A 72089-nucleotide genomic window follows, 5' to 3' on the forward strand; every position below is an offset into this window, starting at 1 on the left:
CAGGGAAGCTTTAGAAACACTGGCACAAAAATCTGTGCTAAAAAACACAAGACACCACTGTTATCTCCCCCAAAAGTTGGACTGGAAGTTAATTTGGCTCAGTTTGGAAAAGAAAAGCCCTCAAACTTACCAGTAATATAAGATAAAGACATGTTCTGTAAAAAGCCTGCTGTGTTAAAACCTCCCCCTCTTTTTTGTCTCTTGATTTTCCTCTGTGTGGTTTTCCCTCTCTCTCTCTCTCTCTCTCTCTCTCTCTCGATTACAAAATGTTCCAAACACTAGCGATGGTTTGAGCACATCCCCTGAGAGCCTGTCTCTGCCAAGCTCCAGGGAGGAGAGGTAACCAGAAGTAGGTTCCAGGGCGGGGGCTTCCCATGCAAGGACTCAGCTGTCTGGAACTCTGGCCTTGGCCTCCTGGCTATTTGACAACTCCTTCCCAGCTTGTTTTCATCATTTTTATGCACAAAATCTTCTTCAAGGCTCCCAGCTGGAACCCAAGCTCTCCTTCTCCTAAACTGTCAAGCTCTTCATTGTGTTTCACCTACTCCTGCTGCCTTGCAATGAGTTAAATCAAATGAAATGGCATTTGTGTGATGCTCGCCAAAGCATGTTCACACACACGAGCTCATCAATGCTCCGGATATGCCCTTGTTGGGCGCTAACTCTCCTGGGGTTTAAGGAAAAATGTTGAAACTCCAGAGACTCCAGAGGTGAAGTGACTCCCTGAGGACTGGGAAACTAGTCAGGGCTGCAGGCTGATGGTCTTTCCGATACACTGGTTTTCATCTAACTTTTATGTTTCTATCAAGCTACTGATTCGGGGAGTTAAGCAGCTATATGTGCCAGAAGCGTACTGGATACTATAGGATATAAGGGTGTCATCAAAGCCTCTTCCATTAAGAAATTTACAGTCTTTTTAGATAGTAAATTAGGTCTAAAAAAAACTTTAAAATAACTTTGTTATGGTTTGAATGATTGTGTGCCCCACCTCCCGCCCCCAATTCATATGTTGAAACTCTTATTTTGGAAATAGGATCATTGCAGATGTAATTAATTCAGTGAACAGAGGCCATGCTGGAAAATGGCGGTCCCCTAATCCAATATGACAGGTGTCCTTATTTAAAAGGAAGTCCACTCATATGTGGGACATTATGGTATAGAAAGCAGCAAACAAACCAACCAAATAAACAAACAACAGTGGAGGAAAGATGCTGAAGGTTAAAGAGGCCAAATACACAGTGCCGGAGGGAGATTAGACTCTGGGCCGTGAGCATATTTCAAGGCAAAATGATCCTGTTATTTTTTAGTCTGAAATTGTCCAGCAGCCTCTGCTGGCCCTTGCCCCTTTGGGGGAACATCCCAAGCATCATTAAGTCTTTCTGAAAGAACAAGGACCAGAACTGCACACAACATTCCACCAACAGATACCCCAGGTCCTGTAAAATGGGAGAAAACGACATATTCAGATAGAAAAATGTTAGGTATGAAAGGGCATGGCCTGTTACATTGCTTTGTAACTTGTCCTGGCTCTGGAAGTTACCCCCAGTTTCTGATATCTTTACCTTCCCTACTCCTCTACCTGTCAAAACAGGACTCATTTATTCCACAAGTGATTTGGGAGCCCTTGCTCTTAGCTTATGGCTGTGACCAAAACAGGAAAGGGTCATGTTTTCAAGGGGTTTGCATCCTAATAGAGGAGGGTAAAGAGAAGGAGGAAGGAAAGAAAAGGGGGGGAAGGGAGAGAAAGAAGAATGAAGGAAGGAAGAAAGGAAGGAGACAGAAAGCAGATAAAAGGATTGAAATAGGGTGGGGAGAAAGAGATCAGATAAGAGAATTACAATGGTGGGAGATAACAGAGAATATCAGGGTCTCAGGAAAAGCTTCTCTGAGACACAGGAAGGTCAAGAGCAAGAGAATTCTAAGAAAAGGAAACAGCCATGTCAAAGGCCCTGTGATGATCTTGGCACAGAGAGGCACAGACAGTGTGGTCAGAGGCTGGAATGGACGTGACGAGCGGTGCAAGATGAGGTCATAGAGATGGCCACAGACCAGATCACACACGGCTTGGCAAGTCAATGCAAGGAGGAGTTTGGATTTTATCCTCAGTGTCCTAGAAGCCATTAGTGGTTTTTAAGGAGGGGAGTAAAAAGTTCCAATTTATTTTTTAAAAATAAATCCTTCCATCAGCTCGTCACATGGCTTCACAAAGCTGCAGGACAGGTTAGGAAATAGAGTTTCAGTTCTGGGGTGCCACGTGCCCGGATGAAAACCCTACTACAGCGGAAGGGGAATGACTGAGTGAGAGCACCTCTGTTGGTCATGATCACAGACACTCAGCACAAACCGAGAGTGAGGAAGACAACAGGTATGATTTTATATATGTGAGTTCTCCAATGTTTTGGTTGAAATCTTTGTATAATTTTATTATTTAAACTTATATTTTGTGTATAACTTAATTGTTTTTAAAAAGCAAACTAAAAGTCTCCAATAATACTATTGCATCCCAAGATCATTTGCCTCTTCCTTCGGTTACATAACTTGAGTACTGGTGTTTGACATCACCTCTCCTCCGGTCTTTGAGTTCCATTCCTGCCTAAATAGCATGCACAGAACCTGCCACAGGGCATTTGCTCAGCAGATATTTTTCTGATGAAAGCATGAACAGGAGAAAGAGAACGACCAAAACATTCATAACAGCAAGAGACTGTTGAGAGTAAAGCATTGGTCCATGTAGACTTTTCTGGACACCCACTCTACGGCAGGCATTGCGTGATATATATGTGTATGTAGATACAGAGATAGACACGCATACATATACCTAAAACCTATGGGAGGGAGCACTCATAACCATACGCAGCAGCTCTGAATGATAGGTGTTATTGTCCCATTTTATAGATGAGAGACTGAGGTTTGGAGAGGTTTAGTTACTTGCCCAAGTTTGTATGCAGGAAAAAGTGATGATTGGTTGTTACTGAAAGAATATTGACCTTGATGAATTTTTCTAAGTCCTCAGTAGGTGAACTTGGATGTCCTTTTCTTTAGCTGAACTTGATTGTCCTCATCTGAAAAATGAAAAGTAAGGGCTTTGTTGGGTGCCATTCCGTGTGACTTAGCCTATAGATGCATGGCTACTTTGAGAAATAATGATTCTGCTTTTATCCATCTGAGAAATTGCCAGCCTCGTGTTCTCCATCACCCACATCTTTTATTGCATCTTAATTCCATAGCTATATTCATTCACTTTCCCTTTCAAGACTTTGTGCAAACACTGGCCCTAACATTTGAGAAAGCAAAGCCTTTAACAGAGAGACATGTTTTAAACTATGTAGAGAGTAAAAAATGAATTTCCCATTTTTAAAACTGACTACAAGAAACACCTTGGAAATAAAGCAATGGCAACAATCGCCCTGATTTATATGTAAAGACACAAATACACACACTCCTATCCCATTAGAAAATATGCCAACAGGATTCTATCTCAGGCCAGATAAAAGAAACAATAAATAAGGTGGTGTATTGTGAAGCTGATGGCCTTGATAAAAGGCAGCATTGTGACATTTATAAAAGACTCTTTTATTTCCTTTTTATTACCTTGGGAGGAGAAGAGGAAGTGTCCCTACTTCCTCTTCTTTTTTGAAAGGCATTTGTACAATGCATATCCCGGTTGTGCAGAGCGAGAAAATAGTAAACATCAGACTTTACCTTTGACTGCACCTGCTGTGTTTCTCCGAATGGTTAAATCATGTCTTTTTTTAAGTGGAGTCAGAGAAAGAAGATCTTGTAGGCCAGAAGGCCAGGATCTAGATCTCTGTTTCTACCTAGTTTGGTGGATTTTTAAAAATCCTCATTTGAGGACATGCTAATTAATTTTTAGGGAGAGGGGAAAGGAGAGAGAGAAACACTGGTGTAAGAAAGAAATATCAATTGGTTGCCTCTTGTATGTGCCCCGAAAAGGGGGTGAGGGGCCCAAATCCACCATTTGGCATGTGCCCTGACCTGGAATTGAAAGATCGACCTTTCAATTTACAGGACAATGCCCAACCAACTGAGCTGCCCCAGCCAGGGCGGTTGGGTGGTTTTTTTTTTATGGTAGCTTTTTAAAAAAGAAATACTTCTTGGTTTGAGGTGTGCCACTGGTCAATTTCCAAAGTCCCAAAATAGTTATTTTGGTCACTTTTGTCCAGTTTTACTGCCAGGTTTTGGAGATAGAATTTGCTAAGTTCTTTACTCAGACACTCCAGAACTATCATCAACATTTAACAGTAAAATGAAAAAAAAAAGATTGAGGGGCGAGAAATATTTATCCTTAAGTATTCAAATAAAAATCATCCTTACGTTGGATGATTTGCAAAGAGGAAAAACATCACCCAGTTCTGCAGAGGAAGACAGGGAAAATGAGTGCCTGAGAGAATGGCATCGTGCAAGTGAAGGAAAGAGAAAGCTAAGTAAGTGAGCATTTCATGAAAGGTTGGGGGTCTCAGCAATGAAAGTAACTGACATAAAAGAAAAGCATGGGTGATTATCAGCACACTGATTTTTGCCACCCCCCTGAGTTCTTTCAAATCTGTTGATTGCTTTTGTGCATCATCAGTTTCTGATTAAAAAGGGATATAAATGATTCAAGTGGAAATTGCACCTCTAAAAAGTATGTATATTACTTTTGTCTATTTCCATCATGTTCATTTCTCTTCAGCTTTTTGGTCATAAAGGTGGAAATGTAACAGTGAAATTGTGTGCAGTAAAAAAAAAAATTACCCTCAGAATGAATCGGTTATGAAACAGAAACTGATAGAGAAAACTGAAAAAACTGTGGTTCTTTGTCTTGAACAGTGACTGCAGGGAAAGATTTAGAGAGATCTGCTTATTCTTTCATTCATCCAGCGAATATTAAACTCTTACCAAGGGCTGTGCACTGCTGGGGATACGGCAGAGGATAAAAGACACAGAACTTCCTGCCTTCCTGGATTTGATATTCTCTCAGAGTGAGGCAGTGAATTATATAATATGCTAGAGGGTATCAGTATGATGGCCAAACATTCAATCGGATATGGGGAAGGGAGAACGCTGAGGATGCTGCAATTTTAAATAGGGTGGATGTGGTAGCGCTCACCGAGTGATAATGTTTAGACCAAGATTTGAAGAGAAGAAAAGCACACTGTGTGCACACGTAGGGAAAGGACATTTGGGGGCAAAGAAAGGTTAGTGCAAAGGAAGACGATTACCTGGCGCATTAAGTAACAATAAGGTGGTGTGCCGGGAGGAGACTGAACAGAGGAGAGTGGAGTAGGTGAGTGGAGCCATAACAGAATTACAGAATAACAGAAGGCCAGGTTATGTAGCCTTGAAAGCTAGGTTTGTAAGCACTTACCGTATGATAGGTACTATGCTAAATATGTGGCATACGTTATCTCCTTTCATTGTGACTCATTACGTGTTGTTGTACTGTTATTATAGACAATGAAATGTAAACTGAACTAAATGGAATAGTTTTTTGTTTGTATTTTTTGTCTGGGATCTTTTGGGCGTGACGGAGCTGGTATTTGAACCTTGGGGTACCTGGTATCAAAGACAATGCTAAATCAAAGTGCCATAGAGAATGTGTCACTCATTAATGCTAGGGGTCAAAATCCCAGAGAAGAAATTTTACTTACTGAGTAGAACAATTCAAGTGATCTGTCAGAGTGTCCCCTGAGGTTGAACTGAAGTTTTGGGTAGAGGTGCATAGTGTGGGTTTGCTTTGACATGATGGTGGAACGCCCCTTTCCCTGCCCTGGTGCCCTGGGCTCTGGAGCACCTGAGGAAGGAGGATCAGCGGGGACAGTGGTGTCACACAGCAGCTCAGAGCCTGGGCCCTGGAACCAGAGCTAGAGCTGCATCACAGCCAAGTCACAACTGTTTGACCTGGGACAAATGACTTTATCTCTTTTCGTGCTGCGTTTTTTCAGCCTTAAAGAGGATGACAGTCCCTACAAAGCAAGATTGTTTTGCACTGTAGGTTGATTGTAGCACTGCAGGAAATATATTCGCAAGTGTCTGGAATGTATACTATGTGCTTAGCAAGCATTAGTATTGCTTCATGATATAGCATCAGATCAGCGTCCCCAGCATTCCTTTACATTTAAAAAAAAATGAAGAAAAGGAAAGAGGAGAAAATATTTTCTTCTTCCTATACTATCACCATGTATTCGTTCATTCATTCATTCCAATGTGCCTGGCACTCCTCGAGGGACTAGGCATGAGTAACAGCATATAAGTTACACCCTCAATGACTGTGGGAAAGCAGAGCTAGGGAAGCATGTGACAGTATGAAAATGACTGCAATTCATGGGCTGCATATGGCCATTTCCTGCCCACTCTTCACAGAGGGGAAGTGTGGATCTTACCCTCTATCTGAAGTCTTCTTTGATGTAGCCATGAGGAAAAAAAAAAATTTTTCCATTCTCAGCGGACACCATTATCTCCTTTACTCACTGCAACCACAATTTTTCAATTTTTTCAACATTCAGTAAAGGGATGTTTGAGACCCATCCAGAGTGATTTTTCTTTGTTTTTTTTTTTTGCTTGTTTTCACCTCCCCCCCCCCCTTTTATTAGGACTTTGAGGTTTTGGACAGTGCCTAGACAGTGCCTAGACAGTGCCGGTCTCCTAGACAGGAGACACTCAGATATTAGATGACAGATGAATAGATGGATGAAGAGAGGGAGGAAAGGAGGCAGGAAGAGAAGAGGGTGGGCTGGAGGCATGGAAGGAGGGTGGGCTGGATGAAGGGATAGAAGTAGGAGGGCAGGAGGAAGGGATGAGGGGAAGGATGGATAGACAGATACTCGAAAGGAAGGTTGGACACGTGGATGCGTAAATGACTCCAAGGAAACCATTAGGGGAAGAAGACAAATTCGGACTGAGAGTAAGACAGAGAAGAAAGACTTTATAGAAGAAGGGGTGTCTGAGTTCTGTCTAGAGGATGCTGAGATTTAAGTACAAACAGGAAAGTCAATAGGTGGTGGTGGGAGGCTAGGAGAGGGAAAGGTGTTCTGGACGAAGGGAAACGTGACGAAAGCGCAGAGGTACAGAAGGTAATGTATCAATTGAGTGAGAAATAGAGCAAGGAGTGGAATCTGGAGGAGAAGGGCAGAGAGATGGAGATGAAATAGGTTTCAGACCATGGAAGGGCTTGGAAACTGTGCTAATGAATTCAGACTTTCAGATCCTAGTGGGTCCTCTATGGGCGAGCTTGCCTGTCTTGCTGAAAGGCTTAACTGTGACTGAGGACTTTGTCTTCTTCCTGCTGGGTACTAAGTGCTTGATTAAAGCTGAGAAGAGGCAAACAGCTGCAGCAGTATTTTCTGGGAGCCTAAATCACAAGGTTATGGTATCTGAATTTAAAGGGAAATTGAAACTGTTTCACTACTCATTTAGACTGAAACTACTTTTAGAATTTCCAGAAGAACCATTGAAAACACAAGTCTGTCTCCTAACAATGCTCAGGCTTTGGGATTTTTTTCTGCCTTTATTCCACAGAATGAGACAGAGTGGAATTAATTATAATACCTGACATGCCCTTATGTTACTTTTGTAGAGCTCTCTCCTCCAAATGATCTCATTTGATCTTCATAAAACCCGTGTAAGGCAAGCACTATTATCTTCATTCAGTGGCAAAGCCGACAGGCCCAGAATAGTAAAGGCGAGCAGGTCTGGATACTCTCAGCTCTACATGCTCTGGTACAAGGTCTGAGGATCTTCACGTGCAGAACAAAGACCCCTGCTGCTGCCCACACCTGTCACAAAAGAGGCCGAAGGAAAAGGGAAGCACACACTGTGTGTTGAAAACCTACTCTGTCCACTCTCACCACGAGTATCCTCATATAATTTCATCACCAGCCCATGACTATTCTGTAGAAAAGAAGCCTTGAAGCTCAGAGAGGTTAATACACTTGCTGAAGTTGGCCCAGCTGCAAAATGGCAGAGCCGGGTGTGACCATCCAACACACATGCCCTTTGTACTACCTCCCACTCTCATGGGGTCAGCGTGGGCTCAGGGCTCAGAGCTCAGACTGCTGTGTCCAAACACTGACTGGTCTTATGACCTTGGGACTAGCTTAATGACCTGGAGACCCTGTGCGTCAGGTTCTCATCACTGGAACTAATATTGGTGTTTATCTCTGGGGGTTGCTTTTCTGCTCTGCAGAAAGTGGGGGGCATCTGTATTAGTGTCAACAATAAAAATAAAGAAAAAAATTGGGTGATATGCTCAAAAGAGGGGAATTGGTTACTTAACAGGATAGTCATTCATTCACCAGTGAATTATTGAGTTATTGCCAGTGGTTTGCTTGCAAATATTTAAGAACCAGGTTTTTTATTTTGAGAGTGGAAGCCCAAATGTGTAGTGTACTAATTTCTCAGGTGAAACTACCCCCAATTCCAATTCCATGCCCAATTCCAAGCTAATTGCTCGTAAACAGCTGACTTGCAAAATCCCTGAGCTGGTTCCAGGACACCACTGGCTTTATGTGAAGTTTTCTAGTAGGCACTGGGGATATAGATATGTGGTTAGCACAGAATTCACATCACACGTACGAACTTCATGACCTGCCCAGAAGAACACAAAAATCACTCAACTCATAATAGGAAAATCTAGATTTGTTTCCCATCATAAGGCATAATCGAAGGGTCAAAATTGTTCAGGCATTGCGAAAATCATGTGGAGATGATTAAATGAGAACATATTGCATGAAAATGTAGCCCAGGTGACAGAGTATGAAATGACTCAATATTAATAACCCTAATGCACCTCAGTGGCAGGTACTTGAGGTCAGATGCAGCATGTCATTGAATGATTGGGGAATGTTTCAAACAGGTAGAAGCTCTGGCTATGGGAAGGAGAAACACATGCACCAGTCTCCAGAGCTACAGATTTAGAGAGAAAATGCCCCTGAGGGGCCACGTATTCAGAATGAAGCATTTGGATTACAGAAGACAATAACAAAAAATATAATTAATAGTGTTAATAATTATCTGGTGCTTATTATATAGATGCAAATTGGTTTACCTCAATTACTTCATGTAATCTTCAGACAGTCCTTTTAAATGGCAATTGAAAGTTCCACTAAGACATTGTTTTCTATTTTCATTTATTTTCTACACTCAATGAATTTTTAATAAGAGAATAAAACTGTTTCAACAATGATTTTCAGAAGCCAAAGCTTTTGCTTGGAGGAGGAGATGACCACACCCCTAACATTGGAATTTTAGCATTTCTCCCAATGATTAGAATGCATTAATACCTTAGAAACGATTTCTCACAGGGCTTTCCTCCTCCTTTCTACAATATCAGGTGTTTTTGGAACAAAATCTGTGTGTTTCCAGTTTTTTTCACTTGACGCAGTGTTGGTTACTGAGGCTTTGGCAAAGGAAGAGGGCGCCCCAAGCACCTGGCAGAACTAAGCCTTCCTAAGGTCTGTAGTTCTCTGGTTTGAAGCATGATACCTTCCATATTTAAACCACATTCACTTTAATTAGTATCTTAATTTGTCCAGTCCCTCCCTTAGCCCAACTACCTTCTGTACAGCTCCCAGATTTCAAGCGAAGCTCTAATTTTGTTACCTCATTCTCAAAAGTGTTCATTCCTTTAGTTTACTGAAGAAAGTAGAGAAGCCGTCGAGCACATACATTTTCCCACGTGTAGAGTCTAATTTCCTTCTCCAACCTTGTTTTTCACAAGACTCAAACATAGGCTGTATGTCCATGTACACATACGTGTACAGCAACTTGTGGCAGTGACGATTTTCTAATCCCGTAACTAATTATTTACTAAGTCACAACTAACCGTGGAAAGTGCGCTGCATGTCACTAAACTTCATTCTGCTGGGGCCTGAGTCTCCGCCCCCACTTGGTAATACGGGCCCTTTACCCAGAGTAAGGGCTGGCGTCTTGTTTGGGTTGGAATGTGCACCAAACTAAGTACCTTGCATAGATCATCAGACTAAAAATAAGAATCACCAGCCTATCAGATCTCTCTATGTCTAGCTGCACTGGCTTGTGTTCTATCGTTTGGTTCTTGCAGAGGATTCTATGAGGCTCATTTAAACAACACTGGCTGGACATCTTCCTTTTCCAGATAAAGTAACTGATTAGTGGAGAATTTAAGTAAATTGTCCCAACTCACATGAACTCTAAAGGACAGAGCTGATATTCGGCCTCCTCTGACACCGCAAGATAGCTATGTTGTCCCGTCGCTTTCCTCTGTAATTTAGGATTAAATAGTACCGCCAGCGTTTGGTAAATCTGGACTATCTTATTGTATTTGCCATAATCTTACATTTTATTCTCTCTGTCTTACAAGATAGCTGTACAGGTGACAGATTGCCCAGCCTGCTCATGGAGGAAACCTGGCCCATGAAGTTGAGGTCAGGCAAGCTGAACAGTGGACAAGCGGGGTGAAGACCCATCTGAACCACAGCTCTGCCACCGACTTCTGTGTAACGTGGGAAAATCACCGCAGAGGAAACCTGTTTCCTCTCCTTTAGCGGCATCTACCCTTGAGTCTTCATGGCCCCCATTCAATAAGACGGGGTAGCATTAATAACACAGGTCAACACTGGTGGCGCCTGAGCAACGTCCCAGGCTCAACCACCAATCCGATACGATTTGCATCAGTTATCTCATTTTACCCTGCTAACGATCCTATACAATCTATGGCCCCCAACTGCATGGAAAGGAAAAACTGAAGTTCAAAGCCGGTGCTGAAGTGTGCCTCACACTCACAGTTAGTGAGTTACAGGTCTAGGACTTTGGCCTCCTCAAATTATAACCTGCATGCTAATCGCATCCAAGGGAAAGTTGTGGAGGTAAAATAAAAGGAAAAGGAAGTGGAGGTGATCGTACACTCTAAAATACTTTGTAAAGTTTCTAGCACTCACTCAACACTTGCTCCATGGTTGCATGAGTGGATTCTTACCACTGGACATAGCTGGGTTGGGATGAAGTCAGAAACGAGAACTGGAATCTCACTCCCTGGGTTGCAGGCTCTGGGACCAGACATTTACTGACTGGAATATTGGCTCAGCCATTTGTGACCAGTGTCATTTGGGTCATTCACTTCACTGCACTTAGTCTTAGCTTACTGTAGCAGGGTCTATGCCATTTCCCCTGGTGGAAGGAGGAAGGATTAAATAAAACGACAGAGGCAAAGTGCCTGTGTAGGAGTTTAGTACATGGGTTTACTCCTTCTGTGTCCTGTTGTACCTTGAAGATGTTTTAATGTCTTGAATTTCAGCTCCAAAGACATGCTTAGAAATAAATACAAGCTGGAGCAAATAGTTATGTGAGGCGTCGGGAAAAGAGGATGAAATGGTTCATGACATGTGGCAGAAGTCAAAGGGGACAGATTTTTAGCCTAAGAAGTTAAAAGGGACTATAAACCTACACTAGTAAGAAACTATTTCACTCTGTGTTTCTCAGGAGATAAATGTCCCATGGTTTTAATTGGCCATTTATTAGCGGATCTGGCTGCTAGACCCTTGCCGTGGGGCCTGGCCTTTTAACCACCAACCTGAGTTATAAAATAACAATTTGGTTAGGAAAATTGAGATAAACAGTGACCTTTTAAAAGGGAAGTTTTCCAAAGCATGTATCTATCCTTCAATAATGTATGTTTTCTTTCACTCACCTTCAATCCTACCCTTTTATAGTTGCTTAATGAGTGCAATGTAGGTCAGTGTAAGCTAGATTAATGCTGAAGTTACCCATAAACCTTGAAAAATCAGTGGTATAAACAAATGCATGTTTATTTCTTGTATACATTCATATTCCATGCGGATTGATGGAGTGGGACTATACAGCACCATTCAAGGACCCAGGCTAATGGAGATTCCACTATCTCCACGTTTGAATTGTCAGTTCACTACGGCAGAGGAAGACATTATTTTACACTGACTTAGCCTGGGAGAAATACGTATCCCTTCCGCTCACATTTTGTGGGCAACAAAGAGCCGCATGGCCTTGCCTAGAAGCAAGGGGCTAGAAAGTCTAGTATTTCACTGGCCAAAAAAGAAGGAATTAAAAGGGGATTCGATGAACTTATGGCATTCTCCATGTGCCAGTTAACAATTGTATGCATACATGAACAATTTAAGCAATTACATTCCCCCCTTCATAGGTTGCAAATCCTGTGTCTCATGAGACCCGCTGATTCCCAGGTGCTTAATACGGTGCCTGTCACAGAAATATTATGGTGCTCAGGACAGAGCTGTTGAATTCTAGCACTGAATATACACGTGACATTCATCCCCTCTGTCAACAAACATGTACCAACCTCCATCTACGACGAACCTAATAACCGCTAAACCTGGGGGAAGAGAAGTAAAGTCCAGAAGAAGATCTTATGATACAGGGAGGGTGTGCTTACCTGTACTGAGCCTGATAACTAAAAAGTCAAGTTCACTGGAGGTGCTGGATGGACCTTCAGGTGGTGAGCTAATTAAATATGTGGAGCTATTGGGGAAGACAGGAGAAAATCAAGGCCATGTGTATATACTTAGAAGTAACCTCCAAAGAGGCTCTAGTCTAATCGTTGAAATTATTCCAGACTGTGTGATATTGTAGAAAGACTGCATTGGAAGAGAAGAGAGAGAGAAGGACAGGGACTGATTGAACCTGTGTCTAATATCAGGCACGGGGTCAGGCTCGGTGTAGGTATTCTATCACTGAATTACGTACTACCTGCTCTGATGGTGTTCGTACTCCCGTTTCACAAACAGATAAACAGGCCCAGAAATTCCATATTAACTCAGCTCTTGACACTCATTGCTATGCCCATTGCTGCCTACTCAGCGGGGACAGGGTTCAAAAGCAAGTTCACTGTCACTGGCGAGATTCAAGTGGAGGCTGAAGGGTCTTGTCAGGGATGTGTAGAGCTGGAGCAGCACTGGGGTTTGTATTAGGTCTTCTCTAGTTTGCCTTTGGTACCCAAGACTTCGCATTTGTGGGATTGAGCCTCAGGGATTCCTGCCTTCTGAGGGTGGGAGGAGCAAGAGATGTCTGTGACAAAGAAGCCACCTTGCTCAGTGAGGCCTGTCTCAGACGCCCCTGCTGCTCTGCCTGCTCTGGGCTGCCCAGAGCACTTGAGCTGGGTTGGACTCCAGAGAGAGGAGCCTCGGAGGAATGTCATCACTGAACCACTCCCGTTTGGAGTTCCAAAGGTCCACTCATCCTTTAGTTTTCTTGTTAAATCTATTCAAGTGGAAATCTCATGATAGGTATAATTAGGGTCATTTCAAGAGCAAAGAAACGCTTCCTAATTTCAAAGGCATGTGCTCTGTAGTTCCCTTAGACATTAGCCAAGCTGGATGCCTCCTCCGGCCTCCAAAGCTGCATGAAGCAATCAGCAAATCAGAAGAGGGTGTCAGATGCTCACAGGGCCATAATTTGTCATACTGGGCGCAGGGGTGCCTGTGAAGTCAGTGTTGGGGGTTGCTCAGAGAAAATAGCCAACACCCTTTCCACGCGCTGCCCCCAGTCCACCAACTGTGGTGATTAGGGGAAAATCACATGACTGACTCCGTCTCAGATACTAGCTGGCCAAGTGACTATAGCTAAGTCACTTCCCTCCTCCATTTCTAAGTTTCTTCATTTGTCATGCACCAGACAGGTTCTTAAATTGGGTGCTTATGCATCCTTTTTCTGTCCTGTGCTGTCTGGAGAGCTGAGGCCATGGTTCAGGGCTTGAAGGACTGTAACCCATGTGGAAGGTAGGTAGCATGATGCAGTGAGTTCAGTACATGGGAGACCAAGATGTGGTGACTTCCAGCTCTGCCACTTACCAGCTGTGCTGTCTTGGGCAAGTCTCTCCGAGAATCAGGCACACTACAGGAAACAGGAATAGTGTCGTCTACATCATTGTGTTCAGGTAAGAATTAAATGGTAAATAGAGCTTCTAGCCCAATGCTTGGCCAGATGCATGACACATGTTAATATGTCTCCTCTTTTCCTTAAAATTTGACAAAGCACGGTGGTCCCTTAGTATCCCCAGCAGCGGACCTCATCAGTCAAAATCTCATTGTGATGAGGAATCTGTCCCACTGCTCATGCGCTCAGACAGTGGTGGAAAAGGAAAAGAAACTGTGGGGCCCTGTCCGCGGAACATCACATGTTTTCCTCCATCCCAGACAACTCTCATCCTTTTGCCCTCCTGGCAGACTGGTGGTCAGACAGCTTGGTCCTCAAGGGGTTTGGGAACTTCCTAAACAAACTAGATTTGATGTGACTTCCAAAGTGTCGGAAAATGAAAATCAGTGAGCCCAGGTTGTAGAGAGCACGAGCCCACCACGCAGCCTTGCATCCAGGATTCCCAATCGACAGAGGGATTTCCTCTGACTTGACCTCATGCAGAGGCTTCTGGGGACCCAGCTGGGAAGCGTCTGCCAACAGTGCAGGGTAGAGAAACCTGTTAGTCACTCATCCCAAACTGGGGGCCACAGAGGGGCAGGGTGATGTATGCATGTGGCAGTTGGGTGGGCTGCCCTCCACCCTCATCTCTGCTCCACACGCTGGTCCACCATGTGCAATAAATGGGAAATGAAAGGTGAGCTTGAGATCCTAATGCATTCATGTGAGTTTGGGGAGGATGGCTGAGGCTCAGGAGTTTAGCTGCTAAGGACTAGAAATTGATTTATCCTTTTGTTGCTATTATTATCATTTTGTCACAACCTCATTGTTCACCTGCCCTCCTTCACCACCAATGCCAACCAGTCATGGCAGCCTGGGGAATGCTGAGTGCTTATGAGTGTCAAACATTCTCCTAACACTTCAGTCGTGTTACCTCATTTATCATCAGGGGTTAGCAATTGATGTTTGAGCAAAGACTACATGAAAATGAGGGAGTGAGCTGTGCAGATGTTAGGAGAAGGGAGTACCACCCAGGGAGGGCAGCCAGGTGGGCCGGGGAGTATTTGACGAGTTAGTGACTTGAACAAGAAGGATAATAGCAAGATAGAAGGCTGGAATGTGTTGGAGTTCATGAAAAGTTGAAGCCAAGACTTATTTTGTGTTCTGCTCCTCAAAAAGAATGAAATCTTCCTTCAAGTAGAATTAGAATCATCTTATTATTTCCTAGTTGTGTCAACATGTCTTAGAGTGAAATCTTTCATTGAATTCAATCTTTTCTATCTCAGCACGACACCCATGGTGTCCAAAGAACAGAGGAACGATCATAGAAATGCAGAGGCTGAGCGTGAGATACTGTAATGTAAATGCTGATTGCATAATTGGTGGGAGCTACATTTGTAGTGATCCTCACCGTCGGTTTCTTATAGTGTCAGGAAACTCCCTTAGGTTTTAGGTGGCAGAAATCCAATTCAAACAGGCTTGAACAAAAGAACAATTTGTTGCAAATGGTCTTAGGACTGCATGAGATAGAATGGGCCTGCACCTTAGGAGAAATCAGAGCCTGAATGTTACTAAGAGCTGGGGTCAGTTATCTTTGTTTCTCTTCTGAATCTGGTTTATTAATTTTTAATCTCTCTCTTTAAACTAGGTGCCCTCCACCCTCGTCCCTGGTCCATTTTGTTGGTACACCATGTGCTATAACTGGCTAATGACAGCTTCCTAACTTTTCATATATTTCCCAAAGTTAGAGTTAGTAGCAGCAGGACTCCCTCCTTTCCAAGTGTACAAAAATCCTATGGAAGGGACTCATTGACCCAATCCCTGGATTAAGCAAATGTATCCATTGGATGAGCTCCCGTGCAGGAGCTGAAGGCATGTGAATGAAATGGGAAGGGACCACACAAGAACCAGTAGGAGTGGGGATGTCCTCATAAGAAAGCAGGCTGCTGAGTAGGAAACAATAGTTGCCCACTAAAATTGTCGTATTTATTATGTTTATTAACCATCACCATTGCATGTTGGACCCATTTTCTATTTGGAAATCTCTAGGTCTAGAAGGGACTCTATCATGTCATTAATTCTGTGCAATCTGACATAGAACAGTGGCTCATTTCTCCAAGAGTCTGAGGAATGTACTTCTTCACATGAGTCTTCGGCCCCTCCCCACGGTCTGTGAGGAGACAGACAGGAAGCCCCACCGTTCCTCCACTTCCGCCGTTTAATGCAGACCCTTCTGAGCCGCATCACAGCAATCGCTGCCTTCTTGAGGATTCTGGCTTCTCCTGTTCAGCACCTGGGCTTCTACTTCGGCTGCTGGCCGTGGGCACTCGGGGTTTCATCGAGACAGTTTGCCCCTGGAATGTTGTAGGAAAGGAGTCATGTTCGAACGTGGCTGAGCTGCAGACCCAAAAGTCTCTGTGTGGTTTTCCCAGTCACGGTTCCCGGGACCCCGATGTGCACTTACACAGACATGGATGCAAATCCTGGCTCTGTGGCTTATGGATTGTGGGCAAGTGATTCAATCCTCTACCTTGCATTCCTCATCTGCACTGTGGAGATAATACTAATGGTATTGAGAGAATTGTAGGGGATGATTTATGTAAAGTACTGAGTGAGGTGTCTGATGTATAAGTTGCCCCATAAATCTTGGTTCTCTCCCTTTTCCCGTCTGAATGGAGAAAGCAGCAGGAACAGCAGTCAGATTAGCAGGAAGAGACAGGAAGAAACTTCATGGCCTGATCCCAGCTCTGCTACTAGATTGTTTGTTTATTTGTTCATTGACTTACTTATTTCTTTTTACTGTATGACACTCACCTCTAAAATAGAGAGCTGGAAGTAGAGGTGAAGTTGATCCCTAGGGTTATTAATAACTCTAAAATATAAAAATCTAAGGAAACTACTAGATTCCTTTCCAAAGAGTTAGGAGGTGCTTATCATACATATATATACCACTCAAAATAACATTGAACATATTAAAATACTTTTAATTCACAGAGTACTATTTTGTGTAATTTTAATTATGTTAAACTTCTCAACCAAAAACAATTCTGAGCTCTCAAGAGTTCTGATTGTAAATTTGTCTTTCACCACCTGGCTTATTTCACCAAGCATAATAGTCTCCAGCTCCATCCATGCTGTCGCAAAAGGTGGAAATCCCTTCTCTTTTGTCTGCTGCGTAGTATTCCACTGTGTGAATGCATCGTGGTCTTGTGATCCACTCACTTACCCACGAGCACTTAGGCTGCTTCCAAATCTTGGCTGCTGTAGATACCACTGCTGTGAGCACAGGGGTCGGGGGCACAGAGGAAAAACGGGACATCTGTAATAACACAAACAATAAAACATCAAACAATGAAAAAAAAAAGAGTTCTGATTGTTTCTTGTGCCCCCTGGAATGGCAGAGCCAGAGAGTGAGGAAAGAATTTAAAAAGTCAGAAGTCCAAGGTGGTTTAATTCTGGACAAGAGAGCTCAGAGCTGAGCCTCGTGGTGACCTGCACGAGCCAGGGGAGGGCTGAGAGCCAGATACAGGACCGCAGGCAGGGGCAACGCTGGATGGCAGACAGCACAGGGGTTAGAAGAACGAGCCTGAGAGGCAGACAGCGCTGAGCTGGAATCCTACCCGTGCCGCTGTTATAAAATGAAGATAATAGCACTTGCCTGGAAGGGCTGTCCACAGCGTTAAATGACATAATGTTTGCAAAGTGTGTAACACTCGGGGAGTGCTCAGTCAACCATGACTTGTGTTATGGACAGACTAACAGCAGGAGCTGGGTGGGACTGTGTTAATGGGCCTAGAGACATTAGCAGGTGTTTGTCCTCCCGTCCACAATCCTTCCTTTTGTGGAGGTTCCTGCTCCCCAGAAACCAGGCGCTCTCTGACATTGTTTTAAATATAGACTTAAAAAAAAAAGAACTTTGCTCTATTTGTCTTTCAGGAGGAATTTTATTAGATGATTATTTTGGCAGCACAGTTGGTTCTTGGCTGATATATATACTAGCCCTCCAAATTAACAATGTTATTGAGTGAGCTTGCTTCCTTCGAACACATGCCAAGGGATGTAAGGGGGAGACCGTCTTGAAATCTGAGGTTAAGATTTTATCACACTCTGTGAAGGAGAAAAAGCACATTAAGAAAATCAAAAATTCATGAGATCAGTGTATTTAGTTACATCAAAATTAAAGCTTCTAGACATAACAAAAAAATAAGTAAACTACTTGGTTGAAATAATAAGATACGTGACAGGCTCAAGAAACCATATTCAGTAAGAAGTTGCGGGTGGAGAGATGGGGGAAAATGCAGGCAACTGTACTTGAACAACAATACAAAAAAAGAAAGAAAATAAAAAAGATGGCAAACAGTAAAAAAATGGAAGTTGGGATTCTTCTGACTGATAGTTTAAGTAAACAAAACAAAATTGTAAGTGCCTGATAGACACACAGGGAAAGAACATGAACAGGTGTGTCCCCACTAGAAAACAAACAGCAAAAAAATACTGTTGCAAACCTTCATGAGATACATGAAACAAAATGCCACAGTGCTTTATTCACCTGTTATCTATCACCCTCCAAACAGACTCAGAGGTAAGGGCAGGTGAATGAAATAACCCATACATTGCAGATGGCACAGGGTGCAGAAATTTGGAAAAGTCATTTGTCAATTTGTTTTGGGAGATACTTTAAATACCTAAAGGAATAGTCTAAAATGGGGGGAAAACCCCTATACACAAAAATATCCATCTCTAATAATGAAAATTTAGAGGCAGCATAAATGCTCAAATAATTGGCTAAGTACTCAATGGAATGTTATCTCCCAGCAAGAATTAAATTAACAGTATTCACCTGAAGAGTAACATCAACCAAGACCTACACAAACACGTACAGCATCAATGATTTAAGTTTCCATAAATTATCTTTGAATCATTCAGTGCTCAAGGTAATCATATAGCTGCATATACATTAGATGCTTGAAGAGGACAGCCTGGGAAGGCAGACGTTACTGTCTTGGAGAGGAGAGTGCGTTTGTTGAACAAAAATTATCTCCATGAACCTTTGATTTTTCCTTACTGGGTAAAGCCTTCCTAGGCCTGGAGAGCGACGGGTGAAGAGTCACCATCCTGGCAGAAGGAATCCACCCTAAACACCAGGAGCAGGTGCTGGTGTTGCTAGACAGGTACAGAGAAGTAACTCCATCCCAGTTTCTCTCCTCCTTCCGCCCAATGTGGCAGCCCACCTCCCTCACAGGAACCGTCCTGCGAGCACTCCCCACAAACTGTGTACGTGCAAATCCACGAGTCTGACATTTTCCCTTACAGACAAGAAGGCAATCGTCGTCGATTACATAGGTTGTCAGCAAATAATCGCATCTTCCCCATCACTTTCTCGGAAGGAGTAGACACTCTTATTCCATTGATGTTGGATCTGGCCACTTGGGTTAGTGGGATGTTAGTGTGCATGACACCAGCAAAGGACTGAAATGTGCTCATGTGTTTGGGCTTTGCTTCTTTTCTGTAGTGTTCATATCCAAGGAGAATTAGAGACATGAAGAATAGGCTGAGAATCAACCTGGAACTGGGCACCAAATCTTGCTAAGCCTAGTTTAGACCCACCAAATCGCAGATGAGCTGCAGGTAAGAGAGCGAGAAGTAATAAGAGCAAGACAATAATTACTGTAGTCCCCCAAGTGTTGCGCCGAAATTTTCACCGACACTATCTCATATGCAGCTGAGTGACTCCCTCCATTACGTTCTCCCACACTGGGCGCACATTAGGATTGCTCTGGCCCCATCAGGGTAGTGGGACCATGAGGATTTTAGGCCATTTTGCTGTGGGTTATGCAATGGAAGCTCTTCTTGATTGTTTTTTAGAGAGACCATTGTAAATATTTTCACTGCTTTGGGATTCCAAAACTGTGTTTCTTCTTAATGAAACACTGTTCAGAAATATAAGGACCAGCTTTACCGGGGTTATGGTTTCATCAGATCTGATTCAGATCAGGAAACACCATCAGCTGCTTCTACGAGCAAGTCATAGTACTAGGGACAGAAAGAAGGAGAACATGAATTTTGTCAGGCAGTCAGGTCCTTCGAGGCAAATCAACAATAAACTGACGATTGTCGTATGTGTAACAGAAGGAAAGCACAGGGATTGTAGGAGCAGAGAGGATGCACAACGGAGACCGTGTGTGGGAGGGAGGTGTGTGGGCCTTGTTAGAGAAATGCCTCTTACAGTGCATACTCAAAACATCAAACATGTCTACATTGCATTTAGGATATGGAAAGGCAGACACAATTCAGAGAGAGGTCAGGGAGGTTGGATGGAGAATTATGGAGTTAACTGGCTACCAGAGAGTAACTCAGCCAAAGGTAAAGGTGAGTTCATTATCCGCTCATTCCAACCGAGGTAATTAGCACAAGTCTCTCATGCAAAGTGATTCCACAATCCAGCAACAGAGAAGAGCCAGATGGGCAGGATCATGAAGTCATACATCACAGCACATATTAACATGCCAGACTCAGAATCTTCCAAACCAGTGTTGGATCTCAGGGCTGCCCCTCCTCCCTTCCTCGAGGTAAAAAAATGGTGTGCCTTGGGGAATGATCCCCATGGGGCCTTTCAGAGATGATACGGTACTCTAGGTTTAGCTAGAGTTTGCTGAGAAAGAGGCCCACTCTGCAGCTTTGGATGGGAAAGAGCTTTATGACAGGAGAATTGGGGGAAATTAAGAAATCATCTGAGCGCCTCTCAGCAGGCCATGAGTGGGAGAATACTGAAGACTCTTGGGGATCTAGTAATTAAACCAGAAGCAGATTAAAGTTCTTCTAAAAGAGACGTCAGCGGAAAGCAGTGGTTATGCCTGCAGCCTCTAATAGGCCTGCTCAAAGGTTTGTGGGTAGAGGAAGCAGAGCCAGCGCCTAGGAGAAGAACTACTAAGGGCGATTCCTGTGAAAGACAAACAGTGACCCCAGGCCGTCTCAATACCGTGACGTGATGCCAGAGCACACAGAAGCCGGTGGAGACCTCCCTTCACCAGATGTTATCGGTTTGGGGGGACAGCCGAGGGTTCAGGAAAACCCCCTGGTCCTTGCAGAGCTCCGTCCAGTAATGATGATAGAGCTTCCGGGTTTGGAGGTGTTTCCGTTTGACATAGACTAGAACTCTCACTTTACAAACTTGCCATCACTTGTTGGAGGTGAGGGTGGTGGTACCTAAGAATGAATCTAATACAGAAGAACGTTAAGCTGAGAACTTAAGTAAGACCTAAAGCATCCACTGGAGGTCCCGGATCTTCCCATTTCTAAAGCCGTCCTTCCTCCGACAGTGCTTGCGTGCACACACCTCTGCCTTCCTTTATGCCGTGAGCCTCTGGGGTGAGTTGCCTTTTATTTGTGATCAGAGGAGTCCTGGTACCTAACCTAAGCTCAGGACTTTATGTAAATACATAGCAGCACATTGAAAAAGCCTGAAGTAAAACGTAGCCAATTGTAATGAGCACTGCATTGCCTCCTTGATTTCTAAATACCGTTATCCAATAAAGAACCAGAGGTCCTTGGAGACTGGATCATTCCAGTTCTGAAATAGGGAAAGTATAAGGTAAGTCTGTGATATCTTGTGCCAGAATAAAGCAAGAAAAAACTAAAAAACCAGTGGACCATGTTCAAAGAACACAGAAGCAGAGGGAAGAGCCACCCACTGGCTAACTGTTGGAAGTTTAAACATCAAAAAATAATACCTATAATAGATTGTAGCCATCAATTTTTTTAAAACCCATAAATCTATAATGATGAGAAAGAAAGAAGAAAACAAAAGGAAAAAACCAAACCTCTTCATTACAGAAAAATATCACCTTAAATATATAGAGGTAATTGCAGAATTAGAAAAAGATAATAGTCATTTTTTTTGGTTTAGGCACTGATCAATGGAAGAAAAATCATAAAATAAAAAGTTTTATGGAAACCAGATATTCCATGATGCCAAGACTTCTTTCCCCAGCTACCACACAGGTTTTAGATAAATAGATTGAGGAAACAATAAGAAAAGACCATGCATACAACATTGATAGGATATTGATTAAACTAAATAAAAATTCTATAGAAAGAGGCTGAGGACAATTGAGGGACTCTGAATAGGGGCTATCAGATGAAATTATTAAATAGTTTGTGCAACAAAGGCATTGTGACTTTACAGAAGAATATCTTAGTTTTAGCAAAAGCACACTGAAGTGTTTCGAAAGGGAAGGTCGTGAGACCTACTGCTCACTTTCATGTGGGTCCGAAAAATGTGCATAAATATATATGCTCACGTGTATGAATATTGACAGATGAGGCAGCCATGAGGAAGTCTTAACAACCGCTGACAGTTGTTAGAAGATACCAGAGTTTTCACCGTGCTAGTCCAGGGCTTGGCAAACATTTTCATAAAAGGCAAATACTGCCTTTACAGGAAGCACCCTCTACATAAAAGAGTTAGTGCAGTAAATAATAGCTATGTTCTGCTTTGTGGGCCACAAGGTCTCGGTCCTTGCCCCTCAAGCTGCCTTTCTAGTGATTGCCAAAGCAGCCATGGGCAGCTCGGGCAGGAACGGGCATGGTCGGATTGGGCTCTCAGGTAGAGCAGGGCATGAGTCGCTGGGTGGCTCTTCCCAACTTTGGACATGGTTGTGAATTTCCAGCCTTTAAAGTTCAGAGAAAACAGGCTGATGTGCTTCACCATAATGTTCATCAAGGTGCAGCGCGCAATATAGACAATGGAATAGTGGCAGACCAGGGTTGGAAGGAGGGAGCCCTGTGATCCGTGCTAATGACCTTGAGCTTCAGTGTGGAGGGTAACAGAGCCAATGAAAACACTGTTTACATTCCTTTCAGACTCGAGCTCCAAATCAGATGTGTTTTCACCCTCGTCCTTTCTGATTTTCTTTGCCTTCTGTTTGTTACTGTTTCCTGTTACTGTTGTTTCCTAGATATTTCCTCAAAAATACCTAGACTGACTCCAGTCTGCTTTTACTGATTTCCCTGCTTCGAGACTGTAACACAGAAAGGAGGGTGTTGTCTCTATGTGAAAAGATGGCAGGAGGTTACTTCATGCCCACAGATATTATCTCAGTGCTCCCTCCTTTAGCGAGACTTATCTGCTTTGACAGCTGGGGACCCTGGGACTTCCTCCTGCCTGATATGAACCACAAATAAACGTGGAACTATTAAGGGAGTTCATTGGTTTGGAAAAGAGAACACTTAAAGGTCTCAGGTAAATGGACAAGAAGTGCTAAAAGGTTGTCTCTTCAGGATCAATCAGTGGTAGCAAGCACTTTATCCAAGTCAGTACCGTAGAGGGAGCTCACATTTCTCTTGTTTGGTAAAGCTGCTGCTTTCGGAGGTTTCCCTGTATCTCTGCATGCTAGGTGCGTCCACCTGCACCTTCTCTGGACCAGGGACAATCTTATCAGACAAATAGCCTGTTAGAAAAAGCCAGTAGGCCTCATTTGGCAATCTGGCTGAAGATAAGCTATTCTTTTCTTTTGCTTTGCAAATAAGGTTATGCTTCTGTTTGAAGGGATTCATTCTTGAGATAGATGGCATTTCTGACAACAAGGCTTTGACTGACATCGTTGGCTTTAGTCTGGGAATAGAGACCAGAGTCTACCCATGGCTTAGCATCTAATGAATTACCATTCATGGACCTTGGTAAGTCACTCCCCTTCCCTGAGCTGAGATTATTTTAGTAAGATCAGGTGGGTAGAACAGATGACTTTCAATTCACACCTTTGGCAAGTACAAGTCTTTTTTTATTTTTGTTTTGTTTTCCAGTCATGATGTTAATTTCATGTATCTCAAAGAAGAGTCCATTCCAGAGGTAGAATCTGTTACTTCAATTGTATCATTTGACAGATAAGGAAAATAGTTGATGGGGGACTCAAATGTTGGAAAACTGTTAGTTTCAGGAAATAGCTAAGAAGCTTAGTAATCAATGCACTGGAAAAGCGATTGTTTCAGGAACTGGAGGTAGGACCCACCCTGACTCCAGGAGACCACAAACAGTTGCACCTTTGTGCCTCCAGAGACTGGGAGCCGTCAAGATGGTATGTGAGCCATTGTACTCCAGGGAGAGATGCTCACTGCCCAGGGCACAGATGAGAGAATGCCGAAGCTTTTATCTGATTAATTTTTTCCTTGAATTCCAAAGCCCTTAACTATACCTTTCTCCTTATAAAAACAGTCATTTAAAAAAATAAAATGAAATGCAATTCAGGATGGTCTGCTAGGGCACAAACCCACTGTCTTCTCAGATCGTTGGCATCTGAATAAAGCGCCCAGAAAGATTCAATCCCTGCCTCTGCCGATCGGGTCCGGTAGGTGACAGGCAGCAGGAATGCCAGCTTTCCCGGTTTTGTAGTGACTAAAGTAAACACACACACACACACTCATGCACACACCCGATAGCTTTGGTCATAATGCCTTCTGAGAATACGTATGTCAAAGCTTGAGAATGAATTTGTATTGAATTCATGACCATGCTCCGCAGAGTAAAAAGGAAGAAGGAAAACCAACATGATTTCTTATTCTGCCCGTGGCACCGCTATCAAAACTCTCGCCCTGATGCAGGATGCCCGCCTTTTGTTGTGAGCCATCCTTGTGTGTTGCTTTGTCGCTCTTTTGTTTGTTTCTCCTTATGAACTTGAAGCAGAATGAAGGGCGGGCCCCGTGGGCCCCTCCCAAACACCTTTGTTTCTCCAGTGCCCTGCCCGTAGGCAGCACGTGAGCTCAATAACTATCTGTTTAATCAAATGAAATGGAATGAAATCACCTTCTTCCGTGATTCTTGGAGTTTGCCATTAGCAAATAAAGTGAGGATCAATAGAAAGAGATGCCCTACCTAGAGTAGAAAGAGATTCCGTTAGGATTTGGAGCTAAATGTGCCTGATTCTAATCTACTTTCATTTCATGAAACCATTCTTTCTTGTAAAGTTATATTTAGCACGGCCAAGTTAGTGAACTTGAGGGGCTGGAAGCTGCACACGGAAAACCCCTAATGTACTGCACCCACACCCCAAACGAAAAGCCCACTTCAAACACTGATACCAACGATTCTACCTCATGTGAAAATGTCACTCAGTGAGTTTAAAGCTTTGGACACCCCAGTGCTAATAACCCTGGGGATCTCACACGTAAATCATCAGACACTTATCCTTTTATTTAAATGAAACCGTCTCCTCCCCCTCCCTGCAGCAGCATATGTTTTGTTTCTTTTAAGGGTTTAAATACCAATCGCCATGAAGAAACAGATGGGGGAATGACATAATCTGGAACAACGGGACACTAAGAAATGCAAATCAATTAGACTCGTTCTCCCAGTGAGAAAGCTTTTATTTCCCTTGCTGCACCCTTCTCCTGGGTCACTGGTATCCAGGTCATTGGCTGGGAAGGTTAGCACCTCACGGACGGTGTGCCTTTCTTTCTTCTTCAGGGCAGAAGAGTTGTAAACCGTGGATGGGAACAAGAGAATGACCATTTGGGGATGTGGGGTTCTGCCCAGCAACCCCCAAGTCACCTTTCTTATGGCTATGAGGTCATTAGAAATATATCTACAAATGCTTAAGTGAAATTAGATTGTTTAGAACAAAAGGAATTGTGTTTTTCAAAGGAAACCACTTATGTAAAAATATATATCTCATTAGGCTCCTCTGATTCTTTAAAACTGTTCATTTTAAGTAAAGTGGAATGGAAAATCTTTTGTCATTCTAAAACTGTAAAATTCTATGACATAATGATTCAGTTTCATATGGGATACATTGGTGGTGAAAATAATGGGAAACTTTTTTTACAAGTATTGTTCTCAAATTAATCGGGTTCACCATGTGGGGTGGAGAGTTTAGTGTCTGTAGAGGTGCTCAATCATAAATGACATCATCGTTTTACAAACACATTAGAAAGGTCAAGGTTATAAGACATTCAGTGGTGCTCAAAGTGTGGTTTGTGGTTAATATGTTTGATAATCACCTGAGGTGTTTGTTAAAACACTAATAATTTACACCTCCAGTTCAGGAATGTGCATTAAAAAATTAACAGGAAAATTCTGACGTAGTATAAAATCTGACAATGCTTAGTGAGAAGAATTAGATGTGAAAATTGAGTCCCATTGTAGGCCACATTTTTTTCTGTTTCTTTGTGTTTTTCTCTTCAAAGAAATCTGTTTGTTTGAAAGAAGTCAAAGGAAAGTGTTACATTAACTAGGGTTCCTGAGTTACGTGCAGAAGAAACAGATGCTGCTAAAAATGATCACAGACTCAGAGAAAACCAGGGAAAATCCAGCCTCAGGAGGAACGGGACCTGTCGTCACTCCTGGGAACCTGAGCAGCAAGAGTGATCACTTGATAGCATTGCTTCTAGGATAATTCAGTTTTAGTTAATTCCAGATTCCCAGAATTTTAAAAGGTTAGTCCAAATTGGAAAAGGAGAAGTAAAATGATTTCTATTAACAGAGAATGTGATCTGAGAACATAAGCGTCCTTCAGTGGGTGGTTGGATAAAGGAGATGTGGTGTGTACACACAACGGAATACTATGCAGTCACCACAAAGATGAAATACTGCCATTTGTGACAACGTGGAATGATCTCCACATTGTGAAATAGATGTGAAATAAACCAGGTAGAGATGAGATGTGAAATAAATCAGATAGAAAAGAATGAGAACCATATAATTACACTCATATATAGAGGGTAAAACAAAAAGCAACAAATGATCGAACAAACTCACAGACACAACAGTATGGTGGTTACCAGAGGGGGAAGGGGTATGGAGGATGAAGAGGGAGAAGGGGGTCAAATACACGTTTACAGATGGAGACTAGACTTTTGGTGCTAAATGCACAATGGAATACACAGATGACGTATCGTAGAATTGTATACTAGAAACTGATATAATGTTATTAACCAATGTCACCCCAATAAGCTTAATTAAAAAAATAAAATCTCAAAGAATCCATAAGAAAGTTGTTACAACTAATAAACACATTTGGCAGAGTGGCAGGATATGAAATCAGCACTCAAAAATTAGTCGCGTTTCTGCGTGCCACGGACAAGGTGTCAAGGCCAAGATGTTGCTGGAACAACTGATATCCATGTGCAAACCAATGTACTTGGACCCTTCCCTTACAGCATATACAAAAACTAACTCAAAATGGATCAAAGACCTAAACTTACAAGTTAAAACTATAAAACTCAAAGAATAAAACATTGGAGAAAATCTTCATGACATTGCTTTGGCAATGATTTCATGGATAAAACAGCAAAAGCATACATAGGCAACAGAAGCAAAAATAGATAAATTGAACTTCACCAAAATTTACCTTTTTGTATCAAAAAACACCATCAAGACAGTGAAAAGACAATCTACAAAAGGGGAGGAAATACCTGTGATTTCTAAGCCCTATACCTGGAGATGGTTAATATCCAGAATACATAAAGAACTCCTACAACTCAACAACAACAAAACCCCAAAACAATCTAATTCAAAAGTGGGCAAAGGACTTGAATAGGCATTGTTCCAGGGAAGATATACAAATGGCCAGCATGAACACAAAAAGACAGATACTTAACACCATATCATTAGTTATTAGGGAAATAAAAATCAGAACAAGGAGATATCACTTCACTTCATACTCATCGGGATGGCTAATATAAACAAACAACACAAGACAAAAACCCAGAAAATAAGTGTTGACAAGGATGTGAGAAATTACAACCCTAATGTGTTGCTGGCCGGAATGTAAATGGTGCACGCGCTGTGAAAAAGAGTTTGATGATTCCTTAAAAAGTTAAAGAACTTCCACAGGACTCAGCAATAATACATATACCTCCAAAAGAACGAAGAGCAGAGCTCAAATAAATATCTATAGACCGGTGTTCATAGTTCCATTATTCAAAAAGGCCACAGGTGAAAACACCCAAGTGGACTTCCGCCAAGATGGAGGCATAGGTGGAAACACTGTGCCTTCTCCCACAACCAAGTTTGAATACAACAAAGGTTTGGAGAAACAAAGACACAACCAAAGGACAGAAAATTGAATTATACGGAAGTCCAACTACATCTAACCGTTCAACGAGGACAGTAAGAGGGGCGGAGCCAGCAGCGAGCAGGGTCGGGCAGGACAGGTCCCCGGACCCAGGTGCACAGGCAGCCCGGAATCAGTTGGGGTGCGGGGCAGACTGCGGGCGCATATTCGCGCACAGTGAGACAGACCATGCAGGCCCCAGGGGGCGAGGGCTGACGGCGGTGGCACACTCACGTGCAGTGGGATGAAACGTGTGGGCCCAGTAAGGGCAGCAACTGCGGCACTGGTGAGGGCCGTGGCGGCAGGCGGCAGACAGGATGCCATACTCCTTCTTTGACCCCGCCCCCACATACAGCGTCACAACCCAGCGACTTAGTTGCCCTGTTCTAGTGAACACTTTAGGGCTCTGATCCTGCTATGGAACAGGCACGAATAGCCCAAAAGATGGCACAAGAAGAACTCAAAGTCCCAGAGCCAATAACTCTAAGCGACCGAGAAATTGCCAGCCTCTCAGAAGCACAATTCAGGACACTATTTATCAGGATGCTCACAGAACTGGTAGATTATAGTCACAAATTAGAGGAACAAAGTCACAAATTAGAGGAACATATGAAGGCTAAACTAATTGAAATGAAGGGAGATGCTCAGAAAACCAATAGTGATGGAAAGGAAACGGGGACACAAATCAATGGAATGGACCAGAAGGAAGAACAAAACATCCAACCAGAAAGGAATGAAGAAATGAGAATTCAAAAAAATGAGGAGAGGCTTAGGAACCTCCAGGACATCTTTAAACGTTTCAACATCCGAATTATAGGGGTACCAGAAGGGGGAAAGAAACAGCCACGAGTGGAAAACTTATTTGAACAAATAATAAAGGAGAACTTCCCCAGTCTGGCAAAGGAAATAGACTTCCAGGAAATCCAGGAAGCTCAGAGAGTGCCAAAGAAGTTGGACCCAAGAAGGAACACACCAAGGCACATCATAATTACATTAGCCAAGACCAAAATGAAGGAGAGAATCCTAGAAGCATCAAGGGATAAGGGGACAGTCACCTACAAAGGAGTACCCATCAGACTGTCAGCGGATTTCTCAAAAGAGACCTTACTGGCAAGAAGGGGCTGGAAAGAAGTATTCCAAGTCATGAAATCCAAAGACCTACATCCAAGATTGCTTTATCCAGCAAAACTTTCCTTTAGAATGGAAGGACAGATAAAGTGCTTCTCAGATAAGGTCAAGTTCAAGGAGTTCATCAGCACCAAGCCCTTATTATATGAAATGCTAGAGGGACTTATCTAAGAAAAAGAAGATGAAAAATATGAACAGTGAAAGGACAGCAAACACACAGTTATTAACAACCACACCTAAAACAAAAGCAAACCTAGAGGACAGCTAGATCAGGAGTGGAACCATAGAAATGAAGAACACATGGAGGATAAGAAACAGGGGGGGTGGGAGGGGGAGAAGGGAGGAGAAGGCACAGAAAATAACGTAGATGGTAGGTAGAAAATAGATAGGGGGGAGGGCGAGAATAGTGGGGGAAATATAGAATCTAAAGAACTTGAGACACGTGGTTATAAACTAAGGGGGAGAATGGTGGGGGAGGGAGGGTGCGGTGGAGGGGATTGAAGGGGGGGAATAGAACAACTGTAATGGTATAATCAATAAAATATATTTTTAAAAAAACACCCAAGAGACCATCAACAAATGAGTAGGTAAACAAACTGTAGTATGTACACACCATGGAATATTATGCATATATAAAAAATGGAATTTTGATATAGGCTACAACATGGGTGGACTTTAAAAACATCATGCTGAATGAAATAAGCCAGACACAGAAGGCCATGTGCTGTATGACTCCACTTACGTGAGGTGTCTAGAATAGGCAAATACAGAGGGACAGGAAGTAGATAGAGTTATCATGGGCTGGAGGAGGGAGGGTTGTGAGTATAGAGTTTCAGTCTGAGATGGTGAAGAGTTTTGGGTCTAGATATTGAGGACAGTTATGCAACATTGTGAAAGTACTTCCTATCACTCAGTTGTATAGGCACTTGATAAAGATGATAAATATTATGTTATGTGTATTTTAGCCTAGCCTTGGATGCTTCCAACTGGATTCTCAACTCTCCCCAGTCCTTGGCTGGGGCCAGGAGTCTGAAAAGTGAGGATGAAGGTTAGGAGAACACAGGGTGGCTTGAATGTTGACCCCACCCAGATGGCCACATTAAGGAAGGATTGCTTTCCCCAGAAAACTCAGGAAGGGGCAGAGGAAACTGAGAGAAATGAGTTTACTGCAGAGGTATCTAATGGGAGAATAATTTTCTGCATTCACAAACTATTAATCTCTCAAATTCTCATCTGCATTACAAAAGGATAATTCAGCTGGTGCTGGCAAACGTAATTTGTATCTGCTGCTCCAAAGATTTCGTTCAATTTGGCAATTTAATGCACACCTCAGTTAAGTCACTTAGAGCCAAAGACTTCTTACAGAAGGGATAAAGAATTTCTGTTCCAAAAGGAGCCATTTATGATAATTACACTTGAATTTGTTTATTTGAAACAGATAATATCCAGTACGCTTGAGGCTCTGCCACACCACTGATGTCTTATTCTTTACCCAACTCACTTATTTGTGTTATCCAGCTGGTCCATGTGGATATTTATTTATATATAAGAGATTTTAAAGAGATTTTATTTATTTATTTTTAGACAGAGGGGAAGGGAGGGAAGGAGAAAGAGTGGGAGAGAAACATCAATGTGTGGTTGCCTCTCGTGTGCCCTCTACTGGGAATGCTGCCTGCAACCCAGGCTTGTGCCCTGACTGGGAATTGAACTGGTGACCCTTGGCTTTGCAGGCCAGCGGTCAATCCACTGAGCCACACTAGCCAGGGCCCATGTCGATATTTAAATGAAAACCCTGGGCTTTTGGGGAGTTGGCAAGTATGTATGAGAAAGACTGTGTTGGCTTTGTTACCTCTGATTCCAAGAGAAGAGTACTATGACCAAAGTAGCTCCAGATCTTGATGGGGCTGAAGGTACCTGGAGGGAAGCCTACCTCTTCCAGGCATCGGAGGAAGGAAGAAGGCAGGCAGAAGGATGCCCAGGGCCATCCTATGTAGTGCCTGCACACTCTCCCAGATCTTCTCTTAACTCTTTCCCTTGCTCCTTTTTCTCCATAGCACTATCACTACCCGGTGCCTGTGTATTTGTTTGTGTGCTGTTTCCTCACCCTGCCTGTGCCTGGACTTCGCGGAGGGGCTTTACTTTGTGCACTGACCTACTCTGAGCACCCAATGCAGCATGGGCACATTTTACTGGCACAGAGTAAGCAAATATAAATAGTTGCTGAAAAAAATAAATGTAAATTCATATTCTTCAAGGTCAACTTTCTTAATCTTCCTCCAGCACCTCCCTCACCCACCAGATCAAAACAATGTCTGAGTCAGAGGTTTTCGTATGGCAATATCTCTGCCTTCTTGAGGAGCACATAAACAGAGGCTATAGTAAACATATGGTTGCTCACTGGCTTGCCTTCCCACTGGATTCTCGACTCTTCCGAGACAGGGGCTGTGCAACATTTCGCAGAGCTAGTCAGTGAACATTTATCCAGGAGTGAACATTAACAAACAAACTTATGGTAGAATGTAAAGTTTTTTTCCTCTTCCCATCAGTTACATTCAAGAAAGTACTTTGGTTCTGATTTGTTGGCCTAGTTAGTTAAGCTTCTTACTTCTAGCAGGGAATATCTAGATTAAAAGATCAAGTATGAGATAAAGATGGACTGTAGAATGCTAAAAATATCCATCATTGTGTTTTGAACAGTGTCAGTAGAGTGGGATCTAAATTAATCCTGGATTATAATATTTTATGATCACTCATATAAGAGATAATACAAAGGCCATATTTAAAATGTTGATATTGTAAACTAGCTCACAAGATTCAAGTAAGTTTAAGAACATAGGAACTTTAAAAAGCCAAGCACACTAAAAAATTATAATTTGAGAAAGTTAATTTTTCTAATTGTCACCAGAATATATGAAATGAAAATTTAGAAAATATGAATTTAAATATATGAAGATATACACATGTATTCATATATATTATTATATATGTGTGTGTGTATATATCTTAATATTTTGAATGTTATTTAATTTTATATGTTATTTTCTTCCATTGCATTAAATATTCTTAAAATTGCAATTGCTATTTATTATTTCATGTATTCAACATTTGAATTCATTCATGTATTCAATCCCTTATTATGGGGTGTGTACAGACTGACAGATTGTCAGTATGTACAGACTGACAGATCTCTGCCCTGCAATGCAGCTTTGAAAGTCCTCCTATAAAAGGGTGAAGCCTGTTTCACCTTAGTCTGGCTTTGACCAATAAAAAGTGGTGAAAATGACTGTTTTGACTCTGAGCCTACACACCCAGAGAACTTGCCAGCGTGCCCTTCCCTCCTTGGAACCTGGACAAGTCTGGGCTAAACTTCTCATGAGGGATCCATGGGAACTCATAAGAAACATGGGCCCGATTGCCCCAGCTGACAGCCTGCAACATCTAGAAGAGGAATGATGACATTCCGACTAATGACAGTTACCTACAGGTTAATTACCTACAGGGAATCAAGCAAGCCCCGCCCAAACAGAGAAGGAACAACCAGGGGAACCATGGACAGTGTTTTGTAATCATTGTTTATTTATGTAATTTACACTTAGTTTCATTTTAACTTTCCTAATTGTAGTAGGGTTGTTTTTTGTTATTGTGGTAAATATATGTGATGCAAATTTTTACCATATTAATTGTAAAATCCAGTGGCGTTAAGTATATTCACAATGTTGGGCTACATTCACAATAATTGTACATTCCAGAATTTTTTTTTTTTTAAGATTTTTATTTATTTATTTATTTATTTTTAGAGGGGAAGGAGAGAGGGAGAGAAACATCAATGTATGGTTGCCTTTTGTGCATCCCCTGCTAACCGGTTTGCAACCCAGGCATGTGCCCTGACTGGGAATCGAACCGCGATCGTCTGGTTCGCAGGCCCGTGCTCAATCCACTGAGCTACGCCAGCCAGGGCATTCCAGAATTTTTCATCATTACAAATGGAAACTCTGCACCCCTTATGCAGTAGGTCTCAGTTCTCTCCCCCTAACCTTGGTAATCTCTTTCCACTTTGTTCCTATGAATCTGCCAATCCTACATCCTTCTGATAAGTATAACCCTACCACATTTGGCCCTCTGTGTCTGTCTTCTTTCACTTAGCATAGTGTTTTCAACATCCATCCATGTTGTAACATATTGGAACTTCATTCCCTTTTTTGGATGAGTAATATTTGAATACATACATAGCCTGTCCAGAAGGCATCCAGCCATGGAATACAAAAAATAAAAAAAAGTTTCTCTTCCACTTTCTGGAAAATATTTCCTTGAATGCCAGATCTCCACAAGGAAAGAAAATAAGATGGTGGCTTGGCTCTTCAGATCTTACAGTAGGTGCTGCTAGGGAATACTGCACCTGCTGAGTGGGCCAGAATCAAGGCCGGCACCTGCACAGGTCCCTTGGGGCACTACCAGGCCAACCTGAACGCACACCCTACATTCTTGGAAGACGACGTCCCACTGCCTGCCCCTCCAGAATAGGAGGTGCTCTCCCCGTAGCGAAGGAATCAGAGGTGGTAGTTGGTTCTAGCTTGTCGTTCGCTCATAAAAGATGAACAGCCTCCCCTTTCACGGAACACTGACTGCCTTGGTTGTGCTGAGTGTCATATCAGGATCCAGAGTTCCAAGACAGTTGATTCCAGTCACTCTTTTCAGCTCAACGATTGCTTGGTGGAAGGGCCAACTGCTCCACTGCATAGTCGACATTTTTACTTTGCCATCATGTAAAATCATTCCTCTCCCATTTTTAAGTTAAACATTTTATTTTCAGAAAATTGTTGATTTACATTGAGTAGAAATAAATAATATAGGAAATCCCCACATATCGTAGCCTATTTTTCCTTTTTGAAAACGTTCCCTTTTTGAAACGTGCCTTCTCATTTTATACCGACCTATCATGCCAGGAATTTTCCCCCTCAGGCCCATCTATTTTGGGGTTCACAAACTCATATCTACCTGTTCAAACTCTGCCCTTGCTTTACATTCTAACTCAAGAACCAGCTGTCATAAATTACTTTCTCCCTCAGTATCCATATTTTTTGTTTTGTTTTGTTTTTTAAATAATTGTACATGGTGTCTTGCCAGCTTTGCAAAAACAATAACACTTATATGTAAACTTTGCCCATTAAACCATAAACCCAGAGAGTGACAACCATTTACTACTAGTACTGGTGTAGGATTTTGCACAAGCAGACTCTCAACATATTGGGTAACTCAAACGTATCACCACGTAGTGATCACTGGATCTGAATACCAGACTTGCTGATGTTCCCTTTTGAAACTGAAGTACACTCGTCTTCATGGGCGAGGCTGTGTGCATCGTAGTGGGCCATACAATAGATGTTATTAATCAATTTGAGGGTCTTAGAATGTTCCAAAATTCAAATTAGTATTTTGATGAATAAAAATGGAAAGATTGAAGAAAAGGAAAGAAAGAAAGTCACGAGAATGAATACTCTGAGCTCTACCTACCAAGCAAGTATCTTACATTTGCAGATATATTTTTTGCAGCAAAGAAAGAGAATGCAGAAGCATAGTCAGTCTTGAGAAAGGCTAACAAGAAAACATAGGTATGCCAGGATTGTACATGGACAGAAAAATGAGGTAGATAAGTCATTGGAATATCACACCGGTCCTCTTGTGTGGCCCCTTATCTGATTATCTGAGGTCAAGGGAACAAAGAACAACAAAGGAAATTAGGTCTTCCATAGTTCTCATTAAATACTTGAGGAGTCTGGCTACTGCTGAGCTGAGCACTTCAAGGGCTTTGCAAAAGGAAAGCCTGGTTACTTATTTCACCACCTTCATTGTGCTGGAGGAGATAAGAAATGGCTCGGAGGCTAATAAGAGTAGAAGCGGCATCCAAAGCAGTGGGGCCCGATGGCACTTCTCAAAGGCAGCACTATAAATAATTAAGCATCAGTGTAGGCAAGCCACCAAGAAGAAAGGAAAAAGGGCTGTAAACGACAGAACAAATGAATAAACAGAACCAAACAGGAGAAGATTCAGGGACGTAGAAAACAAACTAATGGGAGCCAGGAAGGCATTCGTTCCTGCCGCAGAGGGAAGGGGGTGGAGAGAAAGGTGGAGGGGAACAAGAGGTACAAATCTGCTGAATAAGCGAGTCATGGGGATATGAGGTCCAGAAAAGGGGTATAGTCAATAATTTGTAATAGCTTTCTTTGGCATCAGAGGGTTACTAACTTTTGTTACGTATATAAATGTTGAGTAACTATGCTGTACACCTGAACTGATATAATAGTATACATTAATTATATTTCAATAAAAATATTTCACACATATGTATTGAAGGTAAAACCTATTTGGGCTTATAACAAATAATTCTTTTTTCATTTAAAAAAGAATGAATCTTTTCTGCTCATTTAAAGCCATTTAAAACCCGACTGGAATATAAAACCAGTCACACATAAAGCTGTGCTTACATAGATAATCTTAGTGGGTTTCTTAGTGACACCATAATAAATTCTTCTCCTGAATGCTAACTAGCTGGGGAAAAGGTGATACAGACTAGATAAAAGAGAAGGAGCAATATTAAATAAGAGGAACTTCATTAGTTATTTTCCAGATGAACAAACATCATTGACCTTGATTTATTTTAAGTACCGGCAGATAAAGGAAATGGATATAAACTTTGATGAAATGGTCAGCTATCCATTGACTCTTTAATAAAATGAAACAGGCAAATGTACCCAATGTGTCTTCAAGAAGATGAAGCTTGGGTGACTTCAGGGTTCATGGCTTGAGTAACTGCCCAAGTAATTCTTCTAAAAACCGGATAGATGGATGACCTTGGGCATATCGCCTTCCTTCCTGCAGTCTCAGCCTTCACATTTGTAACATTAGAAAGATGAATGATCCTTAAGGTTTCTTCCAATTTACTTTTTTTCTACTTCTAAGTTTCTTACTTACATGTTTAAAATATTTTTTTCAGCCTGCACTGGCTGCTGTCGCTCATCCTGCCCGCTTTGCTGGCCCTGAGTCTACACCTGCGGCACTGTGGTCACTGTGACATTGGTATCAGCCGAGCGCTGACCTCTCCCAGCTGTGTTGGGGGCACTGTGACACACCATTCATCTTGGCCACAGGAAATAATGAGCTGAGAGTGTTTTCATAATCAGACCCATTCGAAAGCAATTAAATCCAAGCGAAGTGATAAGGCTTCGTATTACTTCTGTCAGGGTTGTGGGCAGTGGGTGAACCTATCATGTTCAGTCGCCATAAAGAATGAATAGTTGGAAAGGAACTGTTAAGGGGACATGTGATATTTAGTCCGCCAGAGTTGGCATAGAAGTGGCAGCTGGTAAACCCTCAGGCTGAAGAGTGCAGACAGGGTCACTCAGCTACCCCTCTGGGGGAACTCACGGGCTGCAGACAGTGAAGGCACATCGTACCACCTGCCACGGATGTCTCTGGAAACATGTGAAAGTGCCCATCACAGCAGGTGTCAGCACCCTGTTCACAGAGGTAAGTGGCTGCCTTCTTTGCCTCCGTTATACCTGCACCTCCTAATCCACAAATGCAGACACTGAAGAGTTTCAGGCAGAGTGAAGTGTTTCTTCAAGATTTTCCCCTGGGATTCCACCCCGGGCCTTGCCAGGCGACTGAAGGACACCTCGTCCAGGGTGCCTGAGACTGGAGTGTGAGGTTGGACTGCCTGGCCCTCAGTCCGCTCCGCGACCACCAAAACGATGCATGACTGTGATCGGACAGCTGGCTTTACCACGTCCTGTCTCAGTTCTCTGAATCACAGAATGGAGATCGTGATATAGGTTACTCAGCCCTTATCTGATCCTCTTCAGACCAAAAATGTTTCAGACTTCAGTTTTTTTTTGTAAGTTTGAAAGCTAACGTGATACGTATGGGCCGGCCTGCACAACACAGCAAGTCGGGAGAGGAACCTGGAATAAAAAGCTCCCTGTGATCAAAAGCATTCGTGTTTCCACAGTAAGATCATGAGACTATTCACAATAGGTAAGGCAAAGATCAATGATGAATGGACTTACATCACTTCGGGCCACATTTTTATTCCAAAAGAATTCATTAGCAGCAAGTGTATATGTATTTAATTCTTTGTCTGAGCTTCTATAATTTTTGAATTGCACAGGAAGGATTGCAGACCTGTATCTTCTACTTCATAAGGGAATGTAAGGGTGAAAAGAAATTAAGTGGAAAGCTCTTAACACGAAGTGTCTCACATTAAGTGCTTTATTGAAATAGCTCTTATGACTGTTGTTGTTTTATTATGACTGCAATGGGCTTGGACAAGTTAATTACCCTGTCCCGGGTCACGGAGTTTGTAGGGGACTGACTAGAATTCACACCCATGTGTCTTGGACTCCGAAGCTCATCCCCTTCTCTCTACCCCTCACTGCCTTCTATGGGCCGATGCCTCACCAGTGAATGAAGTTGAAGTTAAAGTCCACATGGTGGGAATTTAGGTTTGCCTGTTTGGAAAAACAAAAGTCTAGATTGGGTAGGTAGAGTGAGAAAATACTTTTAAACCAGGTAGTGTTGTTGGTTCATTTAATTAAAAAGATTGAATACATATAAAATCGCATTTTTGTGTACTATCGATAAATATGTAGAAATTAAAATTACAAACAGAATATCATTTACAATCCCTCTAAAAAAACACAGAGAGTGTTAAGCCCTATTATACTATGTTTTTTTCCTGCACATACCTATAGTAAAGTTGAATTTATAAATTAGTCACAGTAAGAGATTAATAACAGTAACTAATAATAAAACAGAAAAATAATAATAATGCACTGCAGTGGAAGTTACGTGACTTTGGACTGACTCTCCCTCTAACTCTGCATGTTATATTATAGGTACTCACCCTTATTCTTCTTGTTATGCCCTGGTGGCTGTCTCTCATGCTTTCTGATTATGTTGCCACAACACAGGCAGATCATTTTTGGTTTTGGTTTTGAGACCACATGGTTTCTTCGTTCTGCCCGTGACGCCTGTCTTTGTCATATGACCTGAGTGATGCTAATTAAGTACCAGAGTTCACCTGTCCTTCTGTATTTTATGCCCTGTGCCTCTTTTGCTCTGTGTAAACTTCAATAGAATGTAAGTTCTACTGGGCATCTTCCCAGTGGTCACGTAGATGCCCTGTGTGTCTACGGCGCAAAGAGACAGCACACAGAGGTGCCTTACTGACCACCACACTCACCAGTGGACAGTGGGTGTGACGGAGAAGGACAAGCTGCAGATTGTGCAGAATGACTTCCCTTCATTGTGTGTGAAAAGTGCCAGACCTTCCCTCTCCAAATATCTCCACATGGACTATGTCCTTCTGCCGTCAGGAAGGGGGGAAATGATTTTCAAAACCCCTGACAAGGGAAATTTAGCTCTAGGATCCCTGAAAGAATGACAAAACTCTCCTTCTCCATCTTTCTCTCAAGTTTTTTTCTAACTAGTTATAAAGCTGGTATTGTACCTGGAAACAGAGGGCTTAGAATTGGATCCCAAGCGCTGTCCTCTCAATCAAGTTAATTTATTGTTGAGAGGCAGACGCATGGTAAACAGTTTCAAGTATAGGAGGAGATATTTTACAATGATTAGGCTGGGCAAAGTCCAGTGGCCCCAGACCCAGAAAACCCTCACTCCCATCACATTCCATCCCAGTGTCCTGGATAATGAGGACTAGGCCCACTAAGGACAGTGGGTGAAGGAGCGCTCAGTAGAGGGGGCTACAGGGCAGAACTGGAAAGGTAGAGAACACAGCATATTCAATAAGGGTTAAGACAAGTGTCAGAGGAGTAAAAAGTAAGCTTTCAGAGATAACCAGAATGATGACAAGGGGCCAGCTCCTTCCACGCTCTGCAGGAGTGTGTCTTGACCCCATGGGCTCTGAAAGCCATGAAAGGCCCTAGAGTGGATGATCAGACGTTTTGAAAACACCTCTCCAGTGGCAAGGAGGAGAGACTTATAGGAGACAAGTTCGGTGGTGAGAAAAATGAGTTAAGAAGTTATTGCAGATTCTGAAAGCCTGGCCTGGGCCATAGGCAATGAGAACAGGAAGTGATTAGGCAGATAGCCAGGGGTTGAAGTTATGGGGTCCTGAGATGGACAGAACTTGAGGAGTTAAGGCTATTATTTGAGGACGAAGCCCACCTTTTCTGTCTCTGGGAAAGCTTCTTATACCAAAATAATTTTTAGGGTTCTAGGTCTTAAAACGCTAGGACAAATTAAAATAACTAACATTGATCCCACACTCCCTATGGATACAACACTGTTCTCACATGTGCTACATGAACTCACGTGTTCCTATAAGTAATTACTATTGTGATGAACACATACAAAGAGGCAGAAAGTAGACTGAGCATTCGTAGCACAGATATTTGATAGGATTTCAGAAATCTTTGGTACTGTGGTCTGAGACTCACCATCACTTACTGGGTTCCCATGACTGGTAGAATCTCCTGGAGACAAGGAGACTCCCAAGAATTAAGCAAAACAGCCTCCCACTGACCCAGCCTCCATTCTGGGTTGACTGTGAAGCCATACCAAGAAGATTCCTGGGACTTTGTGCTTGGTATTTCCATGTTGTGAAGACAGGGGTCAGTAAGGGTCCAGAATCAGACACTGATTGGAGCTTGGTAGAAGGCTGCTGGGTACCATGGATTGCCTCAGGAGGTCTGGTTTGCAAGCCCACCCTACCTGAAACTGTGCAGAGAGCTTTACATTCTCTTACTGATGGGGTCCAGGGCAGGCTGCCCCCAAATATGCCAAAGGGCATAGTAACTATTTTGAATTAAAGTTGCTTGAGAAGCAGGTGTGGAAAAGGGCACCCTGGCCCTCCTGGTGAAAGCAGAAAATAAATCTCCCACATGAGAGTTTCCCCCCTGTACTAGGAGAGAGACATCCTTATGGCCAGAGATAAAGAATTCAGGGCTGAGAAAGGCTATGCCAGTGACACTCTGCCCAGATGCTCCACTAATTAAGCCCCCAATGGCAAATCTCTTTGTCTCGTCAATTTCTCACACATTTCTTGTTTCTTTGTTTTAAAAGTATAAAGACTGCCTCGGTTGTGTCTTAGGTTCCATTTCTATGAGACCTTTGCGTGCACCCATTAAATTGGAATCTTTTCTCTTGTTTATGTGTCTCTTCCAATTTTTTGGAGACCACACCTAAGAACTCAAGAGGGGTGGTGGGAGAACTGCCCCTCCCCTATACCACAATAAAATTTCGAGGTAAAGAATCAATGTTCCATCTTTGCAGGTAGAGAAACTAAGGCTGAGGGGATAAATGACTCTCCGGATGGGACACTGGGAGTCACTAGAGGGCAGGACCCACCTCCAACCTCTGTGTACTTCCCAACGTGTTATATTGGCCTTACCAAGAGCTCCAGATAGAATCAATTTAGTACACATTGATTGAAGGTTCTCAATGGGCCAGGCACTGTGTGAGTTTCTGGGACTCATTATAAACAAGTAAAACACACTCTTGCCCTCGAGGAATGAATAAGATAGAAAAAGCAACAGGCACAGGCAGAATTTCCGTGCAAAGAAGTGAGAGAAAGGTAGGGTGATGAGCAGGGTATTTAGGATTCAGCAAAGATTTCCTGGAGAATAAAAGCCCCCAGCTGACTCTGAGAGGACCTTCGGGACTTGGTGAGAAAAATAAGGTGGGTGAGGCAGGAAATGAGTGGCAGGAAATGAGATAAAACTTTAAAAAAGAGCCTAAGGCCTTGGAGAGGCCCTGTGAGTGTTCACACACTTGGGTGTGACAGTGGGCAGCCCTTGGTGGGTTTTGAAGGAGTCCACAGAAATGCCACTGTGGTGTGAAATAATTTTGAACAGAAGGCATTTAAGTTCCTGGCATCCCTTACCTGACTAAAAGCAGAGGCTCCTAGAACTGGTCACTTCCCCTCCCCCAGGGCAATCAGGAAGATTGACTCTTGCCTCTGCAGAAGGGAAGTCTTCACACCACACTTACACAGCCGCTGTCACAGAACAGTCTGCCGTCTGTTCCCCTAAGTGCGCTTTTATCTTTCCAAGTCACTTCTTTCCCCAGAAGTACTTTTCTCCTCCTCCACTTCTTTTATTAAAGTCGTTTATTGTCCTGTGTCTTTCTCTGGCTCCCCCCTTTAGATATAATAGAAGCCCCCAATTCTAACCATACCTCTGAGTCACATTTTCCTGTAAAGTGCTATAAGCATGTGATTGAATCTCTCTTCCGAACCGGTCTTTTGTCAGTTTAATTAACTGGCTCCCCAAAACTGAACCTAAGAGGGTACAGGGAAAGTTTGCTCTTCCTGACAGTTTCAAGCCAGATTTTCAGACTAGAGATATAGATCATTCTAGTTGCATTCGGAATAATGGCTTTTAGGAATTTAAGGAGAGGGTGGAGTGCCAGTGACGAGAACGGTGGCAGGAACAATGGCTCACACGTGTGACAGGCAGCTTTAGCTCTCCGCCTCCTGCACCCACTTATTCTCTCTTGGGTAGGCCCCAGTTCCATTAGAAAGAAGCACCCCATCTCCCACTCCCAGTCCATGTGGATCAGCTGGAGCGAACTTCACCTCCACCTTCAATAGTGGGCGTGTGACTCCCATCTGGCCAATCAGAGCATTACCTACTCTTAGCCACAGCGATTGCTTCAGGGATGGATCCAGGAGCCATTCAAAGTTCATGAGATGCAATGAAGACTTCTGCCAAGTCTTCTGAGCAAGGTGCGTGCTTTTTCTGGGAGGATATAGGCCTGGGGTTGTAGGCAGCCTTCTTGTCACAATGTAGAGTCTGAACATGAAGGCAACCCAGGTAAGAACTGGGCCAAGAGAGATCGGTGCCAGTACTCAGTGCTTGGATCAGGCCCTACCTGGGAACTACGGAGGACATTTATTCAGCTAATACATCTCACATTTTGCTTAAGCTCATGCACAAGTTGGAATTTCTGCCATTTGGACCAAAAATAAAAGACAAAAGAAATATCTACATCTACAGAAGCCATGTGCAATATTCTAGGCCAGAAAAAAGATCAGGAGATTTTGACAAGGACTTTGTCTTGCTGTGTCACTTCACTTTCATCGCTTTTCAGGTAGCCCCCCCTGCCTGACACTTTGTGCGGTGCCGTTGGATGCTGAGGCTCTGTCTCTGGCAGTCACAGAGACAGAGGACACCTCCCAACCACCCAGGTGCACTTCCCATGGCCTTCAGGGCTCATCCCCAAGCAGAGAACTTTACATTTAGCTGAGATCCAGTTGGGAGATTCATCACCAAAGGGAGAAGAGCTCCCCAATTATTCTCTTTTCTGTAGGAGTTCGTGAAAATCCTGGCTTGGCTACACCAGCCTTCTTCCTTTTGCAGTGAGGAGATAGTTCCATGAAAAAATCACTTGTGCTTTGGGTCTCAAGGACTCAGTTCTCCTACCCCAAAGGGTTCATAAGTTCCCCTGAAAAGACAGTGAATTTCATCTGTGTGGAGAATGCATCTCAATACTCGGTCTTGGCAAGGCAGGAGGTAAAATGTGCATTTGCTTCTTTGTGACATTCTGCATAGCATTACCTGTCTCTTTCCCTTTGTTTGCAGCGATAAGTACAGGAGAAGGTTATTAACAGTGCAAAACGTGGCTTCCTTTGAATGATATGGCAACACCCGCAGAGTGGGATTTAAAGTCTTGTGCTTATGTCTCCATGCACAGCAATAATTCCGTGGGTTATAGCCCTGGTGCATTTGGAAGCAAGAAAAAATTCTCTCCCTTATGAAATAGGCTTCCTGATGGAGACCTTCCCTATACTAGCTTAATGAAGCCATATCTCATCTTTTCCAGACAACTCATTCCATTTGATTCAACTCTTTAAGCATTAGGAGCGCTGTGTGAGATGTGGGGATATTAACATAAGAAAACGACGTGATCCCTGTCCTCGTGAAACTGAAAACGTGATAGTGGAGAGAAGTAGGTAAACCCAGATTGAGGGTCTAGCAAAGCAAGTGCAAGGAAATAGCCTTGAGAAAAGCCCAGAATTGCACAGAACAAGGAATGATGGACCACATGGCAAAGGAACAGGAAGGAGCAATGCCTGGGATGGATTTAGAAAAAGGAGGTCAAACAAGCGAATACAGCCAAGCTGTTGTTGTTCTCTGGGCAGAGAGAACAGCATGGGCAAAGCCACAGAGGTATGAAGCAAGGGGGTTATTTGCTGGTGATCGCAGGCTCATTATGGCTGCTATGAAAGTGTGGAAAGAGGGGCTGTGATGGTAGAAGATGCTGGGAGACTCAAGTTGGGCTGGAGAAGAAATGAGAGGGGACCCTGATTCAATGTCCACATAAAGATCAGAACTAGAACAGTGGCTGTAGGGATAGAGGCTGGTGGCCTGGGGACATTTTAGAGGGAGGACAGGGGACTAACCAGTCTGTGGTGGGCAGAGTCAGGAATGCCCTGTAGGTCTGCCTTAGGGTCTTGAGTGTGTCCTCACACATTCACACTTACACCTGCTTTTCCTAAGCACAGGTTTTTATCTGCTTTTGGCTCCACGGCAAACTTAGCCCAGTTTCTTTCTCTGCAGAGCTGGCCCTTAGCGTCAGGAACTAAGTTTGCCTTTTAGGTAAAGCATTTAGAAACCCTCTGAAGCTCACACCTCAACCAACTTTTCTCATCTAATTAATACAGGTGACATTTTCACCTCCAACTGCCTGACTCCTGTATCTGTACCTCATTGTACGTGAAACTTGGGTGAGAAAGAGAGAAGTATTATTCTTAAGCCCCTTCAAACACTGAAACATGAGTTCGATATTCCTTTTTCAACAGCCCTTGGCTTTCTTCTCATTAATTTTCTGGAAGAATGAATATGTTGTTCAAGTGAAAGAAGGAGCTCTTCAGGGCTGCGGTGTTTTGTCCTTTGCACCCAGCTCCCTGGCGCGCACACACCCATTTCTACAGCACGTTGTCCTCTGGTGCTCCGACTCACAGGGATCCTAATCTCACACGGCGCCCTTGAGTCTGCAGGCTCCACTCAGAGATGGGCCACTTGGCCTGGGTTTTCTATCCTCCAGCCAACCATACTATAGATGTGTATTTGGGGGTAGGGGGTGTATAATGGGCCTTTTCTCAATTTTACACAATGAAGAAGGTTTGGCCCCATGGTGGGCATCAGAGTAAACAATCCCAAATTATTCCATTGTTGTCTGAAAGAGTTAAAGTTACTTTCCAACCAATTGAAATGACTTTCTGGGGGTTTCCAAGAGTATTTAGTTAATTATGTCCTGAAACCAATGAAAAACCTAAGCTTACTGATCACTCAAGGCTTCTTACAGCAACTTTTTAAAAAGTGACTTTCCAATAATGTCAGATGAATGCAGCTCTAGACTATCGTAACAAATGACCCCGAGATTCCTGCCAACGAAATTCTGTCGATTTAGATTCTTGTTGCCATTTCTTAAGCCATAAATTTCAGACATTTTATTACTATAAGTTGATATTTTATCTAGTGCCCCAAAGTAGAGGGTTAAGTGAATTTTATGGAGTTTCTAATATGCAACTGATTCTTCATTTGAAATACTTTATCTCATTCAATTCTCTCATATCTCTTTTAAGGTAAGGAAGCAAGCAATAAAATTTTTTAAAATAAAATAAAATAAATAAACTGGGAAAAAAATTTGAAGACAGTACTTCAATACTCACATACTACCCAAGTAACAAAATACTGATCCCAGGGAAATTTGTTCCTGTTGAAACGTGAGACAGGCGACAGGACAGCACTGGACTTGAACTCCCACTGTGTCTCTGCTGTCACCATTGTGCTTCCTGAAATTAACTGTGGACGAGTTTATTAATGGACAGCTTTTAACAGAAGAAATCCACATGCAGAAGAAAAATGTAAAAATAATCAAATCACATTCAGTTATGAGTATGGGGTTAAAAAGATCAGCTCCATGATTGAGAAAATGCCACTCTTTTTGACGATTCAGGAAAAAAACCCACACTTCTTCTGTATACAAAACCAGAAATAGTTCTCTGATTTTAGTGAATCAGTTTATGGAGCGCGACATACACCAGAGGTATGTGCACGAGGTTCCACACGCGTCTGCTCAGGGAAGGAGAATGAATCACTGCATTTGGGCCAATGAGGGTTGCGAAACTCTGCGGCATTGCCCTGCTTCGGCAATAATCGTTGTTCCCTTGGACGGACACACTGTTCTTCACTGGACAAAGTGCTTTCGTTGGTGTAAGTCTATTTGGTCCATCTGATCCTCACAACGAGCCCAATAGATATTAACATTCTAATTTTAGCCGTTGTAAACTTGAAGCTCCTAGAAGTCAAATGCCAAGTTCAGGCCATAGGTCAGGGGTGACACTGGGGATGGTGTCCAGGATTTGACTCCTGGGCTCTACCCACTATCACGTACTTCTTCCAGGACATTACCTCTCCAACTTGTTGGGTTGTGTAAAGAGTATTTGAACTCTTCTAGACTATTTTGTGTCCTAGCATGCTGGGAGTTTCAGATGCTGCCTTATAAATAGCTCCCTTCTTCGATACCCAGGTTCTAGAAAAATTGGTAAGAAAAAATGCCTTGATAGAACGCCAAACTCTCATCCTTATTACTATAAAGGTGGAGCTGGAGTATGTAGCTTGGAAGGAGAGCCCAATGGCCTGGCTGCCTAAAAACTCTAGGATTAAGCTTATTTATTCTTGGGGTTATCAGCAGACCTGGATGGGACTTCCTGAGGCTGAGAAGAACCTGCCCTGGAGAAGCAGCAGAACATGAGGTCAAACAGCTCACTCGTAGGAAGGGTCTGAGCTGATCGTGCCCCGTTATGCTTCCCAGATATACCAATAAGTTGGATTCCTCTGTCTCCTTTGAGGGGAAAGGGTCAAAGGGTAAAGTGTATTACCATGAGGGGAGACCCAAGTCATTACAAGAAACATCAGGCTTAGCCTGACATTCTCAAAATTGAACACACATAATTAATGATGCAACCTACAATCGATAGCATTTTAGAGTTCATTGCAGAGGTGTCATGGAAAATTATAGGGAGCAAACTGGAGGATATGTTTCAATCTTATACTTAAAATATTTAGAGGCAATTTATGCTCCAGAGAGCCCAAAATCTGTGATCTGATGGATGCAATGAGACCTGTCAGATCTCCAAACCTTAACACAGCGTAATACATTGAGTTTCATGTTATTCCAGGGTCCTTACACTCAGGATTGCAGGAGGGGTGGGTTTTGAAACTAAAACCAAGTATTCAATATGTGTTTTTGAATGAGGGGTTGAGTTAAGTGTGTAAAATATCAAGTAAAAACAATACGAATCATAGTTTGTCTTTAATCTGCACACTTTCTGACTTAGGAGTAGATACTGGCCCCAGTAGCCAGGGTGCTCTGTCTTTTTTTTAAGAGGGTTCCATGATCATTTCTCTCCACCTGTCTAACCCTATTCCCGGACCTTTTCAGTTATACGCCTTCTCTGAGGTGACCCCAGGGCATCACCCAAACCTGTTCTATATTTAAGAATAAAGTGGGGGGGGCATTAAAACTACTAAGTGTCCTTGTTGACAAGATAATAAGTATGAATGGGGACTGTGCCAGGGAGAGAGGATATAGGTTCACCTGCACTTGTTCGCTCCAGTCCGAACAGTTTCTTCTCCAGTCCCTCTTTCCTTTGGCTAGGCCTCCTTTAATCCGCCCACCTTCCCTCGTCAGGGGTCAACTTCCCATTCCACATTTTTGGATATTTGAACCATGACAGTTTGACCCCCAAATAGTAGTTTTCTGATTACTTTTGCTCAGTAAGAGCCTCCCATGAAGCCTTATCCAATCAGGACTGGTTGGTCACTTCTGACCTCAGTTTTGTCGTCAGTACAACATGAGGGGTTTTGTCAGATGGCCTCTCGGCTGCTCCGTAAGACTATGATAGTAGAGAAAAAATTAAAATTATCTTGGATAAAAACCCCTGAAAACCAATCATCTGAATGTGGTCTCTGTTATCGTCATGCTCTGTCTGTCCATGTGATTAGCTGGGTCCCCTTCTTTCTTCTCCAGTTAACTTGTGACATGCTAGGTGTCACAGCATCTACGATTTCACAGTTTTTGTGTCCCTGAATGGATAAAAGTGCCAGGCTTTTACCATACTCTCAAGCCAGGACACACCATATAAATTTTTTGAAAAGCAATCTGAGGAAAAAACCTAAAGCAAGTAGGGAAAAAAGACCTGTTACTCCCAGGGGAACGGATACGAAGAAATTCATTGACTTAGAAACAGTGCAAGCCAGAAGATTGTGAAATGCCTGATACTTTTAAAGTGTTAAAATAAAAATGAAAATAAAGTTATCTCAGAATTCTATATCCCAGTAAAATATCTTTCATAACTAAAAGCTAAACAAAGATATGTATGGATGAATGCTCAAAGACTTTTTCAACAACAGACCTTTAATGCAAGAAGTAGTAAAGGAGTTCAAGCTAGAGAAAAACAAAAATATAGGAAAAAGCCAAACTACTAAAGGAATTAAGAATATTGGAGGTAGTAAATATGTAAATGAAAATAATGGCGAAGGGGGACACTGTTACTTATTTGGCAAAAATGTTTCTATGTTATATTTATTTTTAATGATGACAGCATCAGATTTGGCTATTTTCCAGCGAAGAAGTAGTGTGTGAGATCCATTCCCTACCGCCTGCCAACCAATGGGAAGTGTTACATCTAATTGAAGCTATTACAATATTTGCAATATTCTTGCTAATTCATTTCTTAATTATTAGCTCCATTGGATGTATTTGCAGACTATGGGGAAGAAAAAGATGGAAAACTTGAAGGTATACTCAATGATTGAACTCTTTGTTCTTGTGTGCTTCTCATTTAGTTTTGGATCCCAGATCCCTACAACTCTAAATGCATAAGAGAGAGAGATACTAATTTATTAGAGGTTTATTAGAGAGATACTAATTTATTAGAGGTGCTATACTCTAGGATTTCCTAAAAGCCTATGATGAAAAGACACTCAGAGGGTAAATAGCATCCCCTAAGTGAGTGAATGATTACACTCCTCTGGTTCTCACTTCTTCCATCTATAATGGGGGCTGAGACAACATGGTGGTGTTTTCTCACCCATCTCTGTATCTGTCATTCTCAGCCCATAGGGCTTCCCAGTGGTGCCAGCACTCACCCAGTGGTCTATCCTAGAAACTTGGACATCATCCTGGACTTCTCCCTAAACATCTGCTCATGATCAATCACTACACCCCACTGATTCCATTCTTTGCACGCTTCTCTGATTCATCCATTGCTTTCTGTTGCCATAGCTTCTGTCCTGGCTCAGTGCACCAGCACCTCTTGCCTGGATCTGTGGGCCTTCCCAGTTTGCCTCCCTAGATCAGTCAAGGCAGCAGGTATGTTGAATGTTTTGAGTCCCTTAAACAATGTGACACATTTTAAACATGTAGAAAAGCAAAACATAATATAAAATATAGGCAACTCCATTCAGAATTAACAAGTGTGAATTTTGCCATTTGCTTCAGGTGGTTTTGTCAAGAAACAAAATACAATTCGCACCGAAGCCTCAATATGTTTATCTCACGGTTTTGATTTCCTTTCTTCCCCTCAAAGAGGTGCACATCCTCCAGAAGGTGGTATGCCTACCCCTGAGCTATTATTCCCAGTATCAGAACCATGAGAAAGAAGATTCTCATATTTTGGGTCCTAAAGTTTATGCAATATGGGGGATGGCTATATAAATTTAAAATTAGGCACCAAAGTTTATATTTACTTTGAAAGTGAAACTTAAACTTGGGGGATTGTCCAGTTTGGGGAAAACTTAAGTTTCCTTCTTAGATGAGCTGTAATATTTCAGGGTGAGTTGAGTTTTCTTATACCATGAGTAGTCATAAATACTCTTCGAGGTGATGACATCGATGGCTCCTACCCATGCTTTCTGGTGCTGGCCTTAGGAGACATTCATAGTCACATGTGACCTCTGTCCCTACACTTGAGTGTCCCCATGCCAGCTGAGTAAGCACAGAGGACAGAAGGAGTGTTCTGGAAGTCATTCCTCTGGGGGAATATGAGTACAGTGAAGTGACTGAACACAGAAGCATATTCCTCTGTACCCAGATGACATATATCTCCAATTTAACTTCCCTTGGTTAGATCCCCAAACTTCTCATGACTCGGCCAAAGGCACTAGCTCCCCAGGAAATGCGACAAAGGGAAAAGCAGAGTTGAAAGAGAGATTGGTCTTAACTGATGCTTGAAATATCTGGGTTTGGCAAAATTTACAAACTCCTTCGACCCTGAGAACAGCATGCTTGAGTTCCTTCCCAGCCTTTGGAGAGGGCCGGGAAGAGAAAAGCTGGAAGCTGAAGTCTCCATTGGCGTCACAGCAAGTTCCCCTCTGATGACCACATGTGCAATGCCACGTCTGCAGACCACCTGATCCCCATCTGTCATGGTGCTTTTGTGCAAACTGTGAATTTGGATGCACCTCCGCAAGCAAATGGCTTTACGAGCAACAGCATCTTCCTGTACATAAAAAGGTGCTCCATCCTCCGGGCAGATACAGCTCCCAGAGGGGGCGTAGCTTGGCAGGGGTGTGGCTTGGCAAGCAGCATAGGGCTAGATTTTGTGCCCTGATCACTCCTTCAGCCCGCCCCACGTGGCGTGATGCTGTGCACTGGCCCTGTGTGCTTACACCCCTAAGCAGGATGTAGTATACTCTCGTGTGACTTACACTTGTATTTAAGTGATATCACGCTGACATAGCATTCTGCAGTTATCTTTCTCATAGGTTTTCAAGAGATACTCACGATGATTTGAATGGATACATGGGTAGGTATAATTCAGGAATTGTGCTTGCTATATGTCATTCCATTGTTTGAAAACTTCCAATTTCTACTTCTTTAAAATCTGCTATCTGATTAAATACTTCTACTTCCTCCTTCTCCTTCTCCTCTACCTGTAAAATTGCTTTGCTATTCTTGGCTCCTCCCTTTGCATCTTGCAGTCAGTTATTTAAGTTACACACACACATACATCAAATCTATTGTGATTTTTGACATTTTATTGTTTTAATTAATTATGTTGGGATCAAATGTCATCTTTGGGATTGTTATCCTCCCTCTCTACAAACCCAGCTTATATTCGCTTAAGTCATAGCAGAAGCCTTCAGAGACCATTGGGTTAAATTAGTCAAGGAGCTGAGCCATTAGTGTAGAAATGAAAACCTTCTGAGGCAGAATGGCTTTTTAAACGGTATCTGGGCACTGACTCAGCTTTCTTTTTCTGGGTATTAGAATGTGGCCTACAGAGAGTTCAGTGTTTGTAAATATTGCACACAGGTGCAGGGATTGTTCTGTGCGTTACAATTCTAACACTCATAGGGTAAGACTAAAAATATAAAAATGCAAGGGGGTACCAAATTCTTCTTTCTCAGGTCCAAGAGGACTTTCTCCACATGGAGAGAGACCCCTGCATGTCAGGCCCTGTATGCAACCCAAGAGCCAGGGAGGAAGCTGAATTCATGACCCCCCCACCCACCCACGGAGCCATCCCAAGCCCACGAAGCCTGAATCTAGCCTTAAATGCAGTAGAACTCATATCAGAAACAATGTCATCCGCTACCATCATTGCAGTGTGATGGTTGACAGTTGCACTGAAATAAGTCTTTTCTGTTTTGGATCTTCCTCAGGACTTGGTGAGCTCGCTGCATCTAAAGACCCATGTTGGGGTGGGGGTGCAGTTCTAAAGCACTCTGCCTTCGCATGGCACCGCTCCCCCGTTGTTTAATGTGTTCAGCCTGGAACCCCTTTTGGATCTATCCGGGTCTTCTCACTGTGTTCTTCATAATGCCTCTTTATATCTTTTTAATAGTTTTCCTGTCCTTATACATCTGGGCTACATTCTGCATGATGTCTTGAGGTTGTGACTTGAAGCACTGGGAAGTACCCAATATTTTACACCACTCAGAATCTAGTCAGCTTGTCCTCATCTTATGTGTGCCCACTGGCAGGACAGCAGATGCCCACTGGACCAGAGAAGAAGACGGTTTGTGACTCTCGGCAAAAGCAGCAGCCAGAGTCACATTATAGCTCTGGCAGACAAGTGCCCCTCCTACAGGGTGGGAGGGGGAAGGCCAGGTCATAGCCGAGCTGCATTGGCAGCGGGGATGGCTGTAGGAGAGGAAGCTCAAACTGAGGAGGCAGATCCTTTACGGAGGCTGCTGGCACCCCTGCCTAGTCCCTCCTCCAGCAAGAGAGAGACCTGATTTTTATCATCTTGGGAGGAAAGCAAATCTCTCTGAGGAGGGAAAGAAATATCTCTGGGTTTATTTCCCTGGAATATCTCCACGGAGAGACGTCTCACAATCTCTCCAGGGGAGTCCCAGTCTTGAACTTGATCTTTACTTATCCCAAATGTAAACAAACTTTCTGTAGAGGGAGTTAAGGTCTCTTTCTTTCCAGGGCAGCCTGTGTATATAAATATACCTGAAAGGGTATTCCTGGAATAAATACACACACTGTTAACACCTGGGTGTGGGGAATGTAACAACTACACCGCGAGTTACCTCCCACGCAGATTGCTGCCGCGGCATAAGTTTTCTCTTGAGATGTTCTCATCTATTGTTTAACTCAGGGACTAAATATTTAATTGGTCTCTATAATTCTCCCTTCCACACTTCACTTGTTTCTTCTCAAATCTTTTTAATATAGTCTGTTCTTGTATAAAATTATTTTTACAAAATTGCCCTTAAATATTATAATTTTAAAATGACTTTCAAATTGTTCTTGCTTTGGTAATTTTTCTTTTAGCTGGGGGTAGGTCACTATTCTTACTCTCAGTGGTTTTATTTCCTCTTGTGTGATTTTTTGTTTGTTTTTATTTGCTTTGGTGAGAGAATCCCGGGGTGGTGCATTACAGAGGCAGCAGACAGATTTCTAGGGTTTCTCCAAGTCTCCACCAGTTACTTCACTAAATGTTTCAACTTTGGATTTGCACACCGAAAGAATGCAGTCAGCTTGGACCACCCATTTGTACCCACAGTTCCAGCTAAATTGGCTACTTTCTACTGCATTTTTAGTGCCAGGCGTATAACAACTAAAAGGTAAGGAACACTTAACTACGTGCCAGGCGCTCTGCTTCGGTGCTTTGCGTATGTCATCTTACTGTATCCTTGCTACAGCTGTGAGATCTATACAGCGGTTAATCCCATTTCATGAGTGGGAGAGGGAAGTTTGCAAAAATCAAATTGTGTTTTCCGTAATCACAAACCGATTAGGTGGCAAAATGAAGTTCCAAACCCCCAGCGATGTGGTCTCAGAGCCCTGACTCTTAAGCTCCCCAGCCCTCCTCCTGAGGTCAGGGTCAGGATGTCCATGATCCCATCGACTCAGGCATAACAGCTGCGATGGTATCGAACCTGCAGAATGGTCAGAGCCGCCGCTGGCCTCCCCCAGCGCGTGATGGTGGTTCACAGTCTTCCCACGGGCATGGGGAGTGCTATTAAAGGACTGTGCTGAGCAGCCAGGCGGGGGCCGGTACGCTCCATCTTAGCAGCTGCCATTCTCCTGAGTCCTGCGGCCTTTATTTGTCTGGGGGATGTGTGGCACTTTTGAAGAGACCTGGGCTTTCAGCCAGTGACAGGCCCTGAGTGAGGAGAAATGTGACATAGACCCTGGTTGGAGAGCCATTATCGAGTGGGTGAGACATGACAGGATGCCACAAAAGGCCGCCCAGTGGCCCAGCTCCACAAGTGTCTGTGAAATGAAATCCAGGCCTTCGTGGATTTCTGGGGGCTGTGTTACAAATTAGGAAACAGTGAGGCTGCAGGATTCTGCATCTCTGATTTCCAGTGCTGGAGGTGAGGGTGGGCGAGAGAACGTCGGCCCTTTTCCAGAGTCACTGGGGGCCAGATAAGCGGGCGTTCTTGCCCTAGATATGGCCGGTGGAGGTAATAGCATTTCCGATAGCCTGACCTATGAATGAATAACCCTCTTTAAGTGTATTTTATTAGATTTTTAAAAATTAAAGTAATACATGCTTGCAGGAACATATCAAATCACTCAGATCTATTTACCTAAGATGATAATGTTAATCATTTTTATTTGAGTCCTTTGGATTCTGTTTCTCTCATTTCCATTTCTTATACCCTATAAATTATTAGCTCTTTGGGGGTAAGCCAATATCTTAGTGTTACTAACATCTATCATAAGACCTGGGTGTAATAGGGGTTGGTACGTGCTTACAGAGTGAATGAATTCAGAATCCGAACACAGCTGATTCCAAACCATTCGACTAGATTCTCACTTTTGGAAGGATTCAATGATATAGAAATCCTGTAAAGATGACTAATCTATCATAATTCTTAACTAAGATACGATCCTTTTAGCCTCTTTCTGTCCCTATTTCATTCCCTGTCTCCCTCCACACGCATCGAAATATGAAGCTATTAGATTAGGTATTTACAGATAATGCAGACTATATTTTTTCAGAAAATAGTGATTCCTATGGGTAGCTGCATCAATTTTTTTGCCACAGAATCCTTTCTGCCCTGTGCACAATGACTTCTTGACTTTACACTCTGCATGGTACAAACAGCAGGGCCCAATGCGTTAGCAGATAGCCAGCCACCCGGGAAGCACATTTATCCGATGAAAGTCAGATAACAAAGAAACACGACGGCCGATACACAGTCACCGGCCCTCAGGGTGCTGAGGTTCTTACAGATGTAAGCAGACTGAACTGTGGTGGAAGTAGTTATGCTTTTGAAAAGTGATATCTGAAAGTAATGTGCTAAGGATAAAAATGTCCTTCTTAGGGGAAGCACACCACAATGAGTTAAATTAGGGGGGACAAATGTCAGGATGAAGCCTTGGGAAGAGATGTGAGCCAAGAAATTCACAACAGCCGGTGCCTAAGGTTTCCTGTTTTCATGTACAGCTGGCATTTGTGCAATGCTTTGAAGTTTGTGGAGCATTCTCACACATCATTCACTCATTTCTTCACTAACTACATTTTTGAAACAGGTACTAGAGCTCAGGAAGGGGTAAACAAGAATGGGAATCACAAGGGTCCTGACATTTGAAGAATAGTAACCCATCCTACTAGAACATGGCTAAGGCCATGGCCTGGCTGGCATTAGCAACTTTGCCTGCCTTGAGAAAGAGTCAGAGAAGGGAACGGGCTAAGGAGTAGGAAGTGTGGGCAGAAATGTTCCTTCCCTAGGGAGCTGAAAGTTTGGGACCTCTGCCCTTGCTGTCTCTAAGGAACTGATGAGAACGCCAGACATGTAAAAAGATCACTTCAAAACTGCTTGATAAATACCACCACGCGGAGGCCAAGGGGTGCTATGAGAGCCTGGAGGAGACAGATGCAGCCCAGGGTTAGGTCCAGCCTGGCCAGGAACCAGATAGACTGTGCAGATGAGGTGGCTGGCCCCGTGTAGGACCAGGACTCGCCGAGGCTGTTGTGGGAGATGATGAAACCTGAGGACTGAAGAGCCAGGTGTCCTTCTGGGGATCAGGACTCAAATATATTCTTTTTAAATTTTAAATCCTGGTCTTTTTACCTTAAAATAATCAACGGAAATAATCTACTCTTTACAGAATACTCATTTTGCCCTGATCTTTTACAAATAATATTGGGTATTTGATTGTATCAAACTGTTCTAAGCACTTTACATAGATAGCATACTATGAGGCAGATATTATTATTCTCATTTGACAAGTGAGGAAACTGAGGCACGGGGGACTTAATCTCACATTTAGCCATCAGGGGTCAGGGGTTTGAATCCAGTTTTCTCCAGCATTAGCCATCTTAATCAGTGTGTGTGTTGTGCAAGCTTACCATCAACGGAACCTCACTGAACGCAGTTATTCTGAAAGACAAATTTCAAGTTGAAGGAAATTAAATCCAGAGGGAAGGACTCCAGCCCCACAAGAAAGGTATAGAAAGAGAGGGGCAGGAGGGGTCCGGCAAAGCAAGTGACTTCTGCATGAAACAATAACGGAATTGGGAATGATGATCGATGTGGCAAAAAAGGAGGAGAAATGAAAATCCAGGCAGTAATAGCCGTCAGCAGAAAAAGTGGGGAACACTCAAAGTTTAAGTGTTAGGATTCTTATCATTTTCAAGAGACACGTAGCGAAATTTGTTTATATTAGAATGTGTTTAATGGGAATGTTAACCTTTTAAGTATAACCTAAGAGAAGGGATGGGGTCTATAATCTTGAATAAATGGAAGGATAATAAATAATTTTTTTAAATGGGGTTACTCAAAAGAAGGTAGGAAAGAAAAAAAGCTTAGAAAAAGCAGGATATATAGAAAGCCCAGAATAAGCCGGTAAAATAAATCAAAATATACCTATAATTACCAATGTAGATTGTAAGAATGAAACAGATTTACCAGCAAAGGGGGGGAAGGGACTATTTAGCTGTATACTATCTACAAGAATCCAAGTGTTCAGAAAGACTGCAACTTAAATGTAGAGAAATATGCATTAAACACACCACAAGCAATAAAATAAATTGATGAAGAAATATTCAAATCAACCAAATAGTTTAAGGATATAACACTTTTTAAAATCAATGAAGTTGAACGTCAAAATGGACAAATTCATCAATACTGAGAGTTTGAATAGAGTTCTCTCAGTCACTGATAGAAAAACAAATGCAAAATTAATAAGCATATAGATGCTACAAACAGTACACCAATAAGCTCAAACTCATGGACAAATAACGGAACTCTGTGCTCCTTCATGAGGGGACACACATTCTTTGAAGCACAAATGAAACTTTCGTAATGATGGACCAGCTCTCGGGCCATAAAACAAGTGGCAACAAATTGGTATCATAAAGAAGGGATCTTGTGACTGGCTATAAGTTATAAGAGTTAGATTAGGGTGAAGAGTAATTTTTCACAGCCATTAACTCCTTCACAGGGCAATGACATCTATTCTGGAAGGAGTTTTGAGATTGTGAGCCCAGGAGTGAAGCCAGGTTGAGAATCGGAATGGATAAATTAAGAGTAAAATATATCACCTCTGTGTGCAATAAAAAAAGTTTCATTCAGAGAAACAGAGTAGGGTGATGGTTCTCAGTGGCTGGAAGAGGGGGGAATGAGGAGATGCTGGTCAGAGAGAACAAACTTCTTGCTATAGGATGAGTAAGTTCTGGGGATCTCATGCACAGTGTGGCGATTATAGCAATCTTAAATGTTCTCGCCACAAAAAGAAATGGTAATTATGCAATGAAATGCAGGTGTTAGCTAATGCTGGGGAAGCGATCATCATTCCACAATATATAAATGTATCAAACCAACATGTGGTGCACCTTACAGGCACACAATGTTATATGTCAATTATATCTCAATTAAGCTGGGGGGAAAAAAGACAAGACACATGTCTCAGCCTTCTTGTTGCTCAGATACATTCATGGGAGGCATACTTAGCTGTTACTCAGAGGGTGTCTTAAAATACCTGTTGGCATGAGGCTTTGGAGACATATTGATCAAGGTAAAAGAAGAAGTCAAGGGTGGAATTCTTGTCCCCACTGGTACCTTGCTATAGAACTGGAACCTGCCTGTCTTGCCTAAACACCTGAATCACACTCACTGACCCAGTGAAAATGGGGAAGTTGCTGCTTTAATCCTCAGATCTGCCAATGGAAGCAGTTTATCTGTGAGAGTATTTGTGATATGTAATACGAATTCCTTCCCCTTGGCTGATCTCAAAACAGACTAAACTATTTCAATCCTTATTTGAATTGAGATGGTTATTACCTTCCTTTCTAAGCCACACACTTTAAAAGAAAATCAATATGGATTGATTTGAGGCTAGTAAGAATCTAGTCTTACAGTAATTTTAAGTATATTGCTTTTTATTCATTCAATGTTTTTCCAACCTATGGAGCTTTGTGCTATCATAATCAAATCACTGTAAAATACCGGAAGACTCTTTCAGGAGTAAATATGGTAGCCTGTGCAATATTCTACTCTAAGAAATTTCCATCATTTGAACCATATCTCTCAGAAGATTGTCATGGCTCCCACAGTCTACAAAATACCCACATTCCATTATATAGGCTTTAAAAGGTAAGGTGGGTGAATTTTAAGTAGACCTGAGATAGGTCAGATGAATCATAGCTCAAAATGGAAAGGAGGGTTAAGGGAAAAAGAGAAAGAACATTGTAGAGATAACCCAGAATTGTACAAAGATCTGGGCTTTACAAATCTAAGAGGTTAAAATAAATTCTTTATTTAAAACACTGTAGCTCTAGCCTTCGAATCTCCTGATCAGTAAAGTATAGTTACAAATCCTCAGGGGAGACCGATTTATCTCTCCTTGCCCCCAGTAAGAGTCAATGCAAAATAATTAATTTTTCTTATTTATCTCCTCGATATAGGTGTTTATGTTTTTAGTCTTTTTTCCTGAAAAGATCATATTCCATGGGTTCTTGTTTTCGGTGGGTGAGAGAGGACATGAATCCAGGTCTTCCACTGACTTGGTCTCTAAGGTGTGTCTCCTGTCCCCCTGCATGTCCTTAAAACCAGAGCTTTGGGTCACAGAAAGTCAGGAGACGCCCCCGGTAGCCCCTGGCCTGGCGGCTGGCTCACCTCTCTGACTACGGTATGTGTTTTCTCCAGGTATTGGCCTGTGTCACGTCACATGTCGTTTTTACATGTTACCTCAGCTTGGATTCCCATAAAAATAGAGTTACAGACAAGGGCTTGTGTTTGGCTCGTTTACTTGACCTCGGCGGGTGACAGTGCAGGGACTAGAAAGAGTTAAAGCAAAGGCGAGAAAGCCAATTCCACTGGCTACGGAAGCCGGCTGCTGCTCTGGGCTTCTGTGGTGGACGTGTTCTTTCTGCTGTGTCTCAAAACATTTAATCCATCTTAAATACCTAATAAAAATTCCAGTAAGTTGAAGGATGAGTATCGCTACCATATTAAGCTTGCACTGAATATACAACAACGTCATATGCTGGCTGGGTCACACGGTAGGAAAGGTGAGGAGTAGCGTAGGGTGTCAGGCTTGCTTTCTCATTCACTTTCCCTTTATCTTCCACTCCGTCACACTGGGCAACTCAAGGAAGCCTCCCCGAGCTCCTTAAGATGCTGCATTGTAAAAATGGCGGCAGCCAGGCACCGTACATGTCCAAGAGAGTGTGCATGCATGTCTATTCAGCTGGTTTGTCCCTCCCTTGTCTTCGAACAAATTTCTTGTTCTGTGAACCGGCCAATCACAGCCACAAACGAGTAGAAGCTGAGAGGTGCGGCAGTTCTCAACATGCACTTGTGGAATTAACAAAAGACAGAGTGACTGATTTTTGAGTTCCTTGAGGATAGGAGCAATCATCTTAATAACCCCGCCCCCTAGACCAGAAACACAGGGAGGGCGGGGACCATGTCTATTTTGATCACCATTCTATGCCCAGCCCAAAGCCCAAAACCTGTATGAGCTCAACGGACATTTTTAAGATAAAGGTGATGAATGACTGAATCGCTGTTTGTTTGTTGAATGGATAATGAAATGATGAATAAGTGTGTAAAATGTACTTCTTTCCAAAAGTAAGAGAAAATGCCTCTCTGCTAAAGAGAAAATGTTCACCAAATCCAATTATTTATCTTAGTGGCAATCCGGTAGCATGCACAAGCTCTGAATTACACTTGAAGTGTGCATCTTATGTCCTGTACTTTATGCCACAAATAACAGCCTCTTCAATTCAGAAGCACCAGAAAAGGCAACAATTGGCCGTTAGCAATTTAGTTCTGAAATAGTGGTTTTGAATGGAGATGAAACAAGACTCGGAGGGTCAATTCACAGGGGAACAGGCACCCCCCCCCATCTCCTGGCGCAGTTTTTCCTATTCACTCTACTTGCATAAGGTCCGGAAGCGTTTTACAAATGTTGTGGCAATGTAATTTCTCTAAAATACTGCCCTTTAGCTGTCTAGAGTAGTAACTTTCCTGCTGGTGACATGTGGGTTGCTATACCCCAATCGCCTGGGTCTGAATTTTCCCAAGGGTATGCATGGTTTCTAGGGCACAGGGGAACAATCAGTGATCTGTGAGTCACCCCAGGATCTGCCCCTTAACCCGGGTGACACGGGCCTCTGTGTCCTCATCTGTCAGCTGCTGTGGGAGTCAGTCCTGTAAGTCTTTACTGGGCAATTAGTAAGTGCTAAGCTCTGGGAATAAAGACAAAATGGACCTGACCCCCACACTCAAAGTACGGCTAGACTCATGGGGTGGGAGATATGCCGAGAGAACACTTTCTGAAAGACATGTTAAGTACTAGAGCATGAAAGTGAAGCATATGAAGAAAATATTTACATTTTGACAAGATGATAAAACACACCTTATTCGAGTGTGATGGTTGGAAGGCCAGGCGTTGGTGAGGGGTAATGTTGAGATGGTCTCAAATATGAAAATGTTCAAAGACTTGCATGAAATTTCTTTGGAGCCAAAAGGAGAAGCATTTTCACCACTTGTGCTGGGAGTTGGGACCTGGGTAGGGGTTGCACAGGTAGGGTGAAGGGAGGGCTGAGTGGGTTTGTCCCTGGAGGGGCCTGTGGAGCAGGGTCCTGGCTGATTGACATGGTAGGAATGTGCACTTTCTCTCCATATGTGAATATTAGGAGTCAGACTCTGGACTCTGGCCATTAGGATTTAAATCTTGACCTTCCACTTATTAGGTGTGTAACCTTTGGCAGGTTCATAAATAATGGCAACTAACAGTAGTATTTATAATTGCATCCTTGGAGAGAAGGAACAAAGTCACGCAGTAAAATGCCTAAAACAATGCATCATGCATTATAAGTACTTAATCAATGATTGTTATCACTGTCATCATTACCATCAACTCAATGGGCTTCCTCTCCTTCAGTTGATCAAGGCGGATTCTGACATGCAAGTTGGGGTGAGCTGCAAGGAAGATATAGATAGAGCTAAATACTTTTCTTGCCTTTAAGATATCGTAACATCTGGTTTATCAGCAAATTCTCCACTGTTAATGAGAAGATCTACCTCTCCCCAAACATGATTTCAACAATCTTGACACAATTACCTCTAATGAGGAACAAAGTTTAAGTCACAGATTTGCTCAGGTTATTTCTACTCCTAAGACCCTGCTATTTATTGTGTAATGGCCATTGTTCTGGGGAAGGAAGATGGCTCAGCTGGAAAAACATTGAGCACAATCTTGCCATGAGGACTTAGTCAGAACTTATGGGCCCCCTTACCTGATTTTGACTGTTTGAGATGGGGTTGAACCATAGCACAGCATATGATGCTAGTGGACGTCATTCAGATAATATCCCAAGGCTCAATGTGGGAGATCGTCTCTGCCTTCCCTCTGCCCTTGAACCTTAAAGGGTGGTCCATGGATCAGCAGCATCAGCGACACATGGAGCTGGTTAGAAGTGCGGAATCTCAGGGACCGCCTCCAGCTGTCTGAATCAGAACCTGAAGTGCTACAAGCGCCTCAGGTGATAGGATTGCCCTCTCCGTTCAAGACACATGGCTCTGTGTCTGGTTTGGATTCTAGGTACGACGAGTGAATGAGGAAATAACCCACACTTGGCAACTAATTCAGGTTTTGGTGAAGCAATTTTAGGTCAAATGTGCCAAACAAAAACAAAAATGAAAAACAAAAAAAGGCCCTGCAATGCCCATGCTGCCCTTTCAAATGGGTGCGGCTTGAACAGAACTCGAAAGAACAATTTTTGACCAAGGTCTCAAGGGCAGCCAAGTCCGGACCCAAATCCAGGTCTTCTGAATTTAGCTTCATTATTCTTGTTAGTGTGATGTTTGGGAAACAGGGATTCTTGGTCTAGTTTGACCTCTAACAAGCTGGGGGACCTGAAACATGTCACTTTGTCTCTGCCATTCGGTCTCCCAACTTAGAGCACAATTGACCGGGAGTTGACCTCTCCACCACGGGTCATATTTTGATGCTCCCACGTGTGACAATGTGACCACGGTACACTCAAAATGCAGTTTGCCTGATGCCAGTTTCCATACAGGCATGACCCACATATCTGCTTAATTATTTCAGTCGTTTTTTTCTCCATTCATGAGGAAAAATGTCCCTTAGAGAATGACGTCCCACTAATTCATGGCTTTGACTGGCTGTCAAAATAATGGCAGCTATTTTCATTCCAGATCAGAAGGACGCACATGCTTTGGATACAGTCTGGTGCTGATAAAAGTTATTATCTGCTTGGAAATCTGCCCGCCTTTCCCATTCTGCCTGCTCTCGGATTATAATACCGTTGAATTGGCCCCCTAACAAGAACTGCAATGACAACCTACATTTTAGAGAGCTTCATGCTTCCCAAAGCACTTTCAGGGAAATTGTACGCATGCGTTCTCTCACTGGTCCTCCGTGGCAGATAGGGAGAGGGAAGCACAGTGGATGACGTGCATGAAAGCCCCGTTAGCTTCTCTGATTGAACAACTGACGCCCCCTCTTGCCATGCAGAGAGCAGAGATTTGGGGTCAAATATGGCTGTTGCTCGTCCCAGGTCTTTGATGCTCTTATCTGGACATCATCTCATTTACTCCCTCCACCCTGCTTGGAGGTGCTTTATTCCCTGCTTCTCAGGTGAAGAAAACAAAAGCACACATAGGTGACGTAATTGATGCCAAGTCGCCTGCCCAAAATAAGAGGCTTCAGAATGTGGACCCCAGACCCCTGACTCCCAGCTGGTGTCCTTCTTCGTTCCCATGGAAATGAAACCACAGAGTGTTGTTCTTGCCTCAGCGTGGGGCTAAGGGAGTGTATTCCTCAGCAATAAGGGGAGGTGTCTCATAAGCCCTCTGGAACCTGGTGGTTAAAATTGGAATAATCACACTAATAACAGGCCTTTTAGCAGTAATGCTGTTAAGAGCACTTTTATCGACGTGACCTGTTTGTCAAGATAACGTTGTACACATGATATCACGAAGCCCGTTTTACAGATGGTAAAAGAGGAGAATGGGGATTTGACCCCTATCTGCTTGGAATGGAAGAAACAGAAATATAACCCCAAAGTCTGTGCTGTTAACAAGCCACAAGTCTCTTCTCTCTAAGCCTTGTTGACTCTTACAAGGATATGTGTTGCCCAAGAAACCGTTTAAATAAAAACATACACATGCTGAGAATCTTGAAGAGTAAGGCAGGCTTGCTTTGTTTCAATATTTTTTTGAAAAGTTAAAAACCATCATTAGCAGAAAAGGTTGAAACCAACTCTCCTGTTTTTATCGAACTTCCAAGTGCTGACAATCCCAGCTAATAATAATAAACAATAATAAACTGTATAATGGATCTGGTCTCGTTGTATAAATCATGAAAGGCAAGTTTCAGGCCTTCTAGTCACACAAACAGTAAATGGTGGAATTAGGAATTGAGCTTGCGTCCCTCTGATCCCCAAACTCAAGCACATCTTGCCTTGAAAAAAGAGGACAGGTATGGGAAACACCTTTGCAAACTCTTATGACGTACAATCTCTGCATACCATCTTGTGTTTTAAAATACCTCTGATGGTAGCCCTGGCTGGTGTAGCTCAGTGAATTGAGCGCAGGCCTGCAAACCACATGATCGCGGTTTGATTCCCAGTCAAGGGCACATGCCTGGGTTGCAGGCCAGTTCCCAGCAGGGGACTCATGAGTGGCAACCATACATTGATATTTCTCTCTCTCATTCCCTTCCTCTCTAAAGATAAATAAATAAAAATTTAAAAATGCATGTGTAATTTAAAAATAAAATACCTCTGATGGTTGCATCTTAACTGATGCTGGATTTGAGGAGCACCCCCTATCTTCAGCAATGTGTTTGTACCAACGTCAAGAGCACAGCCTGTTGCAGAGGGGAGCAATTTATACACCGCATGAGGTTCTCACTAAATGACCTCTAGGGCTCTTTCTGACTTCCATAGCCTTTGCTTTTCTTACCCAGATGCAAGTGTGAATTCTTACTTCTGAGAAAACCCACAGGCATCATCTCCATTAAACCTTTCACTTCTCGGAGGAGTCGAGGGTCAGGAGGGAGAACTGGGCTGTCTGGTGAGCTGTGGTTGGTGCTGGAGGTGAGGCAGTGCCCAGCATGCATGCCTGTCCTCTCAAACACTGTCACTTCATCCATCTCACCCACCAGGAGAGTGGGCAGGCCCATCCCATGGGCCCTGTTTTGCAGCTGACCAGGCCTCCACAGAGCTTATGTCCCCAAAGCCAAGGTGACATGAACATTTCCACGAAAGGCAGCAGCATAGAGCTTCGCTAGACTCCTTGCCATGTCCAACCTTAGTCATGGTTTAGACGGCGTGAATCTCTGGTCTCTGTCTCTCCACAGCTTTGGTGGAAAACAACCAAGGACCAGAGAGGGCAAGCGACTGCATTCTAACTTTTTGTCATTTATTTGGAGTGCTAAAAAATATAACTTAAACCAGCCTTGAAAATCAGTGTCCTGCTGTCTTCCCATGCTGGTTTGGAATTCATCACTTGAACTCTTGGGATACAGGGGTGCTGAATGAGAAGTAGTTGATTAAACATTAAACTTGGAGCCCGAACCTGGAGAAATAAGACATAAGCATTGTGGAGCTCACAAAACTGAGTTCTGTGCTGAGTGTTAGAGACAACAGCTCTGTCTTTAGGGGGATGTGCCACCCCCAAGGATGGGAGAAATACACAAACCAAGAGCCAAAGGATGAATATAAAATCGCAATGCAGTATAGGCTGCAGTGAGAGCTGCCTGGTATGATGTGTGTCTACAATAAGAGAATTGATTTAGTCAGGGGGCCAAAGGCTTCCTCTGGGTATGGAAAATTGAGCTGAAATCATCTTCTTAATAGAATCCCTATAAAGTCAGTTTTAAATTCTTACAAAGCCCTTATTTAAAATGAGAAAACCGAGGGTCAGTAAAATTAAAAGAATTTTTGAGGCCCCTGTGGTTAGCACACAGCTTGTTTTCAAAGCCAGGATCGTCTGAGGCCGTTCTGCACCTTCCCGTTACACCAGAGCTGACACCCTCGGGTCCCATTTGCTCAGACTCCTTGTCCCTGTGCCATCATCCCTGGGTATGTTTGTGTTTTCTGAGACACCACCAGAATTTGCAGGAAGAATGTAAACTGGAGAGTCTGATGAACTTGGCTTCAAATTCTGGTTCTTTTACCTGCTTCATGACCTTGGGCAAGTCATGATAACTTTGTGGGCCTCCCTTTCCTCAATAATAGAGAGGGGAAATGCTGCAGATATTGCTCAGTTGTTTTCAAGGTTAGAAATAAAAAAAATAAAGAAGGCCCATAAAGTATAATAATAATAGTAACCTCAAAAACAGTGAACAGAAAGTGTTCATTTGTTGAGCCTCTTTCATGTGCCAGGTGCATGCATGAATTACCACATTTATTCCTTACAATTCTGATTCTGAATACAATTCTGATCCTGATTTCGAAGACGAGAAAACTGCAAACCAAATATTAAAGTAAGGTGCCCCGAATCATAAAACCAGGAAGTAGCAAAACCAGGATAAAACCCCAGGTAGTCCGGCTCCAAAGCTCTCACCCTTAACTCCCACACCACGTCCCTGCCTACTTGCTGTCTATGACAGGCACAGGAGACGTGGGAAGTTGGACTGAGTGTTCCTTCCGGCAGAAACTTTCCGTCCGATCTGCTTTCCTCCTGGAGCGTTTGAAGGCTTTGCGTGCGCGCGCACGCCCCGCGCCCCCCACCAAACTCTCCCTCTGGCGTTCCAGGAGCTGGCTCTTGCTGTGCTGTTTCGAGGTGCCCCATGGAGGCTGCTGTTGGTTTCCTTGCCATCTGCTTGGTTTCCTCCAGCTGCAGAGCTGTGAGCCGAGAGGAATTTATTTTTGGTAGCATGCGTTCTCTGAACTGAAACCAATGCAGGCTGCTGGCCAGATTCCGTGAAAAATTACTTCAATCATCTCTGAGAGATGATTGAAGTAATGAGCCAGTGGCTGGCTCATTTTCCTTTCGAATCGCGATTCGAATGAACAAGAGGGGGGAAGAAGGGGAGAGGCCTGTGCAGAGTGATTGGAACGGCAGGGGAAGGGGGAAGAAGCAAAGTCACGTATGAACCTGTCACGTGTCAACCATGTGACAATTTTGCAAAAAATAATAAGTGCATTCTACACACAAAGGGCCTTATTATCGAGTGACATTTCAGATTTCCCAAGGTGCCGTGCTCTTTCCTGCTTCCACATCTTTATATGTGCTGAACCCTTTGTCTTAAAGGGTCTTCCCAAATCTCCTGTCTCCTGTCTACCTGAGAATCTCCGATGTTGGGATTATATCTCCCGCCTCCACCACTGGAAGCTTCCTTGATTGCCTCCCTCCCACCCACTTCATTTTTATGTAAAGTTAGCAATTTTAAAATTTAAAAAGGTTATGATCCTAACCGGGCTTTACTAATTGCTAGCTTTTTGAAGTTGGATGAAGCTACCACACCAGCCATTTGCAGGACATAGCATTTTGTGAAGGCTCCAACAGTTTAGGGATGAGAAGCAACTTTATTTTGACAAATAAATCTAATAGTCATTACTCACCAGGCTAAGTAGGTTGTGTTCAGAAATGTTGAATATTTATGGTGACAAGAAAAAAATTGAATTCGTTTATGTCTCTCTTGACAAATTGGTTGCCTCATGTAGAATAATTGATGTTTTTACTCATAGTGCTTGAGTTCTATTCTGCACATTACTGAGTCATAGCTTAGTTAATGCCTGATTTCAGTTGGTAACATGCTATTTGTGAAAGAAAATAAAAGGCTGTAATGTTTTGCATTTGAACCCGTCTTTTTTTGAACTGTGAATGCATGTCATTGGAGATGTTAATACATCTAATATGAGTTCAAGTAAGAGAACTGATCCACTGAGAAGATCAGAGGGACTTCCATACAAGAGGGTGGTGCAGACAGGCATGGCTCGCCTCTTTGCACAATCACATCAAAATTACAACTAAAATGTAGAACAGCCATCACTCAGAACTGTCAGAAATCAAGGTGAATGGAAATCTGACAACTATGGAATTAAAGGAACCATGTCTATCCGGACTGGGCCAGCCAGTTGGTGCCATATCTGAGACCCCATCAACCTGGCTAACTCAGTTTGACCCACCTTGGAAATCCCAAGAGACTTTCCCCACCCAACTTAAGGGCCCATCAAAGCTGCTTTTCTATATGAATGGTTGGTCTCGGGCCACGCTTCAAAACCTCCTAAAGCCTTTCAAACCAGCAACAGCTGGTCTCAGTGAGGTCCAGGCCGGGCACTAGCAATAGCCAGCCTAGATTCACAGCTTGGCTGCACCTGGGAATCTCCAAGCCCAGTACAAGTAGCAGACATCTCAGATTACTTTATAACTCAGGCGGGGTGGTCCCAGGCAGAACACAGGTGGAAGCTGACCTTGGCCTGTACTACCTGGGAAACCCCAGAGCCAGCACCCTGCCCCTGCACAGCTAATCCTCCACAGAGGGCAGAGGTTGGTGGTCAGGGGTCACAGCCAGTCCTTGCAGCTGACTGGTCTGGGTAAATACCTCCCATTGATCTGCCAACAGCAACCAAGGGTCAACTACAAGAGGAGGGTGTACTCAACCCATAAGAAGGGCACACCTCAAGTACCTAGCTTAGGTGATAGGGGAGGCTGTGCCATTGGACCCTACAGGACAGCTACTACATTAGGCCACACTACTAAGACACAGAATCAGAGCAGCTCCACCCAATACATAGAAACCAACACAGGGAGGCTGCCAAAACAAAGAGAAAAAGAACCATGGCCTAAATGAAAGAACAGATCAAAACTCCAGAAAAAGAGCTAAATGAAATGCAGATAAGCAGTCTATCAGATACAGAGTTCAAAACACTGATTATAAGGATGCTCAGGGAACTTAGTGGGGACCTGAGCAGCATAAAAAAGATCCAGTCAGAAGTGAAAGATATACCAATTGAAATAAAGAACAATTTACATGGAGACAACAGTAGAGTTGATAAAGCCAAGAATCAAATCAATGATTTGGAATATAAGCAAACAAAAAAATGACCCTGCAGAACAACAAGAAATAAAAAGAATCCAAAAAATGAGGATAGTTTGCAGCCTAAGGGAAAACTTCAAGAGGGCCAACATTTGGGTTATCCTGGTGCCAGAAAGAGAAGAGGAAGAGCAAGGAACAAGAAATTGGAAGCCAATCCAGTCAACACTCTTGATTGCAATTCAGTAACCCCCTCTCTTTTACGCACTTTTTTTAAGAGTTGCTCATAATTTTAGGGAAATATTCCAACTTTTGATAAGGAAGGCTACATATATTTATTTATGTATTTATTTTTAGAGAGAGGGAAGAGAAGGAAAAGAGAAGGGGAGAATTATTCATGTGTGGTTGCCTCTCACACTCCCTCCAATGGGGAACTGGCCTGAAACTCAGGCATGTGCCCTGACCAGGTATCGAACAGATGAGCCTTTGGTTTGAAGCCCATGCTCAATCCCCTGAGCTACACCAGCCAAAGCTATGCATTTTTAATTAGTCAGAAAACTCTATACTAGCCGTTGGTACTGAACTCTTAGTGGCTTACCACCGTTAAGCTTTGTGTTTTGTTTCAGCCGCATTTGTAGTTGTGTAAAGGTCTAGTGACCCAGAATCTAGATTCTCTCCTTCATGTATCTCTGCCCCGTTGGAATCCTTTGCTTACAGCTGCAAGGAAGGAGCAGATGGAGAACAAGATGTTTTGTCTTTCGCTCTGACCGTAACACACTCCCAAGGCCCAACAGTATTGTGATGAAGACAGAAAATGCAGCCTTTGGGTGGGGCTGGGAGAAGAAAGAGGACTGGAATATTCAGCTGACACACAATTTAATGTATAACTTAAATTCTGAGTTATGCAAGGGCTTACTCCACGATGTGGACCATAGGGCATGAATGACTATCATTTACAAGGTGATCCTTCTATATTGGGTGTATGTACTGAATACAGAGAAGGATGCAATGAGATGGCACAGGCAGAGCATATTTAAAAACAAAACACAAAACAGAACTAACGAGTCAAGGGAGAAGCCATGGATTTCTAAGACAGAAGCAAAGCAAGAGCTGTGCTTAGCTGGCGCAGACAGTGAAGGCAGTAGAATATGCCAACTTCAGGGACGACTGTGAGACGGAAGCCAGCGCTAAGCAGAGGAACCATAGAGAAGAAAGTTTATGTGGGGAGCTCGTGGGTCAGGGGTAGAGAGGGGGCCGCATGCAGGTTGTGGATACCCTGAAAGCAGGCTTAGTGATTTAGTCTTATTCCTAGAGACAATCAGGCCATCATGCGTGCTTTATTTATGGGACAAGTATCAAAGTTCTGAATTTTTGTTTTTTTATATTCAAATATAACTATGCATTTTCATTGTTTGGCTCTAAATGTTACCACTTATTTTTTTTTAAATATTATATTTATTTATTTGTAGAGAGAGGGGAAGGAAGGGTGAAAGGGAGGGAGAGGAACATCAATGTGTGGTTGCCTCTTGCACGCCCCCTACTGGGGACCTGGCCTGCAACCCAGGCATGTGCCCTGACTGGGAATTGAACTGGTGACCGTTTGGTATGCAGGCCGGCACTTAATCCACTGAGCTACACCACCCAGGGCCACTTATTTATTTTTATTATTTGCCATAAAAACATTTAAAACAGAGGAAGATATAGATCTTACTTTGTAAAGAAATAAGACACTTCACATAAAGATTACAGAATCTGAAGCTTAGCATTTTTCTTTTCACACACTGCCTCCTAATATTATCTGATTTATATCTCTCTAATATTCATTTTGAAATGAGTATTTTCTGTTCTCTCAAAACCAAGAGTATTTTTTTTCCAATGTGATTTTGGCTTCTGTATCAACTCCATGCACAGGACACTCATGGAGATTCTCTGTGTCCCAGGAGCTGTCCCTGCCTCACAGCCCTGCTTTTAGAAATCAGTCCAGAAGAGGGGAGAGGTACGCACACCAGTTTTTATTCTGAAGCCCCTGCGTCGGCATTTACGTGAGTGATGGTGTGTTGTCGACCTCCCCTCTGCTTGCTGTTACCTCCCTGAGGTCAGGCCCATGTCTGCTTCGATTGCTGGTCACCCCCGCACCCCCAGCGCTTAGCGGAGTGCCAGGCACACAGCTATCGGTGAATATTCTGAAAGAATAAATTAATCAGATAGTACATTTTTAATTCTTCACCTGAGGCAAGTTACCTTTTTTTCCCCTATGACTCACATTTATGTCTAGTCCAGTTTAACAGTTGAGAGCACGGAGGGGGAGCTAGAACGCCTGGGGTTGAAACCTGGCTTTTTCAATTCTTAGCTCTTGAGAAAGTTACTAATCTCGTTGTACCTGTTTCCTTATCTGTAACCTAGTAACAGTGTTTGCTTCATAAACTTGTTATGTGCATTGAGTAAGTTATAGTTTGCAAAGTGTCTGCTACATACTAAGCCCCACAGAAAAGCTAAAATAATTGCCAAGGAAGATCTGATTGGATCACACAATCAGAATTGTCCCTTTTGGTGCGAGTGGTTAATGGAGTTACTTTCCCCCCCTGGTTTAATCATCTGTGAGTCGAACAGGTAGGGACACGTGACACAAAACATTGTCATCTGTAAAAAGACTTTCTGAAAAATGGTCTTTTTTTCAAAAAGTTGTTCTATTGTTGTTTAATGACAGTTGTCTGCATCCCCCCTCCCACCACTCCCCCCACCACCCCAGCCACACCTCCCTCCCTCCCTTGCTTCCCCCCTTCCTCCCCATTATCCCCTCCCACCTCCCCGCTGGTTACTGTCAGATCGTTGTTAATGTCAGTGTCTCTGGTTATATTTTGCTTGCTTTTTTTCTTTTGTTGATTATGTTCCAGTTAAAGGTGAGATCATATGGTGTTTGTACCTCACCTACCGCCTGGCCTATTTCACTTAGCACATGAAAAGTGGTCTTGAAGGAGGAACCACACAGGGAGCTGTGAATGACACAGTGACCGTGCCTCGCAGGTATTCTCCTAAGAAAACAGAAACGAAGAGAAGCTGAATAAATCACACACACTCACACATCACTGCCGGCAAAGGCAGGATTTGGACTCAGGTGTCCTTTCTGTAAAAACTGGGTGCTCTTTGCGGAACACCTGGCCTAACACATTTATTGGACAACTATTATGTCCATTGTTAATCTAATGCCCACGTCGAAGTTAGCCAGACAGAACATTACCGAACAGAGAATTTGCACAGATTAAACAAAACGAGTTGAGAAAATGCGTCCTCCTCTAGCTCGCCAGTTTTTATTCTTTACTTTCAGGATGAACAGCCACCACAAACCACCTTGTTTATTCTGTTTCCAAAAGTTTTAGGGCCCCACATTACCCAGATGACTTCAAGGCTATAATGGTTTTTCAGAGCTAAGTGGATCTTCCACTCAAAATTTATTGAAGTTTGTGGCAAGAGCTTGAAGATTATAAAAGTCTAATAATAAAACATCCTGAAACCTGCAGCTTGGGTGAAAATTGCCGAAATTAACACCGTTAGGGCTGTACTTCGTCTTGCAGATTTTCCGCATGCTTTATGGGCACCACATAGAGCTTTCACGTTGTGGTGGTGGTTGTTGTTATGCTCAGTGGTGATGATGGATGTATCTGGCATTGTTAATGAGTTCTGTCTATTTCTAGCATTTAACATGATGGAAGATAATCCTGAAGCATCATATTTTTCATGGATGTGACATTCAACTTCTTATAGATTACTGTTTCCATTTATCTAATTGTCGTGTGTGAACTAATTCACTCATTACTTCAAGAAAGTTTTATTGAGCATAAAATGTATGCCAGATATTGTGTTAGGTGTGGGGGACATTAACATGAATAAGGAACATTCCCTTAATTAAAAGAGCACAGAGTCTGGGGAAAGAAACACCGGGTCAAAGTGTTATGCATCTTTTTAAAAAATGCTCCTTAGAGTCTAAGACTATATTCTCTACTGAGCAGCATATATAAGTATGCAGTATAAACTGTAATCCCACTGATATTTTATGTGATCCACTTGAAAAGTTTAAGGCTTTATTTTTTGCCCTAAGCTAATAAGAGAGATTCATCACTAAGAGAGTGAAACATTTTCAATTTATACAACTATAAATCTGGTTGTAAAACGGAGTCCACCAAAATATAAAGTCCACAAGTATAATCATTGCGGGGGCGGGGTGGGTGTCTATTTGTTCACAGGTGCTTGAAAGCATTGCCTGATTCATAATAGATGTGAGATGACTCTTTGTTAGTTAAATAAAGGTGCTCACTGTGTGATACTGGCTTAGTGGTTTAACTTCACTGGGCAAAGAAAAAAACCTCTGCTCTTGCTGTCTTTACCCAGGTCATGTGTGAAACCAGAGAAAACGAGACAGCGGCACAGCCTGGTGGTTCTAGACACCCATGGACTGTAGTCCCCTCTGACCCATCGCATTACCCCTGGGCCAACCTGCTTCACTAGTTCAGCTGCCTCATCTGTGGCCCACGACCACACCCGCACTTCATAGCTGTACTTGTCCCCATGCCTCACCTGCAAATGGTGGAAAGCACGTCTCTCCTCCCCCTGAATGGTGGTCCTTCCACACGCCCCTCATGGCACGTACCTCCCTCGCCCCGCAACTCCCAGGATGCAATTCATAATCCCCTCTTCCCTGCAGAAACTATCTCCTTCCAATAAGTTTAAACATCTTAAAGTCCAAAACAAAAAAGGGGGGTGCAGGGGAGAGGAATACAATCTCCAGCAACTGCTTATTCCCCTTCGGCTATTTCTTTTTCTATCCCCTTTCCTGTATGATCAAACCTGAAAAATACCTCTTCTTGACCATTCTGCTGTGGCCTCCCCTTCATTCTCCCCTAAAATCCCTTCCGTTAAGTCACCTGCAATTTCCGATGGTTAGGGATTGTAAGTGCATTTGAGTGCTCAGTTTAACTTGACCCCTCCTTCCTGCAGGCTGGCTCCTCTCTTCCAACTTGGGAGATGTCTTTGTTCAGATCTGACTTTGTCCCTTCCTTCTTCGTCCCCAGTGGATTGTGCTCA

General features: G+C 42.9%; 1 long non-coding RNA gene across 1 annotated transcript; it reads left to right on the top strand.

The window, feature by feature from the left end:
• Nucleotides 1-2226: 2226 nt before the first annotated feature.
• Nucleotides 2227-10720, top strand: LOC118988938 (uncharacterized). The gene is made up of 2 exons (XR_005066885.1): nucleotides 2227-2365; nucleotides 10340-10720. It is a non-coding gene; the product is annotated as an uncharacterized LOC118988938 (long non-coding RNA).
• Nucleotides 10721-72089: the final 61369 nt, after the last annotated feature.

Source organism: Sturnira hondurensis, unplaced genomic scaffold (assembly GCF_014824575.4).
Source record: "Sturnira hondurensis isolate 20B ecotype Veracruz unplaced genomic scaffold, ASM1482457v3 Scaffold0006413, whole genome shotgun sequence".
Taxonomy (NCBI): Eukaryota; Metazoa; Chordata; class Mammalia; order Chiroptera; family Phyllostomidae; genus Sturnira; species Sturnira hondurensis.